Source organism: Pelobates fuscus, chromosome 8 (genome assembly GCF_036172605.1).
Source record: "Pelobates fuscus isolate aPelFus1 chromosome 8, aPelFus1.pri, whole genome shotgun sequence".
Classification (NCBI taxonomy): Eukaryota; Metazoa; Chordata; class Amphibia; order Anura; family Pelobatidae; genus Pelobates; species Pelobates fuscus.
The window spans coordinates 118933861-119005949 of NC_086324.1; the positions used below are offsets into that span (position 1 = coordinate 118933861).

The 72089-nt window shown below is 40.2% G+C and overlaps 1 protein-coding gene across 1 annotated transcript; it reads right to left on the minus strand.

Annotated features, from left to right (window-relative positions):
• Window positions 1-15417: 15417 nt before the first annotated feature.
• On the minus strand, window positions 15418-59831 carry TMEM114 (transmembrane protein 114). Its single transcript, XM_063428828.1, has 4 exons — window positions 59648-59831; window positions 59369-59449; window positions 46134-46271; window positions 15418-15705 (listed from the first exon to the last, which is right to left on the minus strand). The coding sequence occupies exons 1-4, from the start codon at window positions 59829-59831 to the stop codon at window positions 15470-15472; spliced, it is 639 nt and encodes a 212-aa protein (XP_063284898.1). The 3' UTR covers window positions 15418-15469.
• Window positions 59832-72089: the final 12258 nt, after the last annotated feature.

Consider the following 72089-nt stretch of genomic DNA (forward strand, 5'->3'; position numbering starts at 1 on the left):
GAGGTGGAAGACCAAACACAGCAGGCGTCCCAGGGGGCTTGTTGTCACCTTTCGGGGACCCTTGGTGTTGTACGTGGCTGGGTGGAGGAAAAGACCTTCAATGACATCAATGAGGACAAGGAACGGGACATGGCTAGCTTGGTATCCAACCTTGTGCAAATGGGGAGTTTGTGGTTGTGCAAATGGACTGTTTGTGGTTGTTTGCGGTGCGTTAAACGGGGAGTTTGGTCTGTCACTGTGAAGTGGGCGTAACCCTTACACTACCTGATCGATACAACATCATGCCTGATGTTTTAAAGCACGTTATTCCAAACAATTTAGGAATGTTAGGTGATTTATGCCCTTTATGGATTAAAACCAGACTCTGCATCAACTATGTAATTTTCCATGGGAGTTTTGCCATGGATCCCCCTCCGGCATGCCACAGTCCAGGTGTTAGTCCCCTTGAAACAACTTTTCCATCACTATCGCCCGGTTCACCCGTTCGCGAACCTTTTTCGGAAATTCGCGTTCGCCATTCGCGAACGGAAAATTTTATGTTCGCGACATCTCTAGTGACAAGTAACCAATAGAGGAAGGAAAAGGAGGAGCATTAAAACAATCTATAATTCCAAGTAGGATTTTGACTGCAGTTATCAAGAAAGACAGACCAACAGTGATATTATGTGTTTTACCCTTGATGTGACTGTGTAGGTGATAGCCTGGTTTATGTATCCTAGTGTGAGACTGCTGTTTATGGTTAATGCAGTGTCCTACTGCTAACCACTGCTACTGAAACTTACCTTCCTCCTATTGTTTCCTATTCTCTTCCTCTTTCAGAATCAATTTTTATTTTCTACATATCTGATCTATTTCTCTTTTAAACGTAAGACATATAAAGACTACTTTGTATTTTTCCCTAAGCTTGACAAATCTTGACAAAGGGATGAGTTCAAGGCAAACTCCAGTTCTTTTTTCAAGTTTTACAGGCTGACAAACCTGTTGGAAGCTGATAAGTTACTGTTTTTTTTCCCACACAGAAGGAAGGGCACTGACACAATAGATTGGATATGTCTAATTGGATGGTAAATTGCCCACTTACGTTTCCCTTTCATTTTAGGATAATTCCAATTTTGTTATAATAAAAAAAAAGCCTGCTTCTTATACTTCATTAATACAAGATAACAAAAGAAAAAATATGACAATAAATCATTATAACAGTTCTTTCACTTCCTATTTATTTTTTAATCCGAACATATAATAATCTATTTTTGGCAATTTAGAACTGTCATTAAAAATGACAAATATTGTGTAGGCTATTGGGCAAGGCAATATTTTAGCCATTTTTGCATGTCAGGACAGTCTTAGGCATATTTTCTCTTGCTTTTGTGACTGCCTGAATTGTTTTCCATGATTACTTTTAGTAAAAAAATTGAGTTGATACACAGTATAGACTTCATTTTTCCACCTTTTTTTTCTTGGCCAAAGTGATTCAGCAGAACCAAATTTTTCTGCTTCGTACAAATCTAATTTGCAAACAAGAAGGGCAAACATTATTTTCTATTTTTGCAAAAAGCTGCTTAAGAAGCCTATCTTGCATCCATCTTGCAAAAAGCTGCTTAAGAAGCCTATCACAGACAAGGGGCATAACCTAGGGGGCAACACAGATTGTCACACACTTCTCGAGCTTCATGCTATACGAGCTCAAACAAGCTGTTTTCTCTGTGTTTGCAGCTGCCAGAGACACTATATCTCATGGGAAACAATGGCCCAAATCATCGGTAAAAAAACTAAATGATAAAAAAGACCGTACAGGCATTTTTGCAGTTCATACGCTGCAAGTCAAACCCGCAGGCCTACACGAGGGAGACCAAGATTGAGGAGGGGATGACACATTGTGTCAGGATCCTATCCTGACAATCAAAGTTATGTTTAATTTTTTCTGTTTTATTTCTACATATTCCAGTTTTCCACCACTAGTGGTCTCCCTAACCAAGTATGGTGGTAGTGCTGTTTTAGGAGTGTGGTTATAGAGCGCAGTATAGTATTGGGCGAATGTATTTGCTATGATCTCTGGGTTATCTGTTACTGTTCCAGCGGTCGTGCGTATTTTGGAGATACATTTAGCTTCTACTTTACGTCGGAGGCTGTTAGCCAGCATGGAGTCAGCTTTGTTCCCTTTTTCATAAAATTTTTGTTTGGTCCACATAAGGGCTTTGAGGTGTCTGTCATCGTGAGGGATTTGAGTTTGTCGCAGGTTGCGGTCACTTGCGTCAATAAGGCTTCGGTTGGTCGGCATTTGTGGCTGCCCTCTAGTCATTTCAGAGTGGACATTGTGTCGGTTAGCTCTTTAGTTCTGCATTTTTTTAAGGGTGGAGGCCAAAGAGATCAAGTGTCCTCGTATGACTGCCTTATGGGCTGCCCATACGATTCCTGGGGTGGTTTCTGTCTTGGTGTTTAGTTCGAAGTAGTCTTTAATGTGTATTTTGAGTGTGTCAACTATTGCTTTGTCGTGTAGTAATAATGGGTTGAGCCGCCAGGACCATGGGCGTGTGATGTCGCGGATAGTCAATGTCATGGAGACGTCTGTGTGGTCCGACCAGGATATGTATCCTATGGACGCTTGGGAAATCCAGGGTTGTGTTTTAGTTACATAGTTACATAGTTAGATAGCTGAAAAGAGACTTGCGTCCATCAAGTTCAGCCTTCCTCACACCTGTTTTTTGCTGTTGATCCAAAAGGCAAAAACAAAACAAAAAAAAACAAAAAAAAACCCAGTTTGAAGCACAATTTTGCAACAAGCTAGGACAAAAAATAATAGGGGTGTTTAAGAATCTATTGATTCTGGAGTAAGACTGATGTGTGAGAAGTAGGTGTAATCCCTGGTAGTGGGGTGTGTGTTGAGCTCTCCAGATATCTAGCAGTTTGGAGGAGTCAATAAATCAGGAGAATATTCAGGCGTTTTGGGTGGGCTGGGTGGTGTCTCCGCTATATGATTGTCTGTCCACTGATGGTGTCAGTGTGGCATTGCATTCTCTCCCTATGATCAGGTGTGCGTGTTAGAGTGTTTTGATGTGGGTTTGGAAAGTGTCCCAAAAGGTCTGTTCTGGTGTTGTAGGGGCATATAGGGAACAGAGCGCAAGTTTATATGTACCTTATCTGCCAGTCAGAGTGATGAAGCGACCTCCCGGGTCTGCTGTTGCCGATATTTCGTTTAGCAGGCAGTTAGATTATCCAGAGTGCCAGTTGTAGGTGGTAATAAGAGAGAATATAGGGAAAGTTGGTCAGTGGTGTGTAAGGAAAGTGTAAGTCGGTTGTGGGCCACCACGTTGAGCCAAGTGAGCGTTTGTTTAGGGTGGGTATGGTTGAGGAAGTCATCAGCATGTTGCCGGTGTTGGCGTGCAGGGTAGGGCCACTAAATGGGAAGGTGCGATGCTGAGGTCGTGGGGGTAATGAATGTATGATCTGCGGTGCTCGTAGGGCACGTGTGCTGGATCTGAGCGCAAGGATTACAATTCAGCATTGCGCCTGTATGAACAAATAATATATATAGCTTCATCAGTCTAAAATATAGTAACATCAAATATATGTAAAACTTTAACTATAGGGAAATTAAACTGTTCACCAGCAGGGTGGTAACATCAGGTTCTTGGTTATGTCTCGTGGATGGTACCTTCCTGTCTCTCACTCAAGCTACTCCCCGTTCCTGCCCTCCCCCGCATTCCATTGTGTTATTTCTCCCTCTCTCTCCTTCTTTCTCAGTGTCCCCCCCACCCCCCCGCCTCCAGTTATTTGTTTGTGTGATTCCCTTCCCCCTACCCCCCCCCTGTTCTTCCTGCTCCCCCCTCCCGGTGTGTTCCTCCCTCCCTCCGTTCGTATCTCCTCTCTGATATTGTGCTATGGGAGAAGAGTGGCGTCTGGGGGTCAAGGGTCCCAGTCTTTATAGTATCTTAATTCGCTAGAGGTTTTCCCAGCTTCCCTTTCAGTGATTCGGTAACTTTTGCAATGTCCTACAACATATTGGTCTAACCATAAGCTTAGGTAAGGTAATGAGCCTCTGCTAGGGTTATTCACCCCTACCCCCCAATATCCTCCAAGTGTCTCCTAAAGGCATTGCATAGAGAGATACTTAGCGTGGTCGCAGTGGAGAGTTTGGGCCGTCTGTGTAATCTGGAGTCGGCTGTGGATGCCAGGCATGTCCGGCTGTGCTAAGGGTTCTGTCCTGTAAGGGGTACTTGCGAGGTAGGTGGAGAGGCAAAGAGAGAAGCCATACAAAAATTACGAGAGCTAGGGTGAAGAACAAGTTGGTGAACTGGGATCTTGGTGGAGCATCTGGTTGCTGGTGGGGGATGGGTAGTCGGGTTGCCGTGTTAGGTGAGTCCGCAGAATCAGTTTGCTGCCAACGCGGATGGAGTCTCAGCTGGTGCTTGCGGATCCTGGCGTTCTGAGGTGTGGACAGTCGAGAGATTCCATGGGTGGGCAGGTGGGCAGGTGGAGCTTGTCGCGGGGGTCTCTGTGGAAGTGTAATTGTGCTCCGAGGGAGCTTGAGCTTCGTCAGGAATTCTGGCACATCGGAGAGTTGGGTGAGGATGTAAAATTTGTTGTCCTTGCGAACCGTCAATTTAAATGGGTGCCCCCAGGCATATCTCAAGCTGTGTTGTGTCAGCATCTGAGTGAGCAGGTGAAGCTCTCTCCTTTTGCGTAGCGAGTTTGCCGCTAGATCTTGATATAGGCAAAATTGTATGAGGGTTGTGTACCAGTAGAAAGGTATGGGAAAACAATTGGACAGTGAAGTATTACACGTTTGTACAATAATTGTAGAAGTCTAAAATACCAATGAGAGACTAAAATATTGAAAACAAAAAAGAGTTTATTAGTTAGATATAATATAAAATAAAAATTGCAAAAAGATTTGCAATCACCCAAAGTGCTAAACACAAAATAAATAGTGGAAAAATAAATAAAGATAAAATTGTATGCAAGGCTTGATAACTCGAGATAAAAAGACTCTGAAATCACGGTGTATAAATCATGAGCTAAAGCACACGTCTGTGCTAGCCAGGAGGCAATATCTGATAAATACCAGATGTTGTAGAGGGAGTATAGAATAGATACCAATAAATGACACAATATGGGATATACAACATATATAACGTATAAATCCTATATATTGAATATATGGGGTAGAAATGTTAAATAGCACTTAATTCGAAATGCAAGGATAATCAGTGTGAAGATACAACTTAATACTGGACATAGGAGAACATAAGTAGTTCAATGAGTGGCATGCGGATATTGGCCGTCATAGAAAATGATAACAAAAAAGTACAGCAAAAGTACAGCTAACGTAATGTAACTGAAGCTGATGAAAGATACAAAGTATCAATAGATTAGTAATATGAGCTGGAAATACTAGTTAAATATGCATAAAACTGTCAGAACACACCTAACAGTGCATATACAGAGTGCTGGCAGTGGGCCTGGGAAGTAAAGATGAAAATTAAAGCAGGGAGTGACCTGCTGTCCCAGAACGGTCTACACAAGCTCCAATCGACTCAGGGACTACACGCATCGCATGGCTACACTCAATAGAAAAAAGTGTAATAATAAAAAGTATAAGTCTTATGATGCATGAATACTGAGAAATAGTGCCGCTCAATGCAATCCTGGGCGCACACTATCAGTACCTATTGTCACAAAGTCTAACCTGGCATATCAAATATACACTGCCAGGTGAGTAGAGAACGATTAGAATAATCGAAAATAAGGAAAATGTGCTAGGATGCTGCACCCTGGAATACCGCCGTGCCAGTACTGACATATAAAACCGATTAAGGCTGGATACTATGCTATAGTGCTACAAACTGATGAAGTATCGAAATTGGCAAAAAAGCTGCAGATGATGGAGAGTGAACATGTGTAGCTGAGTAAGCTGGCTATACCCCCCGTGCCTTCAAGGGCACCTAGATCTAACCCGGCTGACTAGATACTAAAAATTAAATGTGAACAGAGAAAATCGCTAACATATTAAATCATGCTAGAATATCAAGCTGCGTAATGATACACCCCTTGACGCGCGCGTTTCGCCCTTCTGACGAGCCAGGTCAGGTGAAATGCACGCGTCAAGGGGTGTATCTTGGATTTCCCATCTGCAGCTTTTTGCCAATTTCAATGCTTCATCAGTTTGTTCCATGAACTTTAATGGTGGATTCTGTAGATAAATCATTTGAATTAATATTTTCTAACAAATTGTGATTATCTGTAAAGCTTATCCAAAATTATTAAATTGAGACCTTGTTTACTAAACTGCATTGATATTCACACCTATGTTTTCTTGTGATTTCTTATTATTCTACTGTTTACAAAATCAATCTCTGAGTATTTAACATCTTCATAACTAACGCTATTGGAAAAAGTCATCATGAACACTGTTAGAGAGAGTTTCTTTTCTTACAAGTTGTGATTTGTTGTCTGGATACTTGTCAACATAACAATCAAAATTATATTTGGTTAAGATATGGAGATATGGATGTTGTATAATCTGTAACCCTATTTCAACAATATTTCTGTAAATGATGAAGAAATTAAGGAAATAAATCTAAATTGCTTACATTTGCTTATTTTCCTATTTTAGATTGTACAAACCTCTCATTCTGTTAAGTGGTAGATGTAAAATGGGGAGCAGAAATAAATATTAAAGCTGGTGTCCAGTAACAAATTAAAATCTCCACACATGATCAGAGCCCCTTTTTCATAAAGTTTAAACTTTTTGAAGAATAAGTGTTAAAGCAGAGATTTGTAAAGTATTTTAGAGATATATGTTTTAAAAGTAAAAATCCAGTCAGCACTGAGGGGCAAAACACCTCTGACATTCGAAGGAGCACACCTTACCTTTTACCAGGACTTGACTGAAACGACCCTGCAATGGCGTAAGACGCTCGCACGAGTAACGCAACGTCTGTGGGCAGCAGGCATCACATACCACTGGGGACCACCTGGGACCCTGCAAGTAACTCACAATGGGACACTCTAATCACTCACCTCCCCTGCAGAGGCACCCAAATTCGTTTCCACATTGGGGCTGACAGAAGCACAGACCGACCCGGCGGATGCCATACACAGTAGAGTATGGGACGCCGCCATGGTCGCACCCTTTGTCCCCAGAATTGACCTGGCACCTAGACCTGGCACCTAGACCTGGCACCTAAACACCTAGACAGATGAGCTACTAACGAGACTCTATGTGTCCCATTTAATTTCAAAGGCACCTCAGGCCTCTTTCTGAACCCGGGTTCTCACTGTTGATTACTGTTATTAACTGTGTTTTTATTTGTGTTACTGTTGTGCTTACCTTAATTATTTTTCACTGTAAGACCTACTTTTACTGAGACCGCTTAACATACATACATACACTCTCCAAACGAGACACAGAGGGGAGAGAACACGACTCACATCACCCTCATTCCCCCTTCCCCCCCCCCCCCCCGGCCCCCCAGAAGCAAAATCCTACCAGCCTCAACCGGCAGACAAAAGACTCAGAGAGCAAACTATAACACACCTACCAAAGCTTGTTCTGCTGAAACCCATAAACCCGAACCCCCACCCACAAGTTCATCACCTCTGTAGACATGTCAATTGAGCCTACACTAGCCAGTTCTTTAAACAATACAGGCTCAAAAAGGAAATTAGTCACAAATGGCTAAACTGTAAATGCACACGGTATACACAACCCTTGAAAGCCTGCACTAAGAACATCATTATCTTGCCCACACACAACTGACATGTACAGCACACTCACCATGAATAACCTGGACAGCCAGCTTCACATAGACAGTAGCTGACCAGAAGTGATATCACGACACTGCCTTGTGCTGCTGCGCCTAAAATGTCTTATAATTATGCTATGTTTTTAACCTGTTTTCTAATTTTCTCCTAATCAACAACAAAATGTGTGCAATGCTCTTTAAACGCCAACTTACTGTTATCTCATGTTTAAAAACAATTTACACCAGCTGTTGTGGCAGTGTAACCCGACTTGTATAAACTATGCACAAACAAAAATAAAGAATAATAAAAAAAAAGTAAAAATCCAGACGTGCGCTCTTTGAGCTCCGCTATACTCAGTTGGTAAATTTTCAACAATAAATGTAACCCAGGAGAGTAGAGGTTGCACTCTTACAGCCATGGAAGTGGCTGTAAAAGACTGCTGCCAAATGTAACAGAGATCTGTCTGTAAAAGGGTTAATCCTGAAAATACTTGAGATAAGATACAGATTAAGTGATATTGAGCAGAGCAATGTGTTTAAAAAGGAAAGTCAAAAAGTTGCATTACTTGCAAAGGGCTTTCTGGAAACTAATGATGCTATGAATGAATGGTACAACTTGAAAAAAAACCCCAGTAATTGTTATAATAATAATTAGATTTAAATGTTACTAATTTTGACAAATTGCAAAGACAGATTGCTAATCTGGGGAATGCTACACATATTTTGTGGAAAAATCAGAAAGATTTGGATTTTATTTTGAAAGTGGAAGTTGATAATAAAATGGTGCAGAGGTTAAGTTGTGAAGGGGCAGGAGAGAAGTGAAATAGAAAAGAAATTGGAAAATGTGCAAAGAAGCAGGGGTGTATCCTGGTTTTGTGCTGCCCTAGGCAGGACAAAACTCAGGCGCCCCCCTCACCCCCACCCCCTGTGTCTGTGTGTGAGTGTGTCTGTTAGTGAGTGTGAGTGTGTCTGTTAGTGAGTGTGTCTGTTAGTGAGTGTGTCTGTTAGTGTGTGTGTCTGTTAGTGTGTGTATGTCAGTGTGTGTGAGTGTCTGTTAGTGAGTATGTGAGTGTGTCTGTTAGCTGCTAACAGACACACTCACACACTCACTAACAGACACACTCACACACACTGACATACACACACTAACAGACACACACAGTCAGACACACACACACACTCTAACAGACACACTCTCACACACACACACTCTAACAGACAAACAGACACACTCACACTCACTAACAGACACACTCACACACACTAACAGACACACTCACACACACTAACAGACACACACAGTCAGACACACTCACACACACTCTCACACTCACTAACAGACACACACACACACACACTAACAGACACACTCACACACACTAACAGACACACACAGTCAGACACACTCACACACACTAACAGACACACACACACACACTAACAGACACACACACTAACAGACACACACTAACAGACACACACTAACAGACACACTCACTCACATTAACTCATTTTTTTTTATTTACCCCCCCAGCCTCCTTACCTTTGGGAATGCTGGGGGGGTTCTCCCTCTCCCTGGGGTCTAGTGGGGCTGCCGGTCGGGCTGCTGGGCTGGTTGCTGGGCGGGCGGCTGGCGAGGGAGCACTTCCTCTGAGCTGTCTGCTCAGCTCCCTCGCGCGCCGCAGAGTGAGGCTGGGAGGCGGAGCCGGAATATGACGTCATATTCCGGCTCCCAGCCTCACTCTGCGGCGCGCGAGGGAGCTGAGCAGACAGCTCAGAGGAAGTGCTCCCTCGCCAGCCGCCCGCCCGCCCAGCAACCACCAGCCCAGGATGTCTGTTAGCTGCAAGGCTAACAAGGCATTTGCCCTGGGCGTTTGGGGGCGGCTTTTTTGCCGCCCCCTGGAAAATGCCGCCCAAGGCAAATGCCTTGTTTGCCTCGCGGCAAATACGCCCCTGCAAAGAAGGGGTCAGATGGATAATCTCAAATTAGGCAAAGTGATTAAAGATTTAATTAAATATGATGAGAAGAGAGGACCTTTTTACAATATGAGTGGTTCTGAAGGTGAAATGAATAAAACACAATTTGATGATGTGGTAGCCACAATAGGTGTTTTGATCTGGCTGCCAGCCTCATTAAATGAATGGGTTGAATATTAAAGGGAAACTCCAGTGCCAGGAAAACAATCCGTTTTCCTGGCACTGGAGGGTCCCTCTCCCTCCCACCCCCCAATCCCCAGTTGCTGAAGGGGTGAAAACCCCTTCAGTGACTTACCAGGGGCAGCGACAGGTCCCACGTCGCTGCTTCCTCCTCCCTCTCCGCTCCTCCTTCTACTTACGTCGGCCGGTGGGCGAGACTGATCTCGCCCGCCGGCCGAGGAGACCTAATGCGCATGCGCGGCAATGCCGCGCATGCGCATTAGCGCACCCCATAGGAAAGCATTGAAAATGAATTTCAATGCTTCCCTATGGGGAATAGAGCGACGCTGGAGGTCCTCACACAGCGTGAGGACGTCCAGCGACGCTCTAGCACAGAAAACCTGTGCTATGAAGCAGGAAGTCCCTCTAGTGGCTGTCTAATAGACAGCCACTAGAGGAGGACTTAACCCTGCAAGGTAATTATTGCAGTTTAAAAAAAAACTGCAATAATTACACTTGCAGGGTTAAGGGTAGTGGGAGTTGGCACCCAGACCACTCCAATGAGCCGAAGTGGTCTGGGTGCCTGGAGTGTCCCTTTAACTAATTGATGTGTTGGAGGATGGATAAGGCAAGTGAAAAGCCCAAAGTTGAAGTGGAGGACTTGTTTCCAAATAATACAGAAATATTGCTAATGGTTGTACAGTGTGCAACTGGTGTGGATAGATTTGTATATTCTACTCTTGATTAATTTAAAATGGAGAAAAATTATGATATACAGGGAGTGCAGAATTATTAGGCAAGTTGTATTTTTGAGGATTAATTTTATTATTGAACAACACCCATGTTCTCAATGAACCCAAAAAACTAATTAATATCAAAGCTGAATATTTTTGGAAGTAGTTTTTAGTTTGTTTTTTGTTTTAGCTATTTTAGGGGGATATCTGTGTGTGCAGGTGACTATTACTGTGCATAATTATTAGGCAACTTAACAAAAAACAAATATATACCCATTTCAATTATTTATTTTTACCAGTGAAACCAATATAACATCTCAACATTCACAAATATACATTTCTGACATTCAAAAACAAAACAAAAACAAATCAGTGACCAATATAGCCACCTCTCTTTGCAAGGACACTCAAAAGCCTGCCATCCATGGATTCTGTCAGTGTTTTGATCTGTTCACCATCAACATTGCGTGCAGAAGCAACCACAGCCTCCCAGACACTGTTCAGAGAGGTGTACTGTTTTCCCTCCTTGTAAATCTCACATTTGATGATGGACCACAGGTTCTCAATGGGGTTCAGATCAGGTGAACAAGGAGGCCATGTCATTAGATTTTCTTCTTTTATACCCTTTCTTGCCAGCCACGCTGTGGAGTACTTGGACGCGTGTGATGGAGCATTGTCCTGCATGAAAATCATGTTTTTCTTGAAGGATGCAGACTTCTTCCTGTACCACTGCTTGAAGAAGGTGTCTTCCAGAAACTGGCAGTAGGACTGGGAGTTGAGCTTGACTCCATCCTCAACCCGAAAAGGCCCCACAAGCTCATCTTTGATGATACCAGCCCAAACCAGTACTCCACCTCCACCTTGCTGGCGTCTGAGTCGGACTGGAGCTCTCTGCCCTTTACCAATCCAGCCACGGGCCCATCCATCTTGCCCATCAAGACTCACTCTCATTTCATCAGTCCATAAAACCTTAGAAAAATCAGTCTTGAGATATTTCTTGGCCCAGTCTTGACGTTTCAGCTTGTGTGTCTTGTTCAGTGGTGGTCGTCTTTCAGCCTTTCTTACCTTGGCCATGTCTCTGAGTATTGCACACCTTGTGCTTTTGGGCACTCCAGTGATGTTGCAGCTCTAAAATATGGCCAAACTGGTGGCAAGTGGCATCTTGGCAGCTGCACGCTTGACTTTTCTCAGTTCATGGGCAGTTATTTTGCGCCTTGGTGTTTACACACGCTTCTTGCGACCCTGTTGACTATTTTGAATGAAACGCTTGATTGTTCGATGATCACGCTTCAGAAGCTTTGCAATTTTAAGAGTGCTGCATCCCTCTGCAAGATATCTCACTATTTTTTACTTTTCTGAGCCTGTCAAGTCCTTCTTTTGACCCATTTTGCCAAAGGAAAGGAAGTTGCCTAATAATTATGCACACCTGATATAGGGTGTTGATGTCATTAGACCACACCCCTTCTCATTACAGAGATGCACATCACCTAATATGCTTAATTGGTAGTAGGCTTTCGAGCCTATACAGCTTGGAGTAAGACAACATGCATAAAGAGGATGATGTGGTCAAAATACTCATTTGCCTAATAATTCTGCAGTCCCTGTACATGTTTGTGCTAATTTATGGAATAAGGCATGGAATTTGGTTACTGACACAGAATATATATATCTAAAGAACAAATCTAAAGAAGAGTGTTACTGAATTTGTCTCTAGAAAATCAGATAAATTAAGAGCTTTTGATGCATCAACAGTAGATTTTGCTGCTATGGAAATTATTAAAATCCTTACAATTTGTGAAAAGGAAAAACACAGTAACAACTAAAATTTTGCTCAGATACACTTTTCTAAGGATACTTCAACAGGGCTGGCCCCTAATAAATGTGTTTAATGAAGAAGGTAGAAGGAGATATGCAGTGATTAATTGAAATGGTAATTTTAGAGGGAGGTCTATGGATAGACCACAAAATTAATAAAATGACTAGGGTACTAAAAGCTATTCGGCCACACCCCAAGATAGACATTATAGGGTTAAAAGAGTAATCCTATAGTATGCTATAATTGCAACCAAGAATGTCATGTTAGGAGATATTGTCCTAAATATGAAGACAAACCCTTACCCAGTGAAAGGGAAAGAAAATTACATTTTCCCAAACCATAAGAAGAGTGTCAGCTGTAGAAATCAAAGATACACCTTCAGCCCCCCTCACATTTTAAATCTATATGAAGAGTGTATACGTATGTTAAATGCCATTGGAAGAAAAGTGGAGGCAGTCACAAATCCACAAGTAAAATTTGCCTACCCCACAAATAAATAGGGATGTGTAACCCCTAGTTATTATCTTGCCTAGCATGCTAATATAACTCTGAGTGAAGATGGGCAACCATATATTTATGGAAGACTAGAGGGGAATATAACAGAATTTTATTAAACACAGGAACAGCAGTGTCTCTAATAGCACACACTTGCCTTTAAAAATTGAAGCATATCAACAATATCCCTTCTAAGTTTGAATGGAACACATGCAACTCTATCCACTGATAATGACATTGAGTTTGAAGGAGGAAAAATCTATTGTGATTTATCGGTGCACCCCTCCTACTACTGTATTATTATGGGAATGGATGTTATCAATGGGAAAAAGTTGTACGTGGAATTATTAAGTGTTCTTGCATAGCAAGACCACTTACTGTTATCTCACATATATATTATTATTATTATTAAGTGTTCTTGCATAGCAAGACCACTTACTGTTATCTCACATATATATTATTATTATTATTATTATTATTATTATAGCCAAATTTGCCACCCTAACTCCTCCCACAGTTTTTACACTACATAGACAAAAATTTACCAAAACGTGCAGATTGTTCCCGATCGGATTGCTATTACTTTGTGGAACGTTTCGCCGAATGGTTCACGGAATATCGTCGTTCTTGTGGCGAAATTTGTCCCATAGGAATGAATGGCAAAGCTAGAGTGGGAGCTGGCAAAAGCTGAAAAAACAGGACATGATTTCTAAACTGCCACCACTCCCTCATTTTCAGGCCCACCTACACAAATCTAATATCAAAACGTTCAGCTATCCCTGCTGCCACAGCTAAGCCTTATGGTTTTCACAATATGACCATTTGTTTGCAACTCACGCAGTCCATTGACATTCATTGAAACTCCACTCTGCAAAGCTCACATTTGAAGGGCAATTTCTAAATTGCGACTGTGCCTTCATTGTTAATATTTCAGAGACATACTATGCATCGAAATGTAGGTCTGGGCCTTGTGATTCTCACAATATAAAGCTCTTCACTGTAGGATTTATAGTTTTTAAAATATGACCGTTTGAAGATGGCAACCGCCAAAATACTCTGACCTGTGCCAGGCTGCAGCAGCAAGTGATGTCATAGACAGGGCCTTTTGCACCTGCTAATGGTTTGTATAACTGTATGTTTTAATGTAACTGTGAAGCACTTTGGGCAACAACGTTGCAATTAAATGTGCTATATAAATGATAACAGTTACTCCGCCCACTCCAGTTGTAGACTACTGGTGGAGGCAAGAACACTTCACACAATTTCCCCAGAAATTGTAGCTTTTCTAGTTAAATTTTGTTTTATGGTGAGCTCCAGGTGAGAGCAAAACAGGTTGAGTGATTAAACCTAATGATTTAAGATGGTATAGTCATATAATGGCTGTAAAAGTGAAGTGTCACCTTCTATACAACAAGATGATGAGGTTGTAAAATATCTTACATTAAAATACCCCACAGTATGGTCTAAGTCTAAACAAGATTGTGGGAGAATGACTTTACAAGTTGTAATTGTAGGTCTAGACCCCCTACAGAAAAACAATATAAGATCCCAAAAGATAATTCATATATGATATAGCAGGGATAGCAAAACCCTTGTACAATATGCTAAAAGATAATGCCAATACAGATAAGCTACTCTGGACAAAGGAAGCTGAAAACAGTTGGAACCTGTTAAAAAAAATGCTCTCACACAAGCGCCTGTGCTAGCTGCTCCCATTGGCACAGTACCATATATTGTTCAATGTTTAGCAGGTGTCTCTTCATTAATAGCAGTTTTGATGCAAAGTTAACATGGCTCTTTACGAATACTGGGATATTTTTCAAAAATTATGCATCCAGTGGAAAGGGAAATGTTTTCCTGTGCAAAACAGATCATGGCTGTAAGTTGGGTTTTAGAAGCAACACAACACATTGTAGAATTTAGACAGATCATTTTATAACCTCCCTCCCCCCCCCCCCCCCCTACACACACACACACACACCTTTAAAACTGTTAAAAATGGTTCTGATTTAGGAGTACATAGCCAAAGGGTAGCTCATTGGATATTGAAGTTACAAGATAAACACCTCAGGGTAGAAACCAGTAAAATACATTTTATTCCAATTTGATGGAAATACAGGGACTGACACATTATTGTCAAAAGGAACTGGAAATAGAATCCAAATCTCCTTTTGAAAAACAAGCAATACAAGGTGCTTCAGATAGCTGAATTAGAGTCTGTAAAGAAAGATCTAGAAATAACAGCATTTGACACAGTGAATATAATCATTGACAGCAGCTATGTGGTTAAAGCATTAACACTTCACCTCCCAATATGGAGAAAAAAAGTGGAATGGTAGATTCTCAGGATAAAGCTTTAAAACATGCAGGTATTCTGGCAGAACTGTTTGACTATGTATGAAAAAAAAAAGGTTTAACTTGTGTTGTTGTGAAACAGACTTATAGATCAGAAATCAAAGGAAGCTGCTTTTATAAGAGTTGTAATACTTGTAAAATGTAATGATTGCAACTGTTAGCAAAAGCCAAACAATTTAACCCAGATATCATTTTATATCTGCTCCGTCTCTAGTTCGTTTTAGACCAGTAATTCGGGCAGCCAAAAGAAACGCAATTCCAGTAAGAACCTCTGTAATGAAGGAAATCCATGCCAAAGCAAAAGACCAGCCAAACCGTATGTCGATATCTTCAAGTATTTCAGAACTTAAGAGACAAGCTGCATTTTTTAATGCAGATGCAGAATATGCTATGTAGATGCAGATTCCAGTTAGAGTAATCAGAGCTGTAAAGGAAAATAAACAAAAGAACATAACTTGTTAGTAATTATTGAATGCACCATACAAAACATATATATGCAACGATTGCTTCAAGTTGTTTCCCTGAATTATACTGAAAATGCAACTTATAATGACTTCTCCAGTCTCAAAATGATTCAAACCCTTCATGGTAAGCATCTTTAATACTTAGTAGAGCACCCTTTTGCTGTTATGATCAGCTTCAAACAAGATATATAGCCATACACCAGCTTCCTGCAGTGTTCCTGAGGAATCATGAGCAATGGTCTCCAGTTCAATAATATTCTTAAATTTGCAATTGGCACCTGCCTTCTTCAAATCCCGACAGAGATTTTCTATGGGGTTTAAGTAAGGTTACTATGATGGCCACTGTGGAATTTTACAGGACTTCTTCTGCAACTAAGTCTTGGTGGAATTTCAGGTATGCGTGGGATAATTGCCTTATTAAAAGCTCTTATGACGCCCTAGCTTCAGCTTTTTCACAGACAGCATAAGGTTTTCTCCTAGGATTTCCTGATGCTTCAATTAATCCATCTTGCCTTCCACATACAGCAGGTTTCCAGTGCCAAAGAATGCAAGCAGCCCCCGAGCATCACCGAGCCACCACCATATTTAACTGTAGGCAGAGTGATCTTTTCAACATAAGCTTCAGTCTTCTTCCTCTAGACATACCGCTAATCTAATGTGCTGAAGAGTTCCAGTTTTGCCTGATTGCTCCACAGAACAGAATCCCTAAACTTCTGTGGCATATTTATACAATTTTGAGGATATTGGAGCCAGCATTTCTTGTGCTTTTGGGTAAGTAGTAGTGTACATCTTGGAGTTCTGGCATGGCACACTGAAACCTCAGTGCCTGTTGTCACTAAGTCTTGCTGGAGGTCTTTTGTACTCACTCGAGGGTTTTTCACAACCTGCTTTCTCAGAAATCTAGTGCAGCCATTGATAGCTTCCTTTTTCTGCATCCAGGGAATGTAACCACTGTTCCTTCAACTTTGAACGTACAAACTATGCTTCCAACAGTGTCTCTAGGAACATTCAGTGCCTTATATATATTTTTATCCTGTTTTTTATTTGTGAAGGGCAATGATCTCTTAACTTTGTGGACCATTCTTTTGGCTTAGCCATATTTCTAACATTCAGCCAAATGTGACACTCAACAAACCCCTAGCCAGTTCAGGTATTTAAAGTGTTCCAGCTCAAGCACACCTGGTGCAACTAATGAAGCCCTTTATTAGTTGCATCAGGTATGCTTGAGACAACACCTGTTTTGCATATATTGGTGCTGTTGTGAGGAATTCTATTCAGGGGGTCGAATAATGGAGAAGTCATTATAAGCTGCATTTTTAGTTCAATTTGGGGAAATCACTTGAAGCATTCATTGTGTTGAGATATTTTAATTGCCTTTGTTTGATTTGTTCATTGCAAACAGCTGAAAGTCTGTAAATTTTGATAATAAACCTGATTTTCAATTGGGGTTGAATAATTTTGATTACCACTGTGTGTGTGTATGTATATATATATATATATATGTAATATATCATTTAATTTCTCAAACATTTTTAGATTTTATTCATATTAAACTATGTTTCATATAAGAATATGTGATGTGTGAGGAAAGTCCTGTTTCTCCTGAACAAAATGATATCTAATAAGTGTGGGTGCAACAGACATATAACACAAATTCTAGGTTTTGTTATGATTTGAACTTGTACATAGTGATGTCCCGAACTGTTCGCTGGCGAATAGTTCCTGGCGAACATCGCTTGTTCGCGTTCGCCACGGATGGCGAACACATGCGCTGTTCGGTCCGCCCCCTATTCGTCATCATTGAGTAAACTTTTACCCTGCCTGTACCTCACAGTCAGCAGACACATTCCAGCCAATCAGCAGCAGACCCTCCCTCCCAGACCCTCCCACCTCCTGGACAGCATCCATTTTACATTCATTGTGAAGCTGCATTCTTAGTGAGAGTAGAGACAGTGTAGCTGCTGCTGATTTGATAGGGAAATTGATAGCTAGGCTAGTGTATTCAGTGTCCACTACAGTCCTGAAGGACTCATCTGATCTCTGCTGTAAGGACAGTACCCCAAAAAGCCCTTTTTAGGGCTAGAACATCAGTCTGCTTTTTTTTTTTTTCTGTGTAATGTAATTGCAGTTGCCTGCCTGCCAGCCTGTGTGTCAGGCTCACAGCATATACTGTGCCCACTTGCCCAGTGCCACCACTTACTCACTGGTGTCACAATAGCTTGCATTTAAAAAAAAAATAACTTTTTGGACTGTAATATAATAGCGGTCAGTTTCCTTCACGAGTGTGCGTTTCAGGGCCTGCCAGGGCACAGTGTCACACCAGTTCAACTCTGCTGATTCCTCCTCGAAGCAATAAGAAGCACTACTCAGTGATCATAACTCTTCCATCCAGTAGCTAGATGTACATAGTTCTGAGAGTCAACTGGTCTTTATTAGGCCACACTCTGCTTTTTATACACAGGCCCCCAGCATGATATCCCCATAGAGAATAGTACAAACCCCTCCCAGGTGTCTGGGAGATAATTGAGTCAAAAGAAGGATAACTCAATTATCTATCAGTTACAGGAAACAATATAAAAATATACAAAATACCCCAAAAATATATATTTAAACTGTACAGGAACCCCACAAGTCTTATATCCCCGAATAGGGGATATCTGAGTGCCCAAGTTGTACAAATAGCGCTTAGATCCGTTAGGTGGAACGGACTCACCATTTCAGTTCTGACCGGCTGGCAACGAGGTGTTAACCCAAAACAGTTCCAGGGAAAAATAGACTGCGACTGGTCATCCTTTGGGGGTACCTGTGCGAACCCCGATGCTTACCCCCCCCCCCCCTTACAGGTAGTAGATTTCTCATGAACAGGGCTCTCCTAACGCGTCTGTGAGCGGAACAGGCAGTGGTACCATTTTCCTAGAAGTTAATGGAATTGCGTATCCGAAAGGAGCTCCACGCGCTCGACGATCATGTACCGCTGCCTGCGTTCGGGAGACAAAATGGCCACCATTCCCTAGAACACGTGCGTTCTGTAATACTAATGGTGGGCACCCAGGGAAAGTACTTGATTTAATGAGTTCCTTTGAAGTAAATGAGCCAGAGGGTGGTCGAAGTTCGGTGAGTATAAAAAGGTGGAATGAGTCTTGGTTCAGGAAACAATGAGGAGTACGGAGCTACAGCTCCTCTTGCCTACTGATCCCATATTAGCACTCACACAAACTTTGAGTGGTAGAAAGAAAGATCCCACTTCCACTTAAGCTCTCTTTTCTTTTGCTCACACCTAAAGAATTGACAAGACCTCATACAACTGTGGAAGAGCTCTACAATCCTCCTGCAACTGTGGAAGAGCTTGTAACGGAATGCCTGGCACCCTGGCTGGGTACCTTCCGTTGATGGATGCTCCTAGTTCTTTCAGAAGGCTCCAAGCACTCCACTCGACACCATAAGCATTGCAGACCCCACAAACCGCCGCAGCTTGGTTGGGGTCTCGCCGTCTCCTACCCAACCTGGACCTACAACAAGACTCCAGGCTCCAGTGGGTGAACCTCTCTTCCTTCAGAGAGCGAAGCAGGAACAAGCTCTTAAAAGAGCTTAGTGATTATAGCCAGGGGAGTATACAGCCTATAGCAATCCCCAGTGTAGATGCAGCCTTTTCCCCCACACATGAGACGAGGGTAAAACGGGATTATTGACACTTATATACAAGTTTTCCCACAAGGTTACCACCCACATGGACCTTGTGGTACACAGGACATAAAGTTGTAAAAACCAATCAGGACAGACTTGTAATTTAAACACTCCCAAATACTGCACACAAACCCTCCCCTCTGCCTGTTATATAATTACTGAACACAATGGGCTAACTTAATTATCACAGGCAAGAAAATGTACAGTTTTATATAATATTCTTAAAGGAACACTATAGTCACCTAAATTACTTTAGCTAAATAAAGCAGTTTTAGTGTATAGATCATTCCCCTGCAATTTCACTGCTCAATTCACTGTCATTTAGGAGTTAAATCACTTTGTTTCTGTTTATGCAGCCCTAGCCACACCTCCCCTGGCTATGATTGACATGAAAAAAAACTGGTTTCACTTTCAAAAAGATGGAATTTACATTAAATAATTGTATCTCAACCTCTAAATTGAACTTTAATCACATACAGGAGGCTCTTGCAGGATCTGGCAAGCTATTAACATAGCAGGGGATAAGAAAATCTTAATTAAACAGAATAATTTGCCTAAATAGGGCTCTCTTTACAGGAAGTGTTTATGGAAGGCTGTGCAAGTCACATGCAGGGAGGTGTGACTAGGGTTCATAAACAAAGGGATTTAACTCCTAAATGGCAGAGGATTGAGCAGTGAGGCTGCAGGGGCATGTTCTATACACCAAAACTGCTTCATTAAGCTAAAGTTGTTCAGGTGACTATAGTGTCCCTTTAACTTCCAAACCACACATGCAATTTCCACAAGAGTTACATTTTCTGAACTGGCATAATCTGTGAACAAACATATTTAGAAAATCATCCGAATTGGTACAGTGGTTCAAAAGATAGATGGAAGTCCTATCTGACCGACCGCAAGCATGCCTTTCCTGCCTAAAAGAGTTCCATAGATTTGGGTTGTGTGGTTGGTCTATTTCACATAGAAAAAAGGACTAAGTTCCATTCGAATGCACGAACGAGCACCGTTTGTGCAAATAGCCCAATATAACGGTGCGTTCGAATAGTCGAATGCACTTCGATTTCCGTCGAAGTGGCAAAGAAGGTTATGTTCAGCGGTGTTCGTGCCATCATGTATCCAATTTAAGTTCCATGAGCTCGACGGCAAAATACCACTGACCACGTTCGAATAAACAAGATGACTGCCGCCACATGTTCGACTATACGAACGGCAATTAACTTGCGGTTAACCATCAGCCTGGGAGGTAAGTGGGCTGCACACTCAACTTGTGTGTGGTCTGCCTGTTCGGTAATTTGTTCGGTAAGCCCCAATTACCGAACCATATAGGAAAAGGACACGAACAAAGTATTTTCACAGTCTGGGAACACAATTTTAAAAGGGGCACTGTCTCAAAAGTCTCAATATGCCCAAATAATGTTTTTAAAGGGTCATACACCCCAGGGCCATAGTCATAAGGCAGGAGAGCTCTACAATCCTCTTCAGAACAGTGAATATCTTACAAACAGTGAACATCTTACAAAGAAACCTTCTTAAAGAGCTTTGGCCATGTTGCAGCTCTATCAGTGGCCATAAACTCAACATGCATGTTGATGCCTGTCTGCTCTCAAAAATAATTTGAAACCATTCCTCTAATTGCCTGCAAGATATTTGCGGATGTGTCCTTTTTGTTCATCACTTTAGCAAGTAGCAGGAGAGAACAATAGCCCAGCTGCCCTACAGATCCAGCCTGACATGCTGGTGAGTTTGGGCCTCCTTCACTGTGACCACATGGGCTGTCTCCTGTGTGCCATCAAGGAGAGGAAGGCTTTATTTCCCTTAGAGCTACTACATGAGCGCAGTGGGTGGGAAGGCAAAAAAAAAGAACAAGTGCTGATACGAAAGGTAGAGGCATGAGCGCCCTCTACCACTGCGTCTCTCATCTGGGGGAGGTGTCACTGCAAGGGTACACAAATCATTGTTGCACTTTTAATGTATTGCCATTTTAATGTAATTAATGTAGTGCATGTATGAACTGGCTGCCTGGTAAAGGTGATATTGTCAATTTCAAAAGGGGTTTATTTGGGAGGTCAGAGCTTACAACCTAAATTCCTCTTTGAAGCTGGGACTCCAACAGCTACTCTGTAAGGTGTGAGAAGTCACACATAAGTAGCCTGAAAATCTGGTTTCAGTATAAACTAACTCTCTCATTTGCCATTTGTCTTGATTCCCTATTAGATAAGGAGTCCTTTAAAATAAATGGTCATTAGCTTTCAAGAGCAAGCCTTGTGTTCGATTATCATATCCAAAAGAGACATTAATACCTACACACAGATTAATAAGCAAGCCTCATTTTTATCATATTTAGAATGGGACAAGCACAATCATCTAATCAGGCCTAAACATGATTTGCGAACAAGGGGACCCCACAAAGTTGGTTCGGTAAATGAATAATGGGGGTACAGATAGCCAAACAAAGGGAATAAAAGTGTAGTTAGGTCCTCTATCCCACTACATATATAATAACCCCTGAAGGCAAAAACACATGAACAGGGGCAAAGAATACAAAATTGGTTCAGCCACAATTTCTAATATGCCTGATATTACCTATGTCTGTCTTTCAACTGTTTATAAAAAAAATTAACTAGAGACAAAAGATAAATACAAAGTAATATAATGTATATAAGAGATAACAGTGTTATAAACTTCCGGGAACAATGTATCACAGTAAACTTAATAAAGGGAGCATTTTCTATTATGATCACTAGATGTCACCCTTGTAACATCAAAAAGTGGTGCTGTACATAGAAAATTAAGAAAAGCTTCAGATGCAGCTTTCTTTAGCATCATGGTTATTCCTTACAAAAAACAAAAATAAGTCCTCTCTATCTGATCAATAAAAGCTGCTATTCACCAACAAGGTGTTCACTTAACCTTGTGTAAAACAGATAAAGACAGATAAAAACAAAGAGGCAATTACCGCTAGATATACAGGTTACATACGTCAGGAGATGGAGTACAAATCCAAGGGTGTATATTTTAAAAAATAGAAAAGACACAATAATAGTGCAATATGTAATAGTAGTGATTTGGATATTTTTATAGTGCAAAGGGAACACTCACACTTTATAGAGCTATATAAGCTCTATTTATGGGGCCTGGATGGAATAATCCCTGTCTATGGATTTCTTTATGGATACCAGCGCAATGTTGCTTCCAAGTGGATGGAGGGCATCATATGTGAAAGAAAATAATAAACCCAATGGTGTTGTATGTAAGTACACAGTAGGTAGAGAAAGGATAAACCTACTTACATCAACTGGAGCAATGACCTGCTCTAGTGTATGGAGCTTTAGGTGGAACAATCCCCACCTAGGGATATACGTGGACCCGGAACAGCAGCAAAGTAGTCTTGATGTGAGGTACAAAAATGTCTGTATACATATATATATATATATATATATATATATATATATGTATACAGACATTATATATATATATATTTCGATAAAATATAACTTTTATTTGTAAATACAGAGTAAAATATAATTTAAAAAGGAACTAAATAAAAACCAATCCTCTATTGTAATCCCCACTCCTCAGTTGCCGCGTTTTGCCAAAGCTTTTTCAAAAGTGAATGGAGCATTTTCTATTATGATCACTAGATGGCGGCCTTGTAACATCAAACAGTGGTGCTGTACATCGAAACCTAAGCTTAGCTTCACATACAGCTTTCTTTTTAAGGTATAAGTTATCCCTTATTTATATTATATGGACATATAGGTAGTATCAGTTATTAGAGGCTGAAAAGTAGTCACAATAGGATAGGATTTTAATTTCCTAGGATTTAGAGACCTACAGCTAAATATATCTATATATATATATGTATATATATATATATATATATATATGTATGAGCATGAGCATCCACCTCTGTTTAGTCAAACACTGGACAAAATAATAAAGGGGATACTCCTCATAATTCTTTTTTTTTTAATGCTAGCCTTATGCTAGAATCAATGAAACCATTAATCCGGCTAGGCAAGAGGAACTTATTTATTAAACATGCCACACTCCCTAAAAAAAGGATTTTATTCCTCTCGACAGTTAACAAAAAAATAAATAAACTTTTAACATAATCGGTTACATAGTCTCACAATAGTATCAATGAAAAAATGTCATTCACTTATTTCCAACTCAAAGTTGTAGCTCATAGCTAGATACAGCTGTACGCTAAATCTAGTTTCATACTAGAATTAATGGCCAGGCTTTTGTTCTTTGTTATTGAACACACTATACTTCCCAAAAGAAGGGGTTTCTTTCTCCAAACAAAACAAACAAAAAAAACCCCTAACTTTTAACAAGTGTGTATTGGTAACATAATTTCACACTGGGATCAATGACAAAATGGCAGTGCCCCTGAGAGTAGCTTGTATATCTGCAAGCTAAGCCACGTCTTGCACTAGAATCAATGATGTAGACTTTCTCCTGTTGCCACACAGGCACAGCAAATGAGAAACATACTGTATCGCTGCTGATCTAAGTGTGTAGACGAAATCTGCTTGGAAGTATATATTGTTTTGCTTCTTCTCCTTTTTCCCACTACTGGTGTGTTTCTCCTTAGAATCCTTGTAGGGAGATTCAAATCCCACTGCAGATGGTCTGAAGGTGATCCAGCTGTCCTCCCAAATTGATACATTTGCAGATATCAGGTGAAAGGTTAAGTAAGCAAATTTATTGATGCATATGAAACAATAAAAAATGAGCATAAAATGTATGTCGAGGAGTCACCGCGTTTCACCAAATTGTGGCTTCCTCAGTTGGTGTATTAGATATAGCTGGGTCCATGTATTGTCTTTTATAAGTCTTGTAATTAGATATCCCTGATCTTTTGTGTACGGTGGAACTCATCCTGCGTTCCACCGGTCCTTTATTAGCGCTTCCTATTCCTATTCGTGGCACGTCATATCCTGTCACATTTATGAATCCGGCGCCCGTGGAATGCAGCCTGCGTTTCACCCCTCTATTTGGCAGTCCTTATGTGCATACAAACCGTGGACAAGTCTCTGTGGAACGCTATGTGCGTTCCACTTACGTCCATAATATTATATCAGCTAATATCCATAGTCATTTTCAATAAATACACAAAGTATATATAAAATCATTAATAATACAATAGGACCGTAATCCTGCTTAAATACAATATAGGAAAAAGCATAAGAGGTAAATTGTTACAAGTAAATGGGGTTTAAAAATAACCTAGAAAACCTAGAAAAGAAAAGGGAAAAAAAGCATTAGAAATCTCTAGTAATGCAATAGGATCATAATCCTACATAAATAAAATATAAGAAAAAGTGTAAGAGGTAAATTATTTAGAGTAGAAGGGGTTTAAAAATAACCTAATTTAGGATAAAAAGGATAGACATTCTTAAAGAGAAAGCATTAAGAATATCACCATGATTAGTACACCAAGAAGAAGAAAATAAAACTGTGTGATGTGAAGGATATCCATAATTATTATAACATGGGGGATATTTTATTTAAACTACAGTAATAATTAATAATAATGAAAACTGAGTAAATTTGTTAAATTGTGTGAACTATGATAGGTATGGATTGCCTGTTATTTAAATAGAAAATGGCAACGTTCGAAATCCTAATTAAGACCATGAGGAATGAGTGGTTTAAAATTATAAATACATGAGCAACTTGTTTCTGGTCCCCAAGAAAGGAGGCAGAGTACGACCAGTCATAAATCTCCATCCTCTAAATGCATTCGTCCAATACCACCATTTCAAGATGGAGGGTAATTATTGCTTTACGGACATCCTGTTACCGTCGGATTGGATTGTCAAGCTGAATTTACGAGATGCGTACCTGACGATCCATGTTGCAGAGATTTATCAGAATTTCCTTCAGTTTCCATGGCAAGGAACGAAGTGGAGGTTTGTATGTCTCTCATTTTGCCTCTCCTCTGCTCCCTGGTGCTTCACAAAAGTTCTGAAACCGGTTATTGCCTTTCTACGCACTCGAGGCGTACACTTAATTATATACTTAGACAACATCCTTCTCTTATCTCACTCACAGCTTTGGGTTCACCTGTCTTGGAAAAGACATGAATTGGGAGAAATCGGTACTTCTACCCTCCCAATGCATAGCATTTTTGGGATTACGAGTAGATTCGGTTCAGCAGATGTTGTGTCTATGAAAGACAAAATCACTTTGATCAAAAAAGCGATCAGACATGATGAATCGGTCAGAAATTGCTCTCAGACAACTAGCAAGAATTATCGAACTACTGGCATCATCAAAGACTCAAAGCTTTATATCTAAATTCTGGTCACTTGTAAAAAAACAGTGTTTCACTAAACCTGGAGTCCAGAGAGCAACTGACGTGATGACTCACCCACATGGAAGTGTGAAATGGGCGGGTGATTTTCGATTTTTGGATCTACTCCAGATCTTGTCATAGAGTCGGATGCAAGCTTACATGGATGGGGCATGTGATGCAGGACCATTTCAACTGGATGAAATCCTTGACTAAAGAGGTATTTTACCTGGCTTTCCCGGAGAACCCTAACCTTTGTCCAGTGTTATGCCTTAAGGAATATGAACAACATACAATATTTTTACGTTCATCTCAACTCGAACCTCTGTTCATCTCCTTTCGAGTGCCTAACCTGCCCATGGCCACACCTACCTTGGCACATTGGTTCAAATGGTTGCTATCCTTGGCAGGGATAGATACTTCAGTTTTTTCTTTCTAATTTATTCGGGTAGCTATGGCTTCTAAGGCTCAGATTGTGGGTTGTAGATTGGAAGACATTTTATGATATTGATCAAATGAGTCGACATTTCGTAATTTTTATTTTCATCCAGTGCAACATTTTTCTTCTCTAGTTGTTGCTCAGCTTCGAAATAGCATAATAGGAGCCTCTGTGTCTTTAATAAAATTACTAGATTTTACTATTAACATGACGTAAAGTCATGATTTCCTTTTTTTTTTTTTTTTTCTTTCTTCCATTTCAGACAATACCAGCCAAAATAATTTTCATATACTTCATTGTTTAGGGCTTTGGTCACTGTCATCATCAATAGTGAGTTTCCTCCCCTCCTCTCTCTCATTATCTTAATATAAATTTATTTTATCATCAAAACTTATCTATCTTTAATTTTATTCTAAAAAAACTCTATATCTCAACCTAAGGTCATACACATACACAGTACAGTAAGGAGAATCAAATGAATCTTATCCTTTATGTTACAGTCGAAAGAAAATTAATCCATTTACTTATATTATTTCTTATACTAGGTCCTCTTCATTTTCTAGCAATTTTAACCAATTAGTCATAATGTCATAATCTCTATTGTTGTTTCTAATTTTGTTTATTCCTATTTCCATTCGTAGCTGAAATTTTACTTGTTGAGAAAGCTCATGTTTAGTAAATTTGTGTGTCTTCCAGTTTCTGGCTGTTATTATTTTTGCCGCTACCAAGCAGTGTGTTACCAATATTTGCTTCCTTTTGTTTAAGGTGGGCCATCTTAAATGCAACAACATCATTTCAGGGTTGGTTTCTATAATAATATCATTTAATCTGAATAACAGAGCTTTGACCATATTCCACAGAGGCAGTACTATTTTACAGTTCCACCATATGTGGAGATAATTCCCTCTTACTTCTCCACATCTCCAGCACTGATCATCATTTTCAACTGATATCCTAGACATTTAAGAAGGTACTAAGTACCATTTATTTATTACCTTATAATTAATTTCTATTAAGTGGATACAATGCACATATTTGTTGCACTTAGTTATTGCCTCATACCATTTTTCCATATCTATAGTAATATGTAAACTTTTCTCCCAGCTTTTAATTGCTGTTGGATAGTTTTTAACTTCTCTAGTGTCTAATAACTTAATACACTTTGAGAATAATTTGTTTATTTCGTTGTTGTTAAATATTGATTTTATCGCATTATACAGGTCTCCTTGATTCATAAACTTACACTTTTTTAAATAACTATTTACTCTTAAATATAAAACAATGTCTTGAGATGTTAAAGTCGATTCCCTTCTTAACATGTCAAAAGGTTTTATCTTATCATCTGAGAATAAATCTTCTATCGTTATAATATTTCTTTCTTTCCATTTTTTTAAGGAAATATTAGGAATTCCTCTTTCAATGCACTCAATACCTTGGAAACCCATAATCTTATTTTTAATATCTAATTTCTTTTTAATTTTATCCCAAATGTGTATTAGATGATTTAACACGTATGAGGCAGAGTATTCATATTTTTTACTGTTCCATATTATACTGGATAAATTCTTAGTTTGACAAATCTCAGACTCTAACCAGAACCAACCCTCTTTATATGATACCTCTTTCTGTAATATTGCAATGTGGAAGTTTATCCCCGCCTCATAATATTTTTCTATACTCGGGAAACCTAGTCCACCTTTGTTTATGTGTTTACACATCGTATCTATTTTTATCCTCGGCTTTTTGCCTCGCCATACAAAATTAGCGAAGGCAGATTTAATCATTTTTAGCCATGGTATGGGTATTATTAATGGAGCATCCTAAATAAATATATCTATTTAGGAAGAACATAGGCTCATGATTTTCTTAATGACATGGAGGCGAATATTATTCCCACCCACCCTTCCCTCTGTAGGTTCACTTATATTCCCTTCTATTTGGTCATACCAGCCGTAGTTTCTGGTAAGTACAAGAATATTGCCTCATGCACAGGTAAATAGTAAGTAACTGGGATTTTAGCCTAGATTTACTGTCTGTATTTTATTGTCATACATTATAATTATTATTACTGGTATTTATATTCCATAGCACTTTACAATATTATCAAGGGGGAAATATAATAATAATGTAGACAATTACAAAAGCTAACGTGAACAAAAGGTTGAGCTTACGTGCTCAAACACACTTACAGTCTATAGGAGGTGGGGCGTAAAACACAACAGGAGAGGAGCTAGCAATCAAACAAGGTGGAGTGAAGCAGACCTGGAGAAGAGAAAATAGTTCTGCCCTTTAGGAGAGAGCAAGGGACAGGTACCTGAGGTAGAGGTTACTCTGGGAGGCCATAAGCTTTCCCAAAGAGATAGGTTTTGAGGCACTTTTTAAATGTTTGAAGACTAGGGGAGAGCTTGATGGTCATAGCAGGCTATTCCAAAGGATCTATTTGGATTTTGCCAAGGCATTTGATACAGTTCCACACAATAGATCAGTGCTCAAACTCAAGGAAATCGGTATAGATGAAAATGTTTGTTCTTGGGTAGAACATTGACTTAAAACCAGAAAGCACACACTCACATTATTGGCGCTCACTGAAACCTGGCTGTCCCCCTCTGATACCGCTACTCCCGATTCTTTATGTTTCGGTGGACTACAATTCTCCCACACTTCAAGAATCGATACATTTCAATGTACATTTCAACCTATCCTCCCTGCCCCTGCCCTTTCCTTTACTTTCTTTAAAGTTCACACTGTCCGCCTTTTTAAGCCCACTCCTTTAAGAATTGCCATCATCTATCGCCTCCCCCGGTCATCCTAGGCTATTCATTGAACACTTTTCTTCCTGGTTACCCTACTTTCTATCCTCTAGCACTTCCTCCCTCATACTTGGGGACTTTAACATTCCAATCAACAACCTCAACTGCCCTGATGCCTCCCGTCTGCTCTCTGTAACCTCCTCCTTTGGCCTCACGCAGTTGTCGACTTCAGCAACTCATACAGCAGGAAACACTCTTGACCTCATCTTCACCAATCTCTGCACCACTTCTAATCTCTCCACTGTTCCATTTCCTTTGTCTGACCACCATCTACTAACATTTGACATCAGCATACCCCATACCAAAATTTCACCACCCTCAAATCTCCAATCTCGCAGAAACCTCAACTGCCTTGATCTCCAGCAGTTCTCCACCAAACTCAATACTCTTCTTTTACCCATTTCAAATCTAACTTTCCCTAACTCGGCTACCTCACTCTACAACTCAACTCTCTCCTCTCAACTCGACATCACGGCACCTCCTACAATTAACGCAGCAAGCGCCCCCAATTACAACCCTGGCACACCAAGCTAACCCGTTACCTCCAAAAATGTTCTAAAACTGCTGAACACTGCTGGAGAAAGTCTCACTTTGCATCGGACTTCCTCCACTATAAATTTATGCTGAGCTCCTACAGTCTGGCTCTCTCCGCTACAAAAGTAAATTACTTTAATACCCATAAGTACATTGTCCCATCAACCCAAACACCTATTTCACACTTTTGATGCTCTTCTTCACCCTTTTAATCCCCCTCCTTCTACCACCTTGTCCACCACAAACTTTGCATCTTGCTTCACTGAGAAGATCTCAACAATCAGAGAAGAGATTGTTAATTTCTCTCCTTCCCCTACCATTACAGCACCCAACCCCACTCCCTCCACCACTCTACACTCATTCACACCTGCTACAGCAGAAGAGGTTTCTGCTCTGGTCCGGTCCTCCCACCCCACCACCTGTTCTCTCGATCCTTTTCTTTCATATCTCATCCGCACTATGTCTCCCTCTCTTGCTCTTCCCCTCACTAAAATTTTCAATCTCTCCCTTTCCTCTGGCACAATTCCCTCACCCTTCAAACATGCAACTGTAACCCCAATTCTGAAAAAGCCCAGCCTTGACCCCAACTACCGCCCTATCTCGCTACTGCCATTTGCCTCCAAGATCCTCGAGAGAGAGTTGTGTACACCAGACTGACTGACTTTCTCAAAAACAACTATCTGCTTGACCCCCTTCATTCTGGTTTCCGCGCTGGTCATTCTGTCAAAACTGCTATGACCAAAGTATCCAACGATTTAATTGCTGCTAAATCTCGCGGCCATTACTCTATCCTAATTCTCCTTGATCTTTCTGCTGCCTTTGACACTGTTGATCATCAACATCTTCTTTGCATTCTCCATAATTTTGGTCTACGGTATACTGCTCTTTCCTGGTGCTCCTGCTACCTCTCTCAGCGCTCTTTCAGTGTTTCTTTCTCTGACTCTGCCTCTTCCCCCAACAACTCTCTGTCGGTGTCCCCCAATGGTCTGTCCTTGGTCCCCTATTGTTCTCTATCTACACAGCCTCCGTTGGCAAACTCAGCTCCTTTGGCTTCCGTTGTCATTTCTATGCGGATGACACGCAAATCTACCTATCCTCTTCTGATCTCTCTCCGCCCATCCTGACTCGTGTCTCTGACTACCTCTCTTCGATTTCCAAATGGATGGCTGCTCACTTCCTTAAACTCAACCTGTCCAAAACAGAACTTCTGGTCTTTCCTCCCTCAAATGTTACTACTCCCATGTCTGTCTCCCTCCAAGTCAATGGCGCTACCATCACCTCTACCTTGCAGGCTCACTGACTGGGTGTTCTTTTTGACTCCAACCTCTCCTTCACACCTCATGTCCAATCAATTGTCAAATCCTGTCACTTCCATCTCAAAAACATAGTGCGCATCTGCCCCTATTTAACCCCAGATGTGGCTAAGGTGCTGGTCCATGCTCTTGTTCTCTCTCGCCTGGACTACTGCAATACTCTTCTCAGTGGTCTTACATGTTCCCAGATTCCACCGCTGCAATCTATAATGAATGCGGCGGCGAGGGTAATTTTCCTGTCCGCCCGCACCTCTAATGCTTCCCCGCTCTGTCAGTCCCTACATTGGTTCCAGTTAGATATAGGGCTCAATTTAAAATTTTGGTGCTTGCTTACAAGTCCCTACATAATGCTGCTCCAACCTACCTATCCTCCCTAATACACAAGTATGTCCCGTCAAGGCCCCTACGCTCTGCCAAAGACCTATGTATATCCACCTCTAACTCTCGCCCCCAAGACTTTTCCAGGACTGCACCTCTTCTGTGGAACTCCCTTCCCTTCTCCGTAAGAATTTCACCCAGTCTCCACTCATTAAAAAAATCATTGAAAACGCACTTCTTCAAGAAGGCTATCAATTAAACTGTTAGCAGGTTTTAATCCCCCACCCTCCAAGACTCCTTTCCTGCAACTGTCAAAAATTACCTACCCTTTTTCCCTGTATGTCCAGTTGTCTGGTTACAATTACATGTCTGTTAGTCCACCCATTGTACAGCGCTACGGAATCTGATGGCAGTATATAAATAATACAATAATAATACAAATAGTTGTCATTAATGGTAAATTTTCAAGCTGGACAGAGGTGGCAAGTGGTGTTCCTCAGGGTTCTGTTCTGGGACCCCTTCTATTTAACATGTTTATAAATGATCTTGGAAAAAAAAGCATTGAAAGTCATGTTTCAGTGTTTGCAGATGACACAACATTCTGTAAAGTGATACAATGTGAGCAAGATATTACTTTGCTGCAGAGGGATTTAGATAGACTGGGGGAACTGGGCACTCAAATGGCAGAGGAAATGTAATGTTTAAAAATGCAAAGTTATGCACTTTGGTGTAAAGAATGCACAAGCAACGTATACCCTTATTGGAAGCGAATTAGGGATAACAACACACGAGAAGGTCTTGTGAACTGTTATAGACAACAAACTATGCAACAATGTGCAACGTCAATCAGCAGTGGCTATGGCCAGTAAGATATTGTCATGCATGAAAAAGGGCATTCATTCTCGGGATGAAAATATAATTTTGCCTCTTTATAAATCTAAAGAAGGATATTATGGCACTAAAAAAAGTGCAGAGGTGGGCTACAAAATTAATAAAAGGAATAGAACATATCAGCTATGAAGAAAGGTTAACAAATTTAAACCTCTTTAGTTTAGAAAAACGTCGCCTGAGAGGGGATATGATAACATTATACAAATATATTCGGGGCCAATGTGTGGAAATCTATTCACAAACCGGACTTTACATAGGACATGAGGTCATGCGTTTAGACTGAAAGAAAGAAGATTTCGACTAAAGCAAGGTAAAGGTTTTTTTTACTGTAAGAACAATAAGGCTGTGGAATTCTCTGTCTGGAGAAGTGGTTTTATCAGAATCCATACAGATGTTCAAACAGCAACTAGAAGCAAACTTGCAAAAACAGAATATTCAAGGATATAATTTTTAAATGTAGGGTAATAGCTGCTTGATCTGACTGCCATTCTGGGGTCAAGAAGTAATTTTTTTCCTAGTTTGTTGCCAAATTGGAAGAGCTTCAAACTGGGTTTTTTTGCCTTCTTTTGGATCAACAGCAAAACAAATGTGAGGAAGGATGAACTTGATGGACGCAAGTCTCTTTTCAGCTATGTAACTATGTAACTATATGTATCATATTTTTCTTCTCTCTTTTAGCTTAACTGCACCATTTTTTTCTTGGACTATATCTGGCTTAATTTTACTTCTGGATAAAGGAGTTTCAGTTTCAAGGGATCCTGTTTCGTTGGTTTTATTTGGTTCCAGTGTTATAGGTCTTTGGGTGAGGAGGAGTGAAGAGGAGGAGTGAAGAGGGTGAAGAGGAGGAGTCAAGGAGTACCGCACCTTTATGGATTGTACTGGATCCTGATTGGTTGCAGTGTTGCTAAGCTTTGTTATGTTTTTTACAAATACACAATAGGTGGAGCTGTTAGAATACTTCATGTAGCGGAATGAACCTTGGACGCTCACCCTAATTTCTGCTATGGGCTGTCCGTATCTTGTCCCCTCTGTTATTTCCTATGTTTCATGCTCATAGTCCCTGGATCATCTTGTTATGTCCCCTGTTCGTCTGGCCATTCGGTAAAATAATATCCATCTCACCTATTAACACCGTCGTGTTCAACAACCGAACAAATTACCGAATGCCAGACCACCCATTTGGGGAGTGTGCCGCTTGTTAACCCAAATAACCCCTTTTCACACCTCTACAAACCACAATTACATGAATGTTTCAAGCGGTCAGCTGGGTGGTCGCCGTTCGTATGTGTGAACACGTGGCGGTGGCCATCTTGGAATACGAACAGAGACAGCGGTGTTTGGTCCTCGAGTGTATGGAACTAAAATCGGAAAACACTCGACGGCATGAACACCGCTGGGACTTTCACCTTCCATTATATTTGTGGGGATACCGGCAAACAGAGTGGCGTTCAGGGGGAGCAATCGTAATGAGATACACATTAAAGCTAGGTTACTATATGGCTCTATCTTTGTGAGTGTGCTTTTATTAAGAATTAGACACTTTATGTCACAGAAGGTTTAATCTGCACTATTGTGTATGTTACAAAAGGTATTTTGTAACTTATTTCATGCGACAAATTGCCCTGCTTCCCTGTGGTATGGAGAAGCCTAATTGCCAGCCTTCTGCCCCATGACTATGGACCTAGTGTGTATGGCGATTTGACTGTGTTTGTGGGATCTGAGTGCTGTTCGGATATATTGAGCGCTCAGATCCAAGCTATCTGGGGATAGGTTGAATGTAGGGGTTCTGTTCAGAATTATAGGAGTCATGTATTTTTGTGTATTTTTGCTGTTGTTGTGAATAGAGATATTTTCTGTACCTGGAGATAGTTGGCTTACCACACCCAGTTATGCCAATTATTTCCGGGATAGAGGAGAAGATAGACTGGCTGCACACCCTAACTCTGTGGAACTGGTTTGGGCTGGAAAGCCATGCTTGCAGTCGGTCACAAAGGACTTCCATATAACTTTTGAACCACTGGACCAATTTGTATGATTTTGGCATATGTTTGTATACTGCATATGCTGGTTCAGAATATTGGTTCTAAATATTTTATGTGAATGTGATGTATACTTTTAAAGTTATGAATTTTGTGCAAAACTGTGTATTTTCCTGCCTGTGATAATTATGTTAGCCCACTATGTTCAGTAATTATATCACAGGCAGAGGCGAGGATTTTGCTGTAATAACTGGGAGTGTCAGACATTGTTGTATTGTTCTGATTGGTTTGTGTCCTTTGTGTGCCTGTGCCTCTGGCCTGAGGAATTGTATAAATTGTGAGTGCTTGCTTCCATTAAAAGGAGAACTACTTGACCCTCTAACTCGCAGCCTCGACTCATGTTTGTAGGGGACAGCTATAATCACTGCAGGGATTGCTATGCTCTGCATATTCCCTTAGCTACTCAGCTCTTGTAAGAGCTCTTGTTCCTGATCCTGCTTCGCTCTACAGAAGGAAGAGGTTCAGCCAATGGAACTTGGAGCCTGGTCTTAGGTCGAGGGTGGATAGCAGACAACGAGATACCAGCCCAGCAGCGGCGGTTCGTGGCGTCTGCAGTACTTATGGTGTCTACAGTGCTGATGGTCCTTTGGTGAGCACTAGGAGCGTCCTTTCTACGGTCCAACTTTCAGCTAGCCTGGAGGCAATCGTAACAGTGTATCCCTCAGTTTGTATTTCAGCATACAGTGTTACATTAAGAAGAGAGGGAAGTATTCTAACAGCTCCACCTATTGTGTATTTGTATTATGGATTTTAAGGTGTAGGTCAAGCATGTTAAACTCAAAGTCTGGCATGGGCCACATAAACAAGGTTTAAGTTTAGGTGGGCCGCAAAAAGAAAATACCTTAAATTTTCATAGAAACTTAGGTTCATTTGAAAAAGTACAGTATAAAAAAAACAGCATCCCCCTCTACTAAACCACAGCACCCCCCCTCTACTAAATCCCAGCCCCCCCACTAAACCACATCACCCCCCTATACCACCCTGTGCCAAATCTGATCCTCCCGCTGACACACACATATAATCACAGACAGACACACACATATAGACACACTGGCACACACACACACACACACACTGACAGACACACACATACTCACTGACACACACACATACTCACTGACAGACACACACATACTCAATGAATGAGAAAATAGTGCAGCGCACTAAGACTACAAAACAATACAAAAAACAAAGAAGGCTACTAAAATGCCTAACTAAGTATAAATATGGGGATTTGGTTCCACCATATGGCCATATGTTGTTAAGCCCACCACTACTTTCAAAGTACCCCTTTATCGGTGGGTCCTACACTACAATGTGGGAGACAAATAAATAGTAATAGTGTTATGAATAAAATAGTGTTAAATACTAGTAAGAGCATAGTGAGTATACAAACAAAAGTGATGAAAGCAATTAAAAGCAGTGTTAAAACTAAATAATGTGTTAGTGCTGAAAATGAGTATACTCACTAATGCAGATGACTGTGTTCATTGGAAAAAATAATAAAAGTGACTTGACTAATGATAAACTCCTCCTTAATATACACCTGTGGCCACCTATAAAGGAGACTCTGAAGCGGGGGGGGCCTGGGCGGGGTGCTTAACCCCTAAGGAATCTGGTCTGGACTCCAAATATAATATAAACAGAGAAAGTAGTGGTGGGCTTAACAACATATGGCCATATGGTGGAACCAAATCCCCATATTTATACTTAGTTAGGCATTTTAGTAGCCTTCTTTGTTTTTTGTATTGTTTTGTAGTCTGAGTGCGCTGCACTATTTTCTCATTCATGAAATTTTGGTCACAGCGGCAGCACCTTTCATGCAAAATTCAGGTCTCGGGAGTGCCCCCTATCCTTTCTCTGTTTATATTATATTTGGAGTCCAGACCAGATTCCTTAGGGGTTTAGCACCCCGCCCAGGCCCCCCCAGCTTCAGAGTCTCCTTTAGAGGTGGCCACAGGTGTATATTAAGGAGGAGTTTATCATTAGTCAAGTCACTTTTATTATTTTTTCCAGTGAACACAGTCATCTGCATTAGTGAGTATACTCATTTTCAGCACTAACACATTATTTTGTTTTAACACTGCTTTTAATTGCTTTCATCACTTTTGTTTGTATACTCACTATGCTCTTACTAGTATTTAACACTATTTTATTTATAACACTATTACTATTTATTTGTCTCCCACATTGTAGTGTAAGACCCACCGATAATGGGGTACTTTGAAAGTAGTGGTGGGCTTAACAACATATGGCCATATGGTGGAACCAAATCCCCATATTTATACTTAGTTAGGCATTTTAGTAGCCTTCTTTGTTTTTTGTATTGTTTGGTAGTCTGAGTGCGCTGCACTATTTTCTCATTCATGAAATTTTGGTCACAGCGGCAGCACCTTTCATGCAAAATTCAGGTCTCGGGAGTGCCCCCTATCCTTTCTCTGTTTATATTATATTTGGAGTCCAGACCAGATTCCTTAGGGGTTAAGCACCCCGCCCAGACCCCCAGCTTCAGAGTCTCCTTTAGAGGTGGCCACAGGTGTGTATATTAAGGAGGAGTTTATCATTAGTCAAGTCACTTTTATTATTTTTTCCAGTGAACACAGTCATCTGCATTAGTGAGTATACTCATTTTCAGCACTAACACATTATTTAGTTTTAACACTGCTTTTAATTGCTTTCATCACTTTTGTTTGTATACTCACTATGCTCTTACTAGTATTTAACACTATTTTATTTATAACACTATTACTATTTATTTGTCTCCCACATTGTAGTGTAGGACCCACCGATAATGGGGTACTTTGAAAGTAGTGGTGGGCTTAACAACATATGGCCATATGGTGGAACCAAATCCCCATATTTATACTTACTCACTCACAGACACGCACACATACTCACTCACAGACACGCACACACATACTCACTCACAGACAGACACACACATACTCACTCACAGACAGACACACACATACTCACTCACAGACAGACACACACATACAGATGAAAGAACAAGGGGTTCATTGCACTCAACCTAACATGCTTAAATGGGGTGCTGCTGGGGGGTGAGGGTGCAGGGAAATACATACAGTAAAAAATTAGAAATCAGCACACTCCCTATCTACTAAACAGCTACTTTTGTGCTGACAGACTTTGTAAGTTTTATTAAAAACTAATCTAGGCAAAAAACAATGGGGATTTAATTACATTATATGGTCATACATTGCATAAGCCTGCCACAACATCAATGTACCCCATATTCGGCAGGTCCTTCTCTAACTGCCTGATGTCTGCTAAATGAGCTACTTACTTGGGAAAATCCTCTCGAGTTCTCTGCAGTACAAGGCCAAATAGGATCCTGAGATGAGGCACCTGAGACAGGGAGGGGTGCAGAACCAGGGAGCTGGCTAGACTCCTATATATAACACATACAGACATATAAACACACTGACACACACACACTGACAGACACACACACACACACTCACTGACAGACACACACACACACTCACTGACAGACACACACATACTTACTGACAGACACACACATACACACACACACACACTGACAGACACACACTCACTGACAGACACAGACCAAGTGGCTACTAAAAAAGACTGGACATACCCCATTTGCATTACCTTGGGTTGTCTACTTTTTCAAATGGTATGCCATCATGGGGGTAGTTCTCATTCCTGGGCTACCATACGGTCTCAAAGGCAACATAACCAATCTGGCGAATTTCAATGTGAAAAAACTGAAAAATGTAACGTGCTATATTTGACCCTGTAACTTCCCAAAACACCATAAAACCTGTACATAGGGGGTACTGTTTTACACGTGAGACTTCGCTGAATACAAATATGTGTATTTTAGTGCAGTAAAAGCATTACAGTTAGAATGTCACGTAGGAAACACAACTGCTAACTATAATAGAAAACAGAAAAGAGGGAGTCAGCCTGTTAGACAAAAGCTCTGAAACTGGAAAGGTATAGGGATTCACCAAAAAACCTAGAAGAGAATATAGACAGATGATGGCTACTATGCAAGATAGTAACAGTTTATCCAGGAGCTCACTTAGTAGTGTGAATGAAATAAAATAAATGAGAATGAATAGAAAATTAGTCAAATTGAACTGAAGAATGATAATCTAAAGTGCAGGTTACGTGACGTCCTTTAATATGCTTAGTATGGATTAACCCTTAATCGTCTGATTTAATTGTATGATTAGACCCAGTTATGTGGGACCCAAGTGAATAGAGAAAGTATAAAAAGAAAATGAGATACAATTTAACCTTACTACTCAGTTACAGAAAAAAATAGGAATAGGTATCTATTTAGAGGATACAATAACCAAATGGTTAAAATGTGTTCACAAAGTACGCAACACAACTGAACCACCGCTAACTCTCCAACCACTGCTTCTATGACCCATCTCCCCCCCCCCCCTACTCACTTCACCATGATATCACGCAAAACTGCCGCCCCCCCCCCCCCGGGTCCCAAATCCCCAACTGCCAAACGCACTACCCGCAAAACCACTCATGAAATGCCACAACCATCGAAGGACCGCAACGAGGCTAGGCAAACACTTACAAACCACGAGTTACATGCATTCCAACATATACAAAGACGCAAACATGGGGAAATGAGATGGATAATCGCTCTAACTCAATGCCTCGCTAAACATGCCTCTTTCCCACTACCAAACACAGGCACATACAGAAGAAAATTAAGAGAGCAACACATCGGTGGAAATGTAGGGCTCCCCTACTTCCCTTCCCCTTTCTCTTCTGTACCCTCCCTGAACCTCAAGAATGTTGAAAACGTAATAATATTGCTTGTTCCCCTCCCCCTTTCTCTTCTGTACCCCCTTAAAAAACTGAAAACAATAAAAATTGTCAAATTCAAAAAAAAAATGTGTTCACAAAGTATCCACTATCTTCTATTCAAACAAATGGTTTTGTAGAGTGAATAGGCTCAGTACAACAAAACGAGTTTGTATTAGGCAAAACTAGTTTTACAAACTCGTTTTGTTGTACTGAGCCTATTCACTCTACAAAACCATTTGTTTGAATAGAAGATAGTGGATACTTTGTGAACACATTTTAACCATTTGGTTATTGTATCCTCTAAATAGATACCTATTCCTATTTTTTTCTGTAACTGAGTAGTAAGGTTACATTTTATCTCATTTTCTTTTTATACTTTCTCTATCCACTTGGGTCCCACATAACTGGGTCTAATCATACAATTAAATCAGACGATTAAGGGTTAATCCATACTAAGCATATTAAAGGATGTCACGTAACCTGCACTTTAGATTATCATTCTTCAGTTCAATTTGACTAATTTTCTATTCATTCTCATTTATTTTATTTCATTCACACTACTAAGTATGCTCCTGGATAAACGGTTACTATCTTGCATAGTAGCCATCATCTGTCTAGAATGTCACGTAGAACTAAAATATGTTTACAAATTCCTATTTTCTCCCATTTTTTTATATTTTATTCATATTAAATTATGTTTCATTTATGTTTTAATACCTAAATATTTGATGTTAAATGAAAGCCCTGTTTCCCCTGAATAAAATAATATATAAAAAGTGTGGGTGCACATAATATGTTTTTGTTTACGTTATGTTTTGATCACAACGTGTACATTTGGCTCAGTCCTTAACCCCTTAAGGACGGAGCTTCGGAAGCTTGTCTTTCACTTTATGACAACGGCATTTTTTGCATTTTTTGCTGTTTGCGTTTGACTAATTTATTGCACCGACGCATATTATATACCGTTTTTAAAGGACAGAAAGGGCTTTAATTTGATGTAACATTTGGCTCATTATATCCCTACCTATACATATCCTTCTATTGACAGGCGTGGAATCCTAGTACCACTGTATATACTTTATTTATTATTTTTTGCATTTAGCAGTAACTTTTTGTATATACTTCATTTTGGTATTTAGTAGCAGCATTTTTTCTGCTCATGGGTCTATAGTGACACCCTTAGCGGTTCACAGCTACACCTGTTACCTATCATTAGTATTTTTTTGTAAGAGGTATTTATGGTTGTGATTTGGGGATTTATAATCCTTTTTGTACAGGATTTACAGGGAGAGAGGTTGTTTAAATTTAAAACTAGCAGTCCGAATTTGACTGCTATTAACACTGCATACCCTCCTCAATCTCCCTTCACCCCTGTACTAGCCTCATTTGGAGCCTCTGTTTACCCTGTATCTACTACTATCTCTATAGGAGGTATTTATGGTTGGGACTTGGGGATTTTTCTCATCTCCTTATAGTGCACTATATTAAAGCTGATAATTAGGGGTGAGTTGCTGTTGCCATTTGGCTCATTATATCCCTACCTATACATATCCTTCTATTGACAGGCGTGGAATCCTAGTACCACTGTATATACTTTATTTATTTTTTGCATTTAGCAGTAACTTTTTGTATATACTTCATTTTGGTATTTAATAGCATTTTTTCTGCTCATGGGTCTATAGTGACACCCTTAGCGGTTCACAGCTACACCTGTTACCGACAGCCAGCATTATAATCCTAGACACTGCCGCTATAGTTATTTCCAGAGATGCGGTTAGTTTCATTTGATTTCTTGAATCTGACCACATCTGTCCTTTTTGTTGTTTGATTTTGTATATATGGGGTTATGCCCCTTCTTGAGACATCTGGAGTCTCTAATTGGTACACCAGTCTCTGAGTAGACACTCGGCATTACTTCCTCGGGTTATCCGGGGTTGTCGGCACAGGTGTACACCCAGAGACACTGAACTTTTTGTTCTCTGTTTTCCAACATATATATATATACATGCTTATTTATTATAAAAAAATACAGAAAAATGCAAAAACAATGAAAAATTTTGTTTTTTTTTACAGTTTTTGCAATAATAATGTGTGCCTAATTAGTGCAGGTTAAGGGAAGTAATTAAAAATAAATTCATTTAGTTGTTCTGATTTACAGAATATATAATGTGTCTGGGATTTTAAGTTGTTTTGGTAGTTACAGGTCACAAAGCACAAGGAGTAAAATAAACTTTTAATGTGGGAGCGATTTTAAAATTTGGTATGTTTGTCTTGTAAGCTTAATAGCCATAAAAGAAAACAAAATTGCCACACAAAAGTATATATTTATATAAAGTAGACACCACAGGCTATTTACCGAAGGTTGTTTTGACACTTTCTACGTAGCCATTTTACCGCCAACCTCTGCTAAATATTGGAGTAAAATTGTGTTTTTGGGGGTTTTTGGCACGCAAACTTATAACAAAGAACTTTGCATGTGTATTTTGTAAAGTTGGTGTGTGCTATTCCTGTACAAAGTTTTATTATGTGTTCAGTTACTTCTGCTGAGTACAACTGTACCCCCATTGTATGTCTTTCGCACTATTTCGTGAAGCTACAGTGCCATATAGGAGACCTGTCCTTTTCAGTATTCACAGTAGAATTTTGAGAGACGGATTTAATGAGCCTATGCTTCCATTTGGGGTATTATAACAGTTTGACTGTTCAAAAAAACCCCACAAAGGCCTACCATTTGTAAAAGTAGACACTCCAGGGTATATCATAAGGTGCATATTGTGCCTTAGCATGCCCCCATTTTTTCACCAATATATGCCAAAATATGTGGTTAAAAATAATTTGGGGCATTTTTGTACATACGGATTGCATTTTTGCTAGGCATTTTGTATATTTCATATGTGCCACTAAGTTCAAAACCCCCAAATTATGCTCAGCTAAGTCTTCTGAGTAAAAATACACCCCCAATGAATGTCTTTGGCACTGTTTTGTGAAGCTACAGTGCCATATAGGAGACCAAGCCATATGAGTTTTTACAGAACTTTGAATTTTGACGCTGGGCCTATGTGCAATTTACAAGCATCTTCGCAGGTTTTAAATTCAAACTACCCCACAAAGGTCTACCATTTCTAAAAGTAGACACCCCAGGGTATTTCAAAAGGCATATTTTGAACCTTAGCGTGGGATAATTTTTCCGCTAGCTTGTACCAGGTGTAGTGGTAATAAGCGTTTTTTCTGCCTTTTTGACACACAAAGTGAGTTTGCACAGTATATTTTGCAAACGTTATGTGTACTACCACTGTATAATACTACATATGTTGCTCAGCTATGTCTGCTGAGTACAAAAATACCCCCGTATGTACCTTTGCCAGGTATATGTGGACATCGGAGGGGCACATTTGGGACACAGCCATTCCATTTTTTTCAAACTTTACATTTTTACGCTGTGCCCATGTCCCAATTTAAAGTATTTTACCAGGCTATATAATCCAAATACCCCATAAAGCCATACCATTTCTTAAAGAAGACATCCCAGGGTATTTCAAAAGGCATATTTTGAACCTTAGCGTGGGATCATTTTTCCGCTAGCTTGTACCAGGTGTAGTGGTAATGAGCGTTATTAAATGTATTTTTTAACTTTTTAAAACTTTTTTTTTTACTTTTTAAAACTATTTTTTTAACTTTTGTTTTGCTTATTAATTTTTTAAAGTTTCCTAAACTTTTGTAAAACTTTTTTTACAGATTTAAAATTTTTCTAAGCCTTTTTTTTTACTGTTAACCCCTAACTAGCAGTAAGCAGCACTAACAGTAAATTCCCCATTTTCCCATAACTCCCACCCACCCCAGCTAGCAAAATATTTAATTATACAATATTTAAATTAGTTAATTAAATAAATTTAACCCCTGAGGGTTAAAAAATAAATAAAAGTTAATCGTCAGGGGTTAAAAAAAAAATAGATCACAGTATAATACTGTGATCTGTATTTTGATCACTGTAGGCAGTGATCGACTGGCAGAGAAGGGGTTAATTTTTATTTGGACTGGGTAAAGGGTTTATTTTTTTTATTTTTTACTTAAACGTTATTAAAACTTTTTTAACTTAATTTTTTAACTTTTTAAAGCTTATTTTAAAACGTTTTTTAACCCCTAGTTAGCCTAACACTAAATCCCCCAATTCCCCACTAACTTCCACCCTCCCCAGCTAGCTAAATTTATAATTTTAAAATATTTTAATTAATTAATAAAATAAATTTAACCCCTGAGGGTTAAAAAAAAAAAAAGAATTAACCCTCAGGGGTTAAAAAAAAAAATCAAATCATAGTAAAATGTAATCCCTGCCAATTGATCACTGTAGTCAGATTACCTGATTACCAGATTACCAGATTACCTGACCTGATTGTACAAATCATTTTCACAATAACATTTAAAATAACTAAAATTGTTAAAGGGGAAACTGTAAATGGAAAACAGTACAAATCAAAAAAAAAGTTTGTGAAGCACATATTGAATCTATAAATAATTAGGGGTGGTTCAAAAGAAAAGTCTCTCTGTTATTTAGAAGAGTTTGCTGTATTCTTAGCACATCCCTGTGGGTCCGAGGGAAGATGGAAAGGCAGTCGTAGGCTGTACTAATGAATGGTATTAGAGATAAAGACCATCTTTAGGGGAATCTGTAATGGAATGATTAGGGGGCACTGCTGAACTTTAGGATTGGACACATATCTAAACCTTTAGAGAAATGGGTTGTTTCACTATGGTCTCTGACAATGGTGTGATACATAAACAGTTTTCACTCAGACAAGAGTAAAGTAGATTGTAATATATGATTGATGTAATGAGGTATTGTACTAAACATGAATGATAAGCAAATCAGAATTGTGTATGGAGATATAGGTCTTCCAAAGTGCACTACACCATTACTGTTGACATATATTCCCCTCTTACTTTCTTTTTTTTTTGTAGTTAGGTGGAGATTAATACACTAGATATTTCATTGATAAAGTATTTGTGTCACGGCCCAGTAGAACTGTATGTATGTAACTGCTGTAGTCTATGGGAGTAAAATGGCTTCAAAATATACATTTTGGGTAGGTTTTGGCTCTATGTCGTTCAGGGTGGAAAAAGGATATAGAAAGTGAGTAACATGTGAGGGGATACTGGGGGGGGGGGGGTCATATCTAGAATGAAACTGATCACTTGTTTCAAATAAATGTAAGTGAATAGAAAATGTCCTTTACAACTGTACTACAATTCTTTCATAGTTGCTTTTCAATCACAGCCTTTGATTTTGAACTAGTTTTAATGTATGGCTGGGGTTGGCAATCTTTGGCCCACAAACAAGACCAAAATGGACCATATATGCACTTATGAAAAATGGCCCACACACATGATTCATGCTTTACACATCATGCACTCCACATTCAAAGACACACAAGTACATGAACATTCTACATACACATAATACTACAGTTAGCCCCGCATACATAAATACCACAAACTTGGCAAGAATATACATAACACAACATGCAGTCCACAAAAACAATACCACAAACAATTCACACAAACAGCCCGTCAAGACACACACACTACCACACAAAACCACAAACCGTTCACAGCCACACACAAAACCTTAATCAACAACTTATACACAACACTGCACAAAGGCTGCATGCATACTTACATGCCAAAGACATCCCACACAAATACATAATACTCAGACACTTAAAAAACATATGTCTGCCTGGCTGAATGAACATCTTGATGGACAGTAGTCTATGTTTAAATTTTAAGTTCCGGCTACCTGCCGACCCAACTCTGAGATACAAATGGGCATTTTTTAGTTTCAGAGAATTTACGTGTATATACTTACCTGACTAGCACTAGACATAATGTTTTTTACAGTATAAGGTCTCTTGCTATCTGCACTTATGATTATTTTATAGAAAGTAACTCCAAGGGTACAACAACAAAAGCGATGCATACCTCACTACTCTAACCAACTGTTTCGAATGCACTGAGACATGCCTTCGATGGGACTAGGTTCCTAACACATGCACAGAGAGGCACTTCATCACATAGTACATCTAGCAGGACCGGCGTGGCCACGCTGTAATTTGTAATGCTCACTATATAATCATAATTCAGGCACAGCCTTGACAGCTTGATACATAGGTAATGCATGTGCAGGCATAGAGGTCTCTACATCCCCTAATATATTATACGATTACTTTAACGTTCTTGTGCATTATGGTATTCCAATGTCTCTTGAGTGCGCTCTTTCTTCAAGTTTTTAATTTTCCAAATTCCCTCTGGCTCTCAAAACTGACTGCTACTTTTGACTTGTAGACGTGACTGCTATGCACACCTGAGTGGTTGACGAAACTAGGAAATTGTATAAAAACCAGCCACCTCTGCAGGTCATTAGGGGGGATAATGCCAACGACTATGTGATATGCTCTGCACGCAGGCTCAATATCTTTAGGGGACTCTAGATACTTCAACGAGATGCCAGACCACACGTATTCTAGTCTTAAGCTGCAGCAAGATCATATATACCAAAACAAAGGTATACTTAGCCATGTCATCTTGATAATCCTTGTTACCCAAATAAGTCTCATAAAAATAACACCCCTAAACATACACTGTTATTACAGCGAGAATAGAACAGCTAGACTTATACATTACAATCTGTTTATTTTAAAAGTCTACAATGTTGACCTTGTTCATTTTTATACCACTTTCAAAAGTGCTCTGTATTTCTTCTGCCATGTCAATATCTGTTAATGAACGGTTTGCTGTGCTATTGTGGCGCAGCGGGCTGAACTGTAATTTCATGCACAAACAAAAATAAAGAATTAAAAAAAAAAAAAAAAAACATATGTCTGGCACCCTAAGAGACTTCATAGTTTTACTTTGGCACCGCTATACCAAAAGGTTGACTAACCCTGATGAAGGGATTTTGTTTATCAGATCAACCTGCTATTTTGTGTTTCATTTGTTTATTTTTTATTGTTTTATTAAAACGTGTGGGGTTATCGATACCTGCATTTAGGACATAGCTGGCATATTCACTCTTTTTACTTTCTTGTTTATTGTTAAAATAATCTAAACAAAAGTGCATTATTTTAAATTATGTGTACTTCACCTTTCAATCATCCCCTATTAGGGTAGGAAATGTAGTTTGTGTCTATTCAGTGTTTGGAGGGAATCACCATATTATTAAAGAGTAACCATACCTCCAAAAAGGAAAAGCAATCCAGTCATAAACAACAGCAGATAGGCTCTTGCAAGTATGCTGACGAATCCAGTCATGCCTCCAAAGATAATCAGAATCAAACTGAGTGGTAATAATATAACCAATGCCCCATGCATGCCTGAAAAGATAGTTTGTTTTAAAATCATTAAAATGTCATTAAAGGTATGCTCTCAGCACTAAAACAACTTTAGCTTAATGAAGCAGTTTTGGTGTATAGATCATGCCCCTGCAGTCTCACTGCTTGAATCTCCACCATTTAGGGTGCAAATCACTTTAGTTTACAGCTCTAGCCATACCTACACTGCAAGTTGAAAGTCATTTGTCTCTGTTTGCACGTCACACAAAACTAGGTAAGATTATACAGTCTGAATATGATATAACTTATTTACAGAAGTATTTGGATAAATTGGCTAGTGGCAAATGAGATTCAACACAGATAAATGTAAATTCATGAATTTTAAAATAAGGAACCCACAAGTCACCTATACATTAACATTGGGTTGCGATAACTTTAAATGAAAAGGACTTGGTAACAGTTATAGATAACAAACTAGGCAACAGCTTGCCATTACAAAAGCTAATAAGGTGATTTTGTGTATAGAAAGTTGTAATGATTCACGTTATAAATCAATGTTATTACCCCACCTTGAATATGTGGTTTAATTTTGGGCACCAGTTTTAAAGAAGGATATTGCAGAGCTAGAAAAAGTGTAACAGCAAGCTACAACAATAGTATGGGTATGGAAAACATTAGGTTATTAGGAAAGGCTAGAAAAACTCAAGTTATTTCCATTAGAAAAAAAGATGCCTCAGATTAGATATGATAGCACTATACAAATATATACAGGAGCAGTACAAACCGCCATGTGCTACTTAATAATTAGTAGGAATATACAACAGACAAAAGAACACCCGCTGAGACTGAAAGCAGAGGAAAGGGTTCTTCACAGTAAGAACAATAAATATTTGGAATGCTTCACCTAAAAAGTTATCAGAGTATATAGATTTTTTTTTATTTTATTTTTTTTTTTTAAATGCTTGGATGCTTTTTTTGCATAAACAGAATAATCAAGGATATAATTGATATGTATGTGAACAGGCTGTTGACCCAAGGAAAAAATGGACTCAAGAAGGATGTTTTCCCTTTTTGTGGCATAATTGGAAAATGTCACAATTGGCTTCTTTTGGATCAACAGCATAGAAGAATGGGTTTTGAGGTTGAAATTGATGGATTCCTATGTAAACCTAAACCTAATAATTCTAAACACCCCTTATACCACAACTTTAGCCCTCTTTAATCCTTTCAACACTAAACACCCTAAAAACCATAATCTAGCTATGACCCCTACATAATCTTAACCCCACTTAGTCACTTCTAACATTCATTTTTAATCCTGAATGCATTTACACAGCTGCGCACACTCACTGTTTTCACATATTCTATCACAATATATTCCAAGTAAAAATATGCACACATAGCTATGCAGTTGTCAAATATGAAAGCATATTAAGATAGATTGGGGGACTGGGCACTCAAATGGCAGATTAAATTTAATGTGGAAAAATGCAAAGTTATGCACAACAAATGTACATCCTAAATGGTAGTGATTAAAAGACACAAGAAGGATTTGGGAATTATTATAGACAATGAACTAGTAGTGATGTCGCGAACATAAAATTTTCGGTTCGCGAACGGCGAACGCGAACTTCCGCAAACGTTCGCGAACCGGGCAAACCGCCATAGACTACAATGGGCAGGCGAATTTTAAAACCCACAGGGACTCTTTCTGGCCACCTCTTTCTGGTTCATCACTCCTCAGAGTGTCGATATCTGCAGTTAAGGCGAGGTAGTCTGCTACCTGTCGGTCGAGTCGTTCTCTGAGGGTGGATCCCGAAGGGCTGTGGCGATGCGTAGGACTTAAAAAGGTCCGCATGTCCTCCATCAACAACACGTCTTTAAAGCATCCTGTCCTTGCCGTCATGGTCATGGGAGGAGGAGGATGACTTCCACCTCTCCCCCTGTTAGATTCCCGTTGTGCTGTGACATCACCCTTATAAGCTGTGTAAAGCATACTTTTTAATTTATTTTGCAAATGCTGCATCCTTTCCGACTTGTTGTAATTCGGTAACATTTCCGCCACTTTCTGCTTATACCGGGGGTCTAGTAGGGTGGACACCCAGTACAGGTCGTTCTCCTTCAGCCTTTTTATACAAGGGTCCCTCAACAGGCACGACAGCATGAAAGACCCCATTTGCACAAGGTTGGATGTCAAGCTAGTCATTTCCCATTCTTCCTCCTCACTGATGTCAATGAAGGTATGTTCTTCCCCCCAGCCACGTACAACACCATGGGTACCAGATAGGTGACAACGATCACCCTGGGATGCCTGTTGTGGTTGGTCTTCCTCTTCCTCCTCAAAGCCACATTCCTCATCTGACTCCTCTTCCTCACAATCCTCTTCCAGCGTTGCCACAGGTCCAGCAAGCGATGCTGATAAGGCTGTTTCTGGTGGTGATGGTGACCACAACTCTTCCTCTTCCTCTTCACGCTCATCTACGGCCTGATCCAGCACTCTTTGCAGGGCACGCTCCAGGAAGAAAACAAATGGTATGATGTCGCTGATGGTGCCTTCGGTGCGACTGACTAGGTTTGTCACCTCCTCAAAAGGACGCATGAGCCTACAGGCATTGTGCATGAGCCTCCAGTAACGTGGCAAAAAAATCCCCAGCTCCCCAGAGGCTGTCCTAGCACCCCGGTCATACAAATATTCATTAACAGCTTTTTCTTGTTGGAGCAGGCGGTCGAACATTAGGAGTGTTGAATTCCAACGTGTCGGGCTGTCGCAAATCAAGCGCCTCACTGGCATGTTGTTTCGCCGCTGGATATCGGCAAAGTGAGCCATGGCCGTGTAGGAACGCCTGAAATGGCCACACGCCTTCCTGGCCTGCTTCAGGACGTCCTGTAAGCCTGTGTACTTATGCACAAAGCATTGTACGATCAGATTACACACATGTGCCATGCACGGCACATGTGTCAACTTGCCCAACTTCAATGCCGCTAACAAATTTTTTCCGTTGTCACAAACCACTTTGCCGATATCCAGTTGCTGCGGAGTCAGCCACTTTTCCACCTGTGCGTTCAGGGCGGACAGGAGTGCCTGTCCGGTGTGACTCTCTGCTTTCAAGCAAGTCAAACCCAAGACGGCGTGACACTGCCGTATCCGGGATGTGGAATAGTACCTGGGGAGCTGGGGGGTGCCGTTGATGTGGAGCAAGACGCAGCAGCAGAAGAGGACTCAGCCGAGGAGGTTGTGGAAGAGGATGGAGTAGGAGGAGTAGAGGAGGTGGCAGCAGGACTGCCTGCAAGTCGTGGCGGTGTCACCAACTCCTCTGCAGAGCCATGCATTCCATGCTTGGCAGCAGTCAGCAGGTTTACCCAATGCGCAGTGTAGGTGATATACCTGCCCTGACCATGCTTTGCAGACCAGGTATCAGTGGTCAGATGGACCCTTGCCCCAACACTGTGTGCCAGACATGCCCTTACTTACTTTTGCACAATCGAGTACAGGTTGGGGATTGCCTTTTGTGAAAAGAAATTTCGGCAGGGTACCTTCCACTGCGGTGTCCCAATAGCTACAAATTTTTTGAACGCCTTTTTTTGAACGCCTACCTTGTATGGTAAAAGCTGGCGGGCTAATAGTTCGGACAAGCCAGCTGTCAGACGCTGGGCAAGGAGGTGACTTTCTGACATTGGCTTCTTACGCTCAAACATGTCCTTGACAGACACCTGACTGTGGGCAGATGAGCGGGAACTGCTCAAGGCGGGAGACGGAGTGGCGGATGGTTGAGAGGGGGCAAGGAGGACAGCAGTGGTTGACGTGGCTGAAGATGCTGGACCAGGAGGAGGATGGCGGCTTAGATAGGCGTGCTGCTTTTACTCATGTGTTGATCCCATAGGCGTTTGTGATGTGAGATCATGTGCCTATGCAAAGCAGTTTTACCTAGGTGGGTGTTGGACTTCCCACGACTCAGTTTCTTTTGGCACAGGTTGCAAACGGCATCGCTGTTGTCAGAGGCAGACGCACAAAAAAAATTCCACACTGCTGAGCTCTGCAATGACAGTATTCTGGTGGTGGACACAGCATGCGCTGATTGGCGTGCTGTCGGGCTGACCCCGGGGGCCGATGCATGCTGTCTGACTGTGCCACTAGCTCCTTGCGATGACCTCCCCCTGCTTCCAACTCGTCTCCTCCTCCTCTCTGTCTCCCCATCTGAACTTTCGCCCTGTTCTTCTTCTTGCCGAGCGGACACCCACGTGACATCCATGGACGCATCGGTATCATCAACCGCTTCACTTGTATCTGACAACTCAGCAAAGGAAGCAGCAGCGGGTACAACATCATCATCATCACACCGTACGTCCATGTGTGTAATGCTGCCTGCCTGAGACATATCCCTGTTATCTACATCCTCTGGCAATAATGGTTGCGCATCACTCATTTCTTCAAACGGATGTGTGAATAACTCCTCTGACATACCAAGTGAAGCGGCTGTGGTGCTAGTGTTGGTGGCGGCAGGCGGGTGAGTGGTATCTTGAGAGGTGCCTGAAGCTAAGCTGGAGGAGGATGGTGCGTCAAGGTTCCGAGCGGAGGCTGTAGAAGAATGGGTGTCCTGTGTTAGCCAGTCAACTATGTCCTCAGAACTTTTCAAGTTCAGGGTAAGTGGCCTTTGAAAACTGGGCATTATTCTAGGGCCAAAGGGAATCACAGCACCACGACCACGGTGGCCCCTGCGGGGTGGCCTGCCTCTGCCTGTCATTTTTTGGGGGATTAGTGGTACTATGCGTGCAAGCTACTGTGAGACCAGATTTGAGTGGCAATGTGCACTGGCACAGTTCTTCAGAGCACACGCTGTAGGCCTGACACACACGCTTTAAGGACACTGACTGCTATTAGCTTACACTGGAAACCTTTTTTTCTTTGTAAAAGCATGCTATACAGACACCAGATATGAGTGGCAATGTGCACTGGCACAGGTCTGCAGAGCACACGCTGTAGGCCTAATAAAAACCCGCTTTAAGGACACTGACTGCTATTAGCTTACACTGGAAACCTTTTTTTCTTTGTAAAAGCACGCTATAGAGACACCAGATATGAGTGGCAATGTGCACTGGCACAGTTCTGCAGAGCACACACTGTAGGCCTGACACACCGGCTTTAAGGACACTGACTGCTATTAGCTTACACTGGAAACCTTTTTTTCTTTGTAAAAGCACGCTATAGAGACACCAGATATGAGTGGCAATGTGCACTGGCACAGTTCTGCAGAGCACACACTGTAGGCCTGACACACTCGCTTGAAGACAAGTAACTGCTATTCAATCTATAACAGTGAAAAAAGTGTTTTGGTTTTAAATGCACGCTATTGTGACACCAGATATGAGTGGCAATGTGCACTGGCACAGTTCTGCAGAGCACACGCTGTAGGCCTAATAAAAACCCGCTTTAAGGACACTGACTGCTATTAGCTTACACTGGAAACCTTTTTTTCTTTGTAAAAGCACGCTATAGAGACACCAGATATGAGTGGCAATGTGCAATGGCACAGGTCTGCAGAGCACAGGCTGTAGGCCTGACACACCCGCTTGAAGATAAGTAACTGCTATTCAATCTATAACAGTGAAGAAAGTTTTTTGGTTTTAAATGCACGCTATAGAGACACCAGATATGAGTGGCAAATTACACTTGCTGAGGTTGGCAGAGCACACGCTGAAGGCCTGACACACGCTTTAAGGACACTGACTGCTATTAGCTTACACTGGAAACCTTTTTTTCTTTGTAAAAGCACGCTGTAGAGACACCAGATATGAGTGGCAATGTGCACTGGCACTTCCTCTTATTATTAAAATTATGTTTGATTTTTTTATTGACAAATATGGCATATGCAAGGCTATTTCTGGATGTCTCAAGCATGAGTTATCGAATAATATAATTACAGAGGGTGTTCTGGAATGAGAATATTGAGACAAACTGTCATAGCATTACTATGCTTGAAAGCTCCTAGTGCTGCAGGCAGTCTGTGCCTTTGAAACAGGTTCATCACAGCACTCATTGGCTATTTCTCTCTGCTTCACATGCAATCCCTCTCTGCTTCACATGTGAGGGAGTCTAGCATTGGAAATTGATTGGCTTCCTGTTCTAATTCAGTAGAAACTGTGCTTTTACTAGAATCATAATAGATACATAATCTGGGTTGGCTCCATTAATAACATTAAGTTTATCATGGTGAAAGTAATATTTTCTAGACTTGTACATGGCAAAAAAAATTGCTCCTTTAGAAAACAAATTTTATTTTGGTTGATCATGGATTTATCCATGGGGCATATAGTTTGGCCAAATTTGGGCAAAAAATCACACAAATCTGTCCTCTCCTGATCTCTCTGTTCTCCTTTTGACTCGTGTCTTCCTTAAACGCAACCTGTTCAAAACAGAACTTTGGTATTTCCTCTCTGAAGTGCTGCAACTCCCATGTCTGTCTCCCTCCAAGTCAACAGTGCTAGGATCACCTGTACCTCACAGGCTCGCTACCTAGGTGTTCTCTTTGACTCCAAACTTTATTTCACCCCTCATGTCCATTTAATCGCCAAATCTTCCTGCTTCCTTCTCAAGAACACCAGACATGGCTAAGGTGCTGGTCCATGCCGTTGTCCTATCTCGCCTTGACCACAGCAATCAACTTCTCAGTGGTCTTACATGTTCCCAACTTGCCACATTACAGTCTATAATGAACGGGGCAGCGAGGCTCATCATCCTTTCCTTTCTGCTCTATTTGAGCATATATAGCACTTTCGCCCACTGCTCCTATATAGGAGCTGCGGTCGATCGCTATGCTGTGGGCAGAAGTGACATATCGTGAAGAATTGTGGCACCACTTCCGCCCACAATGTGATGATAAATGTCAGAGACTGGCGAACTAGGAGGTGACGTGCTAGGAATAGTTTGTACCTCATAACTAGCCGCCAAATATGTGTTTAGTGTGTAATCCTAATCACTGACTCAGCCTCCCTACTGGATGGGAATACCCTGCATGACCAGAAGAATGATCCCGGTGCCAACATATAAAAAACAGCACAGAAGTCTACAAGCAACAGCCGATTGAGGAAGCTTATTTTTAAGCGAAATGTGTTTTGGCAACAGGATCTGCACTTATTGGATTATTCCCAACATTTGTTTTTAAATGTGATTATTTGTTTTTAAACATATTGTGACAAACTCCCCTCTCTAAGTGGGTCTGCCACGAGCTCCTGGAGGATCCTGATTGCCAGCCTCCTGCCCACAGACTATGGGCCCTGCAGGGAAACCTGTAAAAGAATACCAAACTTGATCGACTGTTAGCACTGATTTCCCTGGAACTGTTTTGGGAATGGGGCCATACTTGCGGTTGGTCAAAACTATGACTTCCAGGAAATTCATGAACCCCTGAACCGATCTGGGTGATTTTTGTATATGTTGTTCACCCAGATCGGGGCTATCAAGATATCAGGATGTGACTTTTATGAGGTTTTGTGTGTTTTCAAGGTACTAAAAAACACACGGTGGTTATAGTTTTCCAGTGCAGTGATTCTGGTACTCGCAAGTACTAGGAAGCAGCGATAGACAGAGGTACCTGGTCTGTGTGCCAGGCAGTTCATTACATTGGTGGCAAGCAGTGGGATGGCTTCCTAGCCTTGGGATAACCAACACTACTTCAGCGATGGAAGGTCGTGCAGTATCCCACTTTGATACAAGACTTCTGCAGCTGTTCCTGGATGTTCTGAGGAGTAATGATGACCCTATCCCAGCCAGGAGTGTACCAGAATACCGACCTCTGGAGGGCAGACCTTGAAGATATTCAACCTTTCCGGAGAGACTTCCTCCCGACCACGGACCAGCACCAAGGGGAACAACTGAAGTTGCGGATGCTGTTCCTGGGAGAAAAGCCCTTGGATAAATGGGTAATGGAACTGGAGGCATTGGTCACGAGGGAGGTGTGGTTGGACGAATCATACCGCGCCTTGCAGTTTCCTGCGGTCGGCATCTAGCCGTTGCTGTTCGAGCACAAATGCCTCCCAGGGGTGGACTACAATGGCCCTGGTCTGCTATGAGACGAGTTTGATAATGGTATGGAATTCGGAGACCCAGACAGTTGCCGCTTCTGGCACATTCGAGATGAGCGGGAAGACAGCTTGGGCTTTAAGGGGATAGGAGAAATGCAACTGGATCTGACTTTTCTGGCTAACCTGGAGTGGGAGCTCGAGCAGGACTATGCTCGCCTATTTAACAGAGTAACACTGCCTGTCTCTGACATGATGGGGCTTATGGACTGTATATCACCGGGAGTATTGAGTTCCATCCCTCCTCCCCAGCAACTAAGCCTGTCATCAGGAGACCTGGGTACTGTACCATCTACTTCCCAAACAGCCCCAGAAAAAAGAGACCTTATTGACTGGTCTTGTGAAGACCCCTACTTGGTAGGTGGAGATGGGACCGAGGTCTCTCTACCGACCCTACAGGGAAGCCTGGCAGCTGGCCCAGATCTCCAAACCCAGAGGGTGGTGTTACAGGGAGTGGAGACAACTGGTCTCACTACCCAGTGGCAGGGCGAGTTACAGTGTGTCATCCTTTCTCCCAGTGGCAGAGTATGTTATTGAGAGAGGAGACGGTCGGTCTCACTCCCCAGTGGCAGTGTATCCTACATGGAGTGGAGACAACCGGTCTCACTCCCCAGCGGCAGTGTGCAACCCAGGGAGAGGAGAGTATCATCCTCCATCTCCAGCAGCCAAGGGTGTTACAGGGAGTGGAGACAACCGGTCTCACTCCTCAGCGGCAGTGTATCTTACAGGGAGTAGAGCGTGTCACCCTTCCTCCCCAGCGGCAGATTGTGTTATTGGGAGGAGTGGAGATGGTCGATCTCTCTCCCCAGTGGCAAAGTGTGTTACAGGAAGTGAAGACAACCGGTCTCTCTCCCCAGTGGCAAAGTGTGTTACAGGAAGTGAAGACAACCGGTCTCACTCCCCAGCGGCAGTGTGTATTCCAGGGATAGAATGGGGTTGCCCTTCCTCCCCAGTGGCAGAGTGTATTATTTGGAAAGGAGACAGTTGGTCTCTCTCCCCAGTGGCAGGGCACTACCTGGTCGGTGTGCCAGGCGGTCCATTACACATATATTTTTATTATTAATAAATCACTGTTGGATTCATCCGGTGTCCAGGCCTGACCTTGTGACTTTTGCTCATCAGTAGAGGTGGCACTTTTCCACCTCAGAGCCTGGCTTACCAGGTTTTGAACAAGGTGAGCTTAACATCCTTTTATTTATATATATATATATATATATATATATATATATATATATATATGTATATGTATATGTATATGTGTGTGTGTGTGTGTGTGTGTGTGTGTTAAGTCACTATTGTTGATAACTCTCTGCACTATTGTATATTTTCTATTCCTTTTCATGCCTGGAGAATATTCTCTTAATATCTACCAGAGGTGTCAGGCTGCCATAAGAGCATAAAGGTTCCTTCTATTGAGCCAGTTACTATACAGGCTCAAGTCCATGTGAGTTGATGCATACCACAAGTATATCGAACTATTAGCACTTCATACCATCTGCACTATTTTCTCTATGTATTTATTTTTCATATATTTCGTCTGACGCTACTTTTTCCCCTACATACCTTAAGGGGTAAACATTATGATTTATGCATGGTTCACTTTACAGTACACCTAGCGTTCCACTCTAATATAGATTTAGTATATATATATTTCTTATTTATCATCTTCCTTTCCGCCCGCTCCTCCCACGCCTCCCCATTGTCAGTCCCTGCATTGGCTTTCCATAAGAAATAGGGCTCAATTTAAGATTCTGGTGATTGCTTACAAGTCACTACATAATGCTGCTCCAACCTACCTATCCTCTATATAAGTATGTCTCGTCTATGACCCTATGCTCTGCCAAAGACCTGCTTCTATCCTCTGTCTGTACTCCTGCATCTGATGCTCGCCTTCAAGACTTCTCTAGAGCTGCACCGTTCCTGTGGAACTCCCGTCTCTTCTCCATTATACTTTCACCCAGTCTCCATTCCTTCAAAAAAATCATTAAAAGCTCACTTCTTCAGCCAAGGGTATATATTAAACTGTTAACAGTTTTCCCTTGCCTGATTCCTATCCTGCAACTGTCAACACAAAAAAAACAAAACATTAAGCTCTCAGTGAATACATTTCTAGCAACCTACATACTACCCCTACCCTTACCTTTTGTGTTACAATACCCCACTCTCTTTAGCATTTAAACTCATTAAACAAGGGCCTCAATCCATCTGTTCCTGTGCATCCAACTGGTCCAGTTACAATTACGTGTCAGTTAATCCACTCATTGTACAGCGCTGCAGAATTTGTTGGTGCTTTATACATAATAGTAAGTGTCTAAGTTTTCCAATTAATCGATTTGATCTATCACTGGAAGTATATTGTATTTCTTATTGTATTGCAAAATATAATTTTATTTTTAATTTTTTTTAAAATATAAAACAATGACCAGGGGACACCGCTCAATGGTGATTGTAGTACTGCTTCCCACATTTACACTTAATCTCACTTTAAAGCCAAGCTCTATGCCCAACTCTAAAACCTAATACAACCTTTTAATTCATATTAAGCACCAAATCTTCAAACTGATTCAGGGTATTGTATAAACTTATATTATCATCCTCTCTATATTAAAGGTGGCACAAGGTTACCAATGAAAAAGTGTCTACCCTAACCTGGATCTTCTTAGCACCCTTCTCCAGTCTTCAGCTCAAGTAGACTACGCCTAGCAAAAACCTTGCATAACAGGATGGTTATTTGTATGACTACAGTACAATCTCTATTATAGTTAGCACTTTTTATATAGTACTAATTTAAAAAATAACTATTAGTAATAAAAAAAAAAACATTTCAGGACAAAACAGCACAAGACTGGAGAAGTGAAGGAGGGAGATAATCTTAATTGTGTTCTTAAAAACAAAACAAAACAAAACAAAAACAAAAAAACAGTTTATTACATTTCTAAAATAATGGGTGTTTGAATGTGAATAAAGAACAATAAAAGTGAGTAAATTAATTCCTATTATAAGTGGAGCATTTAAATACAGTAATTGTCTCCTTAAAAGTTCCTTATATGGTGTAATCAAAATATATTACAGCAGAGGGAGCCCCAACCCTATATATGCAGTTCACAGTGCCCTTGCTAGAAAACAAAGTTTATTACAATGTGTTGCATTCAGGGTCATTCACTAAATAAAAATAAAAAACCTTTAGACAACATACTGTGCCATTAGCTGCTATATCTGTTTACTATTTGCGTTATTAAAACATTTCCAGATTTTGCAATTTAGGCTCCAAATGGGCCTGAACTTGGTTTGAATTTTATCTTGGCCAAACAAATCAAGATAGCTGAAATCATAGCCCAATAAAAAAATAAAGTCTATACTATAGCATTGCCAGTGGGCAAAAAGTCAATTCAACATCAGCAGTGCAAGGGTTAATTATTTGGCAGCTGGGCAGCACTTCCTAGCCAGTCACCACATTTAAAAAAAGAGAAAAAAAAATATTAACTAATAAATACCCTATGGGGATCAAAGTCACTCCCATATTTTCTAATTCACTTGTGCAAGTGCACGATGATTTGAAGTATTATTACCATTAGCAGTGCTAGCAGCCAGTGGGCAAATAGTTAAAAGCCAAGTGCAAGGGTAAATCATGTAGTGACTTACCAGCACTTGCTAGCCAGATGTCACATTTAAAAAGTGAATTTTTAAAAAAAGCTTTTGAGGGTCTCTATCGTTTCCATATTACTATAAGGGAGGCTTGAGACTTCTGTTATAGCCTTACCAGCCATACCGTGGCAGAGGTTAAATAGTTCATCTTTGAAGCATCCGGGCCATCTGGCTGCTTTGATCCAGCTAAAATATGGATCAAATACAGGCTCATTCAAGGCCTTGTTTTTAAAATGTGGACATTGTTAAATACTGTAAACAATGTGTGGATTTGGAAGTCCAAATGTCCATTCACAGCAGTGAATGGCTTTGTTTCCTTAGGTACAGGACCATTCGACTTTAAGATATTATTGACAGGGTTATTCTCTAAACATAGTATTTGGCAATTCTTGAAAAAAGGGAATAAAAAGGGCATATAAATTATCCTGAATTTGAATGAAATTGTAAAATATAATTTTAAATGTAATAAATTGTTAATTCATTAATCATTAAAAAAAATTAGTTTGCAATTAGAGAAATAAATTCCATATAAATATGTTGATTTAAATGTTCTTGCAGTACCTCGACCCATCTGTAAGGAGTACTCATATTCCAACTCAATACTCGCATTCAGTTTTTTTCGGACTAATTTCTCCTTTCTCCCTACATCAATATCTGTAATTCCATTTGATAGAATCATTCTGACTATACACGTACATATATACACAATATTTAAACTACATAATACCTAAAACGAAAAAAGTTTAACCCCTTAAATACCAAACTTCTGGAATAAAAGGGAATCATGACATGTCACATATGTCCTGTGTCCTTAAGGGGTTAAACAAACATTTTTTGTTCCAAAATATATAGTAAACAAGCCATCAATGTCTTGTAAGAAAACTGTTTTTATACAATACTCGCTGTTGCCATATCAGCAGGACAGTTCTGATCTTGTGGTCTTGTCCTACCATCACAATTCTGTTCCCTGGTGTCCTTGAGCAGCAAGTTGCATCACTGGTGAATTACCCTAGGAAGCCCCAACCTAGTCTTGATCCCCCTGTCTCAAAGTTGGGAGGTATGTGTTGCTTTTATTTGTTTTTGTTTTTTTACAGATGATAGCAGAGTATCATAAGAATAATACATTCCACTATCTTTCACAGTAATACTTTATAAGGTCTTATTTGGTTTATAAGGTCTTATTTAGGGCAAACAATATTGTGAATTCTTACTCAACAATGTAAATTTTAAAATTGCTATATTAAAAAGGATTTTAACATTTGTGGTGATATTACCAGTTGTGAAATATATAATTTGACAATATAGAGATTAACGAGAGCGAGCAACTTTTGATCTATACATTAAAGGTCAATAGTTCTACATTGAAGAATGGTGTGTTGCTTTAATAAACAAATAACTATCATAAAAATTCAACTCACTTAAAAGTTGTTTCTCTGAATCAGTGAAGTTTCGGTTTCCATGCCAGAAAGGATTCATCAAAGGGGAACATCTGCTCTTTGCTTATATAATATAAAAAAAAGAATTAAAGAGTGTCCGTTCTTTATGGTTAAATTAAACATTAAGCACAACAATAGGAACAAAAGGAAAAAGTATTAATTAAAGATCATTTTGCAGAAATCTGAAACACACTTTAAGGTCTTGTTATTCCCTGTAAAATGTTCATGCTAATTAAAAAATAATTAAAATAAATTACTTACTTGTGCACATTCTCCAAAGTCCTGAATGAGAGCTTAGTGGATTAGAGAAGTTATTATTTTGTTCCAGTTTTGAGGCATCAATGATGTACCAAAAATCTGTTCCAATAGCCACTACCAAAAATGTGAAACTTATTATGCCAACAAAGGCAACAAATACAGATAGAAAGCTCATGGTAAGCTTCATGGTAAATTAAATGATGTATTTAATCTTGATGCAGATTTAAAAAAGGGAGTTATGTGGACCTCAAGAAAGGAGCTCTCCAAGGTAGCTCTTCAGCAAAAGGCAAATGTGTGTTTTTCCATTTTTCAGCAGAAGCCAAATCAATCATCCTCTAGGTTCAAACACTTCTACTGTTACTGTAACAAGCAATCAGGAGGCACAGCGTTTTGTACAGAAGAACAGCAGCAAACACTCCTTTGTCTGGCTTTGAAATAGGCAAGGGTTTCTAAAGAAATACATAGAAAGGATTATCTGTGCCATGCAGGAATTTGTAAACCATGTTTATGTCTGATATAAAATACATCTATTTCATATAGAAATATTGAGCATGGAGATTTAAATGCCCAGACTTTGTCTTCCAGGAGTATTGAATCATTGAATAATGACTAATAATAAAAAATGAATGAGGACATACCCAATACAATAAAAATGTTCTGGGTATGTTAATGGATAGATAGATAGATATTCCTGCAGTGGTACAATTACAATCACAAATGCAGCAAAGCAATGATGACATATTCTACAAATGACATTGTAAAGTTACAGACCTTAACTAATGCGAATTAAGGAAACACATTTAGTTTTAACAAATTATCGTGTTTGAAATATGCAAATGCATGAAGCTATAATAAGCAGTTGTATCATGTCATTTGAAAAGATTTTTAACCCCTTCCTTGTCAAATTATTTTAACACAAATAAAATGCATCTGACACATGCAATGCACAGTTAGCATAAATTATGTAAATGCATATAATTAGATTTTTTAATGTACTTGCTCTTTTTTTTTTTTTTTAAAGATATATTTTAGGACAATTATTATAAATTGCATATGGTGTTATTTATCTTGCAGATAGCATCCAAAATATTAGCACAAAAGGATCCATATTATTTTGTAATACACAGTCAGTTTGTTGAAGAGACAGATGTAAAATGTAATTTCTCTCTACTTTCTTCGCACTTCCTGTCTATTACAATGAACTGCAGAGATGTAGTAGGTCTAAATGGACAACTGGCATATAAATAAAGTTAATAAAAGGTAGGGGGTTGTGGAATATAAAATCCAAGGTTGGAGTATAACAAATGTTAAACTGTGTTGGCAGGAAAGGGGAAAATGTTTGCCAGTACTTGAAGGTGTCTGTGTGGAGACTTTAGTATGAAGTAAAATTTCTCTGATTTTGAGGCCAGTCAGGTCATTGTCCGATCTTACGAGCCACCATGTTGACTAAATATGAAACAAAAGATTGTGCAATGGATGATCATGTTTGTTTTAATTTGGGCTTCAGAGTCCTGTTCCTGGTGCCAAAAATAGGGGGATGGAATAGAAAAGGGAGCAGATAAGAAACTTATTTTGCCATGATGGACAAAGATCTGCCCAATTATGCGAATTGTATCTACTATCCGATCAAGAATTGGGAAAAAGATCACTGATGGTTAGAGAACAGCCACTAAAGATTCATTTTATTTGCAGATTGTTAGCGTATGTCAGAAAAACCAAGAGGTTCAACAAAAACATTTATTGGTGCTAGGATATGTTTTACACCAGATTACCTTGCAACACTTTAGGGTGCATAAGGCACCAACAGTCTTTAACCATTCTTTTTGAGAGTGAAAAAAGAATGGTTATTAGCTGTCAGTAAAGTTTTAATGCAACTTTACTTTTAGATGTAGTATCCAAATTAAAATCTAAGGCGATATTCCAGTCACCTCCCAACGGTCACGGATCTCACTGTGACGTCCAAACATGGTCACCCCATAAGTACCCAACAGGGGATTTGAACCTGGGTACTTAGCTGTCCTCGGCCTGCTATCTGCCATTGAGCCATAGCATTTCTGTTTATTTTGTGCTGTTCTAGCCCTTTTGTTTCTGGCTATGCCTGCAGCACTGGGGGCTGGACTTCGTCTGTGGTCATTGCAAGTGCTTCACCTGACTCAGATCAGTCATCAGCAGAGTATATAAACTTAGCCTCGCCCTGGGAACTTTATTAAGTCTTTGATCCTGTAGTGTGTGTTTATTTCCTGTGTTTCAATCTCTTGATCTTCAACTCCATATTGACCCCAGCTTCTGTCTTCGGTAATCCTGACCTCTGGCATCCTTTGACTTTGGCTATCCCTTGGCTATCCTGCTGTTTATATCCTTGTTGGTACTGCATTAGAATCCTTTCCTGCACAGATTCACAATCCAGGTGGCTTCTTATCTGTCACCTTCGACTGTGTCTATCTGCAAGGGTGAGCATACATATCTGTGCTAAAGACTCCCATCTCAGGTAAGACCCTGACACCAACACATGAAGATGACAGAGGAACACAGATGTTGACAGAGGAAGGTTGGACAGGAATAGCTTGACTGTTCATCATCCCAGAGGAGTGTCCATCAGCTCACTCATGAAGATTTTGCTGGATTTCATTCCAGGGCCATGTCAAAATGGTAAACAAAATCACTTGCTTGATTGGCCAGATTTTTGGAGTGCTCCTATTGACAGGTATGGCTTAACATGGAGCTTGCCCCTTTATCCAATTTGATTCTGCTCACACATGCTACTAGTGCTCAGTATTCTGTACTCCTTGTTCATATCAGTTGCTCCCTTGTTCATTTCTGAATACCTGGTACCTGATCTTTGGCTTGACTCCCGTTTACAATTCTATGCTGCCTGATCTGACCTATTGCCTGCCTGATGTCACTTCTGCCTCATCCTTGTCTATATCTCACATTAGACTTACTCAGTCTATTACTGCAACCTGGGCTCTCTACCTACTTAACTGTGACAGTTCTTTCCTCCACTCTTAACTCCTTCCCCCCGTCTATGAGCAAAAAATCCCTCAGCTTCTCCTATCATCCCACCCCTACCACTTGATCCCCTCCCCACTCACCTTATCCAGGTTCTTTCCCCTAGTTTGGTGCAATCCATAACGCATATTTTTTTTTCTCTACCTCTTTCTGTCTGCTGGCATCTTCTCTCAAACATTCAATCATCAATCCTATACTAAAGTAATATTTTGACCATAATTCTCCTCCTAACTACCGTTCCATATCACTACTCCCCTACACTTCTAAGCCTCTTGTCTCGTCTTTCCTCCAAGCAATACATGTTAAGTTCCTTTAACCTTTCCTTGTAAGTTTTATCCTGCAATTCATGAACCAGTTTAGTAGCCCTTCTCTGAACTCTCTCTAAAGTATCAATATCCTTCTGGAGATACAGTCTCCAAGTGAGGTCTCACCAGTGTTCTGTACAATGACATGAGCACTTCCCTCTTTCTACTGCTAATACCTCTCCCTATACAACAAAACATTCAGCAAGCATTTCCTGCTGCTCTATTACATTATTACTTTAAATTTGTGTATTCCATTGACTTATTTGTCTTTACTTTTGACAGTTGAAATAGAACCTCTTTCACTGTAAACTCACATGTAACAAGTTACTCATTTGTCCTTTTTCCTAACTGAGGCCCCTTTCCTTCATTTTCATCTGTAAATACTGAACAAAAATATTAATTGAGGCAGTCAGCTAGACCTTACTGTTTTACGTTCCTTTTCTCATTTATGTATCTAAAAATGTTTTGTCCCCTTTTTTACTGACTGTGCTATTTCCTCTTCTGTGTGTGATTTGGAAGCTCTTACAACTTTCTTAGCCTCTTTTTTGCCTAATCTTACACATCATTATGTCTTCCTCACTCTGTGTTTTTTTTTTTTAAATTACTAAATGCTAACTTTTAGTTTTTTTACTATTTTGGCCACATCTGCAGAGTACTACAGTGTTTTTTTGAATTTTTTGCTTTTACTGACAAGCCTAATGCAATTTTCTGTTGCCTTCAGCAGTGCAACTTTTAAATAATCCCATTTTTCAAGCTGCGGAGGGGTGACCGACCTCACAGCAGCTTTGTGGACGCCTAAGAAGTTGCGCCACACAACCCGGAGCACCCTGCCCACCACAAAACTACTATACAACATATGGGACAACCACAGGGCCGCCTTTTGCTCCACTAGACCGTGGTCGATGGCAATATGCAATATATGCAATATGCCTTTTAACCAGAACTCTAAGTCTACCAGATCCTACAGTAATCCATCTGCCATTCCTAGTATGTCTCTGCATCAGTGGCTTTGCAGCAGTTCCAGTTCCAAAAAGAGTTTGTTTACCAGATAATTTACAAATCTCAGACTTCAAAAATACACTCTCCTGCCGCAATATAGAGAACTGTCTACAGATTAGACAGCATCCAAATCTCCAAAAAGTGGAACGTGAAACAAATGCATAAAAACTATTATACTGAACTAAGTCAGCCATTTTAATGAGGTGAATAATTTAAATCAAACAAATCTTAACATTTTTTTTGTCCTCCTGTATACCTCAGATTACCTCCAGAATATCTCCAATCACACACTTTGAAGCAGCACTTAGATGTAGCAACCAAGCGATATTAGCCAAGCTAATGACCACAACCCTTATATAACTCCTAAAAGCACCACCCACTGGGAATGTTTAACGACTGGGTAGGCCTATGCTTATTTGCAAACAATAGCTAATTAACCAAAAATCAATAGCAAACACCTAGCTAATCAAATGCCTTACTAATTACTAAGAGGAAATCAAACCTTGTGCAATCAGTAACCTTTTTCCTATAGATGAATCTTACCAATTACCAACAGGAAATGTAACATTTTCCTATAGATGAATCTTACCTGTAACAGTAAAAAAGAAAACTCTTAGCAAAATCTTAGACAGTTGAAGATTCTGTAAAACTCTCCAGAATATCTCCAACCACACACTTTGAAGCAGCACATAGATGTAGCAACCAAGCTATATTTGTGTCAAGTGTCAGTTTTATAAAAACATAAAGGGATTTATTTGTATGGAGTGTCAGTGAGTGAACACAATACATAAAGTCAGTGTGGTTATCATGTCAGTGTGGTTATCAGTATCATGTCTGTCCATTATGTAATTTTAACAAACATTAGGATCTTCTTTGTCTTTGCTCATGCATGTTATTTTGTGTTTTAAATTCCAGCTGTGACTTTAGTTATCTCATGACTATGTTGAACTATTGTTTACCTAGCTGTGTTTTTTTCAATGTCTCTTATTCATCCTTAGTGCCAACATATGTAGCCTCATTTGGTCTGCTGTTGTAGTAAAATTCAAAGTCAGGTGTACCGTCAGCACTCCAGATGTTGTGAAATACAACTCCTATAATGCTCTTACTGATATAATTCTTGCAAAGCATCAAGGGAGATGCAGTCCAAACAAACTGGAGTGCCAAAGGTTGCCTACCCCTGGTATAGGTTCTCACATTGTGTACAGGAATGGCTTGTTCTATTGGCCCACTTGTCATTAGATTACCTTGGTATCCCAGCATCTGATGCAGTCCTAATATGACGCACTGTCTGAGGGTCATGTGTAATGAGCTAATTTAAAAGCTTGACTATACGTATACTCACAAGTTCCCCTAGTGAGCTATACAAATAAGCCAGGGAAAGTTATATTTGTGTTTTAATATTATATGTATATGCAACATATATAAATAAGGAGTCCATACATTTTTTTTTCTCTTTTTGAGGCACAATTTGCTAGACATGTGCAATTTGTTTTGGTCCGAATTTTTGCAATTGGGATGCTTCTGAATTTCCAAAATGGGAGTAGGGTTAGGGTTAGGGAATTGCCGAAGTCCTGAATTTTGGGAAGTGCTGAACCAAATTATTTTTGCCCATGCACATCCCTACAATTTCCCAACATTTCAAATCATCATTGCCTACTTTTGAATAATCTGCCTAAAAAGATGTGTTTAAAGTTTGGAATCAATTGAAGGTTTTTTTTTTGTTTTGTTTTGTTTTTTAGCCTAGATTACTATGTAACTATGTATTTATTCAAGAGATTGCTTTAATTTGATTTTTTCCTTTACCTGCTTCAATGCAATCTAAATTCCAAGAACAGGTTCAGCCCAGTTAATAGTTTTGTATGACATTTTAAAGTGGTTTCTATCTATGGGAATCATTCAATGACTTATTGTGTGCCATTGCTAGTGTCCTTTTCCTCACAAACCTCAGAGTTTTAAAATTATAGCAATATATATGCAACACCAGGAGTTCAAACTGTGTAAATGAATGTGTTTGCTTCCATCAAAACAGTATGAAGTCTTTTTTTAATGCTGTACAAACGATCATACATGGATGCATCTAATTCTGTAAACCACAGTAGGTTTGAATACATATTATAAAACACGTCACTCAAACAATTCTTTATCTTGAGAATGAAGAGGCATCTTTCATAAACATAGACTATGCCATTTACCTTAAACAAATTGTATCTTTTCAGTACTCTTGCTAAGTGATGTTTTCAAAGATTTGGGTTTATTCCCTAAACAATGATTTGTGATGCATTGAAAACTGAGTTGCAAACTTCACAGTAAAAGAGGCAAGCTATTAGTTAGGATAGGTGCAATGAAATTAATAATAAAATTCCTACTAACAATCTGTAGAGCCTAAGCCAGCTCTAGCGTGTAGTGTCTGAAATGGTACAATCCCCACTCAAGGATATAACGAGAGTGTTCCTCAATTAGGAGATGGTGTCAGGAGCTCACTGGGAGAAATATAAAAAAGTAACAATAGTACTCTCTGTAAAATCCACAGATAATTAAGAACTAATATAAAATATACTCACAAAGGTGGAGCAGGCAAACTGCTCTTTGGTTACAGCGTTGGTGGAATAATCCTCACCTAGGATTTCTTTGGAGTAAGGATGTTAAAATAGATGTAGCCAGGGAGTAGTTGAAAGAGGTGATAATAAAGGTAATTGGCACAAATATATATGTATTTAATTGCACCTATTCTGCCTGATATACTGTACCATTGGATTTAATTTTACTTTTTGTCTACCATACACACCTGAAAGGAACCAAGAAGACAGCCCCAGTTGTAAAGAATACTTACCTACATAACATCTACCTCTGAAAACAGAGGCACTAACTTATGTTTTAAGGACTATTTATGGGACTATTATACATATTGTTCATTTTATACTTGTACTTGGCGCAGCCTTTGTTTTCTATATTTCAGTTTTATCTACTGAAGGGTTAGGAGGGATTCCCCTTCTTAAAGGATTGCTACCTATAGTGTTTTTAGAGTTAATAGCGCTTAATCCTCCCCTCCCCTTTTTTACGCTATTAGTTAGTGTAATCTAAATTTTGTAAATCTGGTTTTCAATTCTCTACAATTCACTGTTTAGTGAATATACTGCCAGGGTTATTTACTAACGTGAGAATTGTCAGGAATTCAAACTGAATTTAAGACAAAAATAAATACATAGGAAAAATTAAATACAATTATACTTCTAGATCAAAATTTTGAATTTCACTTTAAATTCCTAATACCATAAACATAAAACAAATAAATTAAAAAGTATTGTGAATAGTCTAAAAATAATATAGGACGAAATATGCCAATAAGTTATTTCTGGCCGGTAATAGGCCAAGGTCCATAATGCAATTTATTCATGCATTCAGTAATGTGATCAGCAAGGAAAAAATATTACAACAATAAAAAATTGCTCAAAATGCAGAGAAAATGCAAAACAGAGACAAAGGAAGTAACACAAAGGAAGGAGAGAGACGGGACTGATAAGTCCAAATAAACTAAACCAACTGATTATTGAGCTGGAGCATGGGATAAAAGGGCTAAATAATCGTAATACATATAAGGACTACATGGTCCATAGTACCTTGCAGTCATCAATCCAATTACATGCTCATAGCACAAAGGCATAATGCAGGTGATACTCCAATAGAGGCAGAGAAAAACAGAAGCAAATGAAGTTGACAAGGGGGAAAAAAGGACAGGAACAAGACTACATTGTCCACTCAGTATTTTATCACTGTGCAACATGAGAGTATAGCAGATAGGGAATAACAGTAATTAAAAATAGATGGTGGAAGGTGTAATCAATATAAATATATAAACTATAGGAAGCTAAGAGGAAGGGGTGTCATATAAAGACAAAAAGAAAAGAAAAAAGGGAAAACATATTAAAATTCAAAAGGCAGGGGACAATCAAATATACTAAAAAATATCAGTAGAAAAGAAGCTTATATGGGCAGGGAGCATGTTCAGAGCATACATAGTCTAGACCCAGATCACTTTTACCCCAAGTACATCTTGATACTTGTTTTGGGTTTTTTTCTGGACTAATCAGAAAATCTGAACTAAACTCTCCTCATCCCACTTTTCTCATTTCTATTTTATATTTCTCCACCTTTATGAGTGTTAATTTTTGTGGTAATTTTTACTTATCGCTATCACGTGAATAAATGCATGAACGTGTTAAATTATGGAGATTGGAGTCTCCACATCTATCTATTACCGGCCGTGAATAATTTTTTCGCGTTATTCTTCCCATGCTGTTTTTAGTTTATTCACAATATTTTTTAATTTGATTAATTTCTGTGGTTGCACAACACATTTGCCATCAACTTCTGCAAGTCACGTGACTCGTATCTCGGTCACGTGCAAGATGATGTTACTGACTGCGTTTTTTAAGATTAACATTAAGAAACTATTAATTCAGTTTCGGCCAGGACCTCAGTTTCTTCACTTGATAAAAGCCTTTATAGATTAAATGCTTTGTGATTAAGCTACTATTTTGTTTTTATTTTACTTTGGTACCTTTGATACCTTTTTCTTCCTTGGACTGGATAAAGGACTTTGCTTATGGACTAACCCAGGACACATCACCTAAACTTCTATTTTCAAGGACTGTCAGATTATCTCTCTGCTTTGCTGCCACATCAGTTTGCCGTGCTGAAACTGCCTCAAAATAAAAAAGTGAGTGGTTCTTATTTTTTTGTTTGGCATTTGTTAAAGAAAAAAACATGACCGCTATTATCCCATGGACTGTCAAGGAAGTTTGAATATTTTACACACTGGTAGGCTATATTTTACATTCTATAGAACACACCTCAATATCTACAATAAAAAATACTCAAATAGCATAATACAGTAAGGTGTAAATCCCAGGGTAACATTTTGGTATTGCACTCACAAACAAATTGATAGTAGGCCTTAAAACTCAAGTTCAGGTGGGCGGAGCCAAGCAACCGACCTGAATGGCCGCATGCCAAGCGAGCTCCGCAGCGAACGAGCACTGTGGGCCCGCTAACAGGAACCCATCTCAACAAAACCAGCACTAAACTGACCCGCAGACTGACACTAATGACATGGGATGCAAAACTAAAAAGCCAAAGCCCGACAACCCGCGGCAACACCAAAGTATAGGTGACATGTGGAAGCAAGCATTCAGCGCCCAAGGCCCAAACATGGCCGCCTACGACGACTAGAGCTCGGAAGTATCCGATGACTTCACCACAGAGGCAGAGATGGAGAATCCACATACGGGGATACCACCCCGCCAGTCACTCCCGAGACCAGACATCTCACCGTTGACCGTAACGGTCATGAAAGGCCTCCTGGCAGAGCTCCGACTAACAATACAGGCCGACATGACCCAACTGCGTACGGACCTGCAGGGCCTAACGGGCCGCCTGGGCACCCTGGAGGCAGACTCCCAGTGCACCAAGCAACACACACAACTCCTGCAGCAAACGGTCGAAGACCTCAAACAACAGCACCTTACCTATGAGCAGCGCATAGCAACGTTAGAGGATCGGAGTCGCAGCCGGAACATTAAAATTCGAGGCATCGGAGAGGAGATACCGGAGACTGAGCTCCCCCACACAATGTGGAGACTAATACAGACGCTCCTACCTCCCAAGCAAGCCAGGCAGGTGCCCATAGAACACATGTTTCGCTTGTCCCGAGCAGCCAAGGCCCCAACAATGGCCCCACGGGACCTTATAGTTTGTTTTCAAAACCATGGGAACAAGTGGGCGGTAATGCAGACCACACGAAACCACTCACCATATCCGTTCGAAAAAATTCAGATTTCCTTCTATGCGGACCTGTCGGGATCCACTCTGGCATGGCGACGCAAACACTATAACCCTTTACAGCCCTCCTACGCCAGCATAAAATCATCTACCTCTGGAGAGGTTCGCACAAACTGCTCATCAACCACGGGAATGCGGCCTACACCATCCGGGACATGCAAGAGGCAAATGAACTGCTACCGACACTGGGAATCCCCTCGATCCCTCATCTCCCCTCAGAGACCAGAACTACGCCGGCTCACGGCTCCACCTGGAACCCCGCAACAGTGGTCCCATTTGTCCCCAGAAGAGCCGTGACAGCAACCAAAGCAGCAGCCAAAACCTGAGGCAGCCCTGAAGTTACCCGGCTTACCAACCACCATACCTCAGCAACACCACTTGCTGCACCCACTGAACTTGTAAACCTGTTGAACCATATTGTTGTTAAAAGTTTTTGGGTTTTTTCGGCTTCTTGTTATGGAACACCCACACTCGCACTTGCACCCTATAGCCACTCACATAAAGCTCCTCTAAGTCCCTCCCCCCCCCCCCACTGGGGTAATAGGGACACTAGACCACCCGCTATCGCTCAACACCAAGGGGATAGACACTATCATACAAGAACCGGCTCTACAGCACACACAGTCGCTACGAATCCACGCCATGAAACATAGCGCGGCTTCCACCAATGTAGCACGCCCCAGCGCAAGACAATACACTACAGACCATCAAGCTCCATGCCCAAACACTAGGCTACCTATGCTCATACCGACAACTAGTACCCCCACACCAGACACACCAGCTATATTCCCACTGCGCTACAGCTATGTGCCATAAGAATGTTTCTCTTTTAATGTTTTACTGTTATATGCCAAACGGTTACCAACGTTATTGATGCTACTGCTATTCCTAGCTTATTCCAACTTATAAACAAAAATTTGCACTTCTCTGCAATGTCACTGTGATAACCCTGATGCTCAATATATGCGTGCTGTTGTGGCACCTGATATATGCCTGTAACCACCTTTGCACAAAAAAATAAAGAATTAAAAAAAAAAAAAACTCAAGTTCAGGAGTCAGGACTCTTTGCTATTCTTTCTATACCTTTTCTTTCTTCATCCACAACATATGTATATGGAAGAGAGAAAACAGAGTAGATCTTCACTGGTTAAAAGAACTACATTTATTGGTCTCACTTACAAGATAGAAAAACAGAATTTGCACATCACCATATCCAATGATTCTTCATTCAGGAAAGATTCTCAGGGGGTTGTAGCAGCAAACAGTATAAAACAAATAAACCTTTCGTCCAATTGCATGGACTTCCTCAGGGAGAGCAATCCGTAAATCAATGTGCAGTCATCAAAAAACAGATCTTCTAGAATGTAAATCCACAGTTTAAATAGCCCTGTCAACCCTGTGCGCCATCAGCCAATCCCAGAGAGAGTTCCATTTCTTCACCGCTGTTCCTCATTATGCAGTCCAAACCTCTATTTAATTCTCCCGTTTTCGTCAACTCCATCTATGGTGCTTGCGTACCATGCACTTCTGCTTCCGCAACCTTCATTCATGATGCGTCAGGATTACAGTATGATCCATTTGTAATGGATCAGAACAAGAGTCTGAATGTTTGAATATCTGCCCCTTCCAAATCGTCACCAAATACGTGCACGCTTTTCCTGCAAGTTATTCACACCGGACACAAGTTGCTGGTCAATGAAAAACTTCAGGAACTGGTTTATTGATGATCAAGAGAAGCCCCTTATAAAGCAATAATACGTCACAGACATAGTCATACACAGGATAACAAAGTATAGTTCAACAATTGGCTACATAGTTTAAGGGGGTCTTAGCACCATCCCACTGGGCGTGGCCTAAACGTCACATTACTACATTCCTTTACAGCCCGTCGCCATTTTGTACACGTGGCGATTTCATCGTCTTCAGCGGCCATTTTAGGTGATATCGGAATATAGTAAATAGGCATATTAGCGATATAAATTCTTATCCATAACAGTCCCCCCTTAAAATGGCTATTTACACAAGTGATAATCATTTATATCCCTTATACTGTCCCTAGGGAAAAATAACAAATGGCTATCACGCACATCTGTCCAAAGTAGGCCTCCATCGTTTCTCTGTGAGGTTGGCCAGCTGGTAGCTTATCTACGACTTCTTCCCCACAGGTTTTTTCCTGTTCGGACAGATGCTGTCCCTAAATATCCCTAAGCAAAAACTTTAGTTTTTTATACGGTGTGATTGTAAAGGTGTATGTGGAGTATCACGATCTGTGTCATCTACCTCTTGATGTAAAA

Coding starts and splice junctions, on each gene's coding strand:
- TMEM114 (XM_063428828.1), bottom strand. CDS start 59,831: ATGAAGCTTACCATGAGCTTTCTATCTGTATTTGTTGCCTTTGTTGGC. Junction 46,272..59,368: donor TTCAGAGAAACAACTTTTAA/GTGAGTTGAATT, acceptor CTATCTTTTCAG/GCATGCATGGGGCATTGGTT. Junction 15,706..46,133: donor ATTGCTTTTCCTTTTTGGAG/GTATGGTTACTC, acceptor TTTCCTTTACAG/CTCTGATTACTCTAACTGGA.